The sequence below is a fragment of the Ipomoea nil genome, unplaced genomic scaffold (genome assembly GCF_001879475.1).
Source record: "Ipomoea nil cultivar Tokyo-kokei standard unplaced genomic scaffold, Asagao_1.1 scaffold1576, whole genome shotgun sequence".
NCBI classification, from domain to species: domain Eukaryota; kingdom Viridiplantae; phylum Streptophyta; class Magnoliopsida; order Solanales; family Convolvulaceae; genus Ipomoea; species Ipomoea nil.
The window spans coordinates 2,483,868-2,547,828 of NW_017618004.1; the positions used below are offsets into that span (position 1 = coordinate 2,483,868).

General features: G+C 33.7%; 9 protein-coding genes, 1 long non-coding RNA gene and 2 other non-coding genes across 19 annotated transcripts in view; 4 read left to right on the plus strand and 8 right to left on the minus strand.

Annotated features, from left to right (window-relative positions):
- The first annotated feature begins 7,109 nt into the window (after window positions 1–7,109).
- Window positions 7,110–9,644, plus strand: LOC109190315 (mitogen-activated protein kinase kinase kinase A-like). Its single transcript, XM_019340785.1, has 2 exons — window positions 7,110–8,514; window positions 9,540–9,644. The coding sequence occupies exons 1-2, from the start codon at window positions 7,231–7,233 to the stop codon at window positions 9,642–9,644; spliced, it is 1,389 nt and encodes a 462-aa protein (XP_019196330.1). The 5' UTR covers window positions 7,110–7,230.
- A 4,659-nt stretch (window positions 9,645–14,303) lies between these two features.
- Window positions 14,304–19,412, minus strand: LOC109190760 (dihydrolipoyllysine-residue succinyltransferase component of 2-oxoglutarate dehydrogenase complex 1, mitochondrial-like). The gene is made up of 15 exons (XM_019341348.1): window positions 19,281–19,412; window positions 19,044–19,118; window positions 18,825–18,899; window positions 18,063–18,123; window positions 17,892–17,919; window positions 17,540–17,610; window positions 16,673–16,747; window positions 16,513–16,568; window positions 16,379–16,423; window positions 15,976–16,245; window positions 15,780–15,874; window positions 15,465–15,555; window positions 15,267–15,377; window positions 14,902–15,096; window positions 14,304–14,817 (listed from the first exon to the last, which is right to left on the minus strand). Exons 2-15 carry the CDS (start codon window positions 19,092–19,094, stop codon window positions 14,626–14,628), a joined length of 1,416 nt encoding a protein of 471 aa, XP_019196893.1. The 5' UTR covers window positions 19,095–19,118; window positions 19,281–19,412; the 3' UTR covers window positions 14,304–14,625.
- A 6,192-nt stretch (window positions 19,413–25,604) lies between these two features.
- On the plus strand, window positions 25,605–26,547 carry LOC109190371. The gene is made up of 2 exons (XM_019340837.1): window positions 25,605–26,028; window positions 26,131–26,547. Exons 1-2 carry the CDS (start codon window positions 25,778–25,780, stop codon window positions 26,222–26,224), a joined length of 345 nt encoding a protein of 114 aa, XP_019196382.1. The 5' UTR covers window positions 25,605–25,777; the 3' UTR covers window positions 26,225–26,547.
- On the minus strand, window positions 26,430–26,501 carry TRNAP-UGG. The gene has a single exon. It is a non-coding gene; the product is annotated as a tRNA-Pro (tRNA).
- Window positions 26,548–26,565: 18 nt separating the features above from the next.
- On the minus strand, window positions 26,566–26,637 carry TRNAP-UGG. Its single transcript has one exon. It is a non-coding gene; the product is annotated as a tRNA-Pro (tRNA).
- Window positions 26,638–28,295: 1,658 nt separating this feature from the next.
- LOC109190623 lies at window positions 28,296–32,494 on the plus strand. 2 transcript variants are annotated; one of them, XR_002055752.1, is made up of 10 exons: window positions 28,296–28,968; window positions 29,402–29,447; window positions 29,516–29,582; window positions 29,674–29,719; window positions 29,813–29,911; window positions 29,986–30,054; window positions 30,133–30,460; window positions 30,539–30,681; window positions 30,765–32,300; window positions 32,358–32,494. XR_002055752.1 is itself a non-coding variant. In XM_019341154.1 (9 exons), exons 1-9 carry the CDS (start codon window positions 28,501–28,503, stop codon window positions 32,220–32,222), a joined length of 2,724 nt encoding a protein of 907 aa, XP_019196699.1. In that variant the 5' UTR covers window positions 28,296–28,500; the 3' UTR covers window positions 32,223–32,494. The 2 variants fall into 2 exon arrangements, 1 of the variants encoding a protein (XP_019196699.1); XM_019341154.1 differs by having other exon boundaries at window positions 30,765–32,494.
- Window positions 32,495–32,576: 82 nt separating this feature from the next.
- LOC109190624 (autophagy-related protein 8C) lies at window positions 32,577–34,426 on the minus strand. Of its 2 annotated transcripts, none has more exons than XM_019341155.1 (6): window positions 34,304–34,426; window positions 34,119–34,180; window positions 33,557–33,612; window positions 33,403–33,455; window positions 32,899–33,017; window positions 32,577–32,821 (listed from the first exon to the last, which is right to left on the minus strand). In XM_019341155.1, exons 2-6 carry the CDS (start codon window positions 34,153–34,155, stop codon window positions 32,727–32,729), a joined length of 360 nt encoding a protein of 119 aa, XP_019196700.1. In that variant the 5' UTR covers window positions 34,156–34,180; window positions 34,304–34,426; the 3' UTR covers window positions 32,577–32,726. The 2 variants fall into 2 exon arrangements, with proteins under 2 accessions (XP_019196700.1, XP_019196701.1); XM_019341156.1 differs by having other exon boundaries at window positions 34,119–34,214; window positions 34,304–34,403.
- An 807-nt stretch (window positions 34,427–35,233) lies between these two features.
- Window positions 35,234–39,941, minus strand: LOC109190791 (probable beta-1,3-galactosyltransferase 2). Of its 3 annotated transcripts, XM_019341397.1 has the most exons (12): window positions 39,805–39,941; window positions 39,483–39,722; window positions 38,358–38,454; window positions 38,104–38,168; window positions 37,808–38,019; window positions 37,661–37,724; window positions 37,460–37,532; window positions 37,038–37,158; window positions 36,795–36,882; window positions 36,314–36,439; window positions 36,111–36,220; window positions 35,234–35,720 (listed from the first exon to the last, which is right to left on the minus strand). In XM_019341397.1, the coding sequence occupies exons 2-12, from the start codon at window positions 39,593–39,595 to the stop codon at window positions 35,572–35,574; spliced, it is 1,218 nt and encodes a 405-aa protein (XP_019196942.1). In that variant the 5' UTR covers window positions 39,596–39,722; window positions 39,805–39,941; the 3' UTR covers window positions 35,234–35,571. The 3 variants fall into 3 exon arrangements, with proteins under 3 accessions (XP_019196942.1, XP_019196941.1, XP_019196943.1); XM_019341396.1 differs by having other exon boundaries at window positions 39,483–39,941; XM_019341398.1 differs by having other exon boundaries at window positions 38,104–38,165; window positions 39,483–39,877.
- Window positions 39,942–47,726: 7,785 nt separating this feature from the next.
- On the minus strand, window positions 47,727–48,270 carry LOC109190792. The gene is made up of 2 exons (XR_002055791.1): window positions 48,049–48,270; window positions 47,727–47,957 (listed from the first exon to the last, which is right to left on the minus strand). It is a non-coding gene; the product is annotated as an uncharacterized LOC109190792 (long non-coding RNA).
- An 8,236-nt stretch (window positions 48,271–56,506) lies between these two features.
- On the plus strand, window positions 56,507–57,564 carry LOC109190726 (heterodimeric geranylgeranyl pyrophosphate synthase small subunit, chloroplastic-like). The gene has a single exon (XM_019341297.1). The coding sequence runs from the start codon at window positions 56,586–56,588 to the stop codon at window positions 57,435–57,437; it is 852 nt and encodes a 283-aa protein (XP_019196842.1). The 5' UTR covers window positions 56,507–56,585; the 3' UTR covers window positions 57,438–57,564.
- Window positions 57,565–62,709: 5,145 nt separating this feature from the next.
- LOC109190724 (ATP synthase gamma chain, chloroplastic-like) overlaps window positions 62,710–63,961 on the minus strand; it is a 3,831-nt gene continuing 2,579 nt past the window's right edge. The window contains exons 2-5 of one of the 4 annotated variants that reach the window (XM_019341294.1): window positions 63,862–63,961; window positions 63,654–63,727; window positions 63,480–63,545; window positions 62,710–63,334 (exon numbers count right to left, since the gene is read on the minus strand). The exon at window positions 63,862–63,961 is cut by the window's right edge and continues 50 nt beyond it. The gene's annotated coding sequence lies outside the window, so the exon portion shown is untranslated. Of the gene's footprint in view, window positions 63,335–63,479; window positions 63,546–63,653 lie in introns of all 4 variants that reach the window. The other 3 variants (XM_019341295.1, XM_019341293.1, XM_019341296.1) reach the window with 3 other exon arrangements.
- On the minus strand, window positions 62,774–63,334 carry LOC109190317. Its single transcript, XM_019340786.1, has one exon. The coding sequence runs from the start codon at window positions 63,332–63,334 to the stop codon at window positions 62,774–62,776; it is 561 nt and encodes a 186-aa protein (XP_019196331.1).

Genomic DNA, 63,961 nt, shown 5'->3' on the forward strand with positions numbered 1-63,961 from the left:
AATTGAACTTTTAGTCCTTAAATTATAAGGTAATTGTGAAATTCGTCCTTAAGTGTTGATCATACGCACTTTTTGTTACTTTTTTGTTCATTTACTAATAAAATATTATGAACGAAATTTATAATTTTAGTATAATACGAAGACAAAAAGTGAACACAAAAGGACGAAAAATGTAACGTTAATGATAACTTAAGGACAAAAAGTGTAATCTTCTCTAAAATTATCATATATTTTTACTCTTTAGTTATATGTTGAGCATGGTATATATAAATAATTATTATAAGTATTTTTAAAATTAATGTTAAACGTATCTTTCATTTTGATATCAGATTCATTCAAATGGGTTTGAGATTGTGATTGAATTAACCTTTACCTTTTTTGGATGGATATGAAATGCATTTGGTCCCTGAACGTAAAAGAAGTGCAATTACCCCCCTCAACATCTCAAATATGTGCAATTTGACCTGATAGCAGGTTAACATTCCATCCAACCGGTTATATGATGATGTGTATGCTGACTTGGCATTTTTTTTTTAATTTTCTTTTATTTCCTTTTCTTCCATTCACCTTGTATTAAGGCAAAGCTTCAATAGAAATTCCCAAATCACGCATCAAAATTCCAAACCTGCGTCAGAAATTCCATTCATTGTGTACCTGCATCAGAAATTCCATTCACCGTGTACCTGCATCAGAAATTCCATTCACCGTGTACCTGCATCAGAAATTCTCAAACCACGCCCGTGAAAGCTATTAACTTGTTCATTGTTAATATAACTATGTAAAATTGAATATTTTTTCATGAAATTTATCCTGCTTGTAAATTTGAGAGAAGATGTAGATGGTGGAACATTACAACTGCTAGAGTTAGTTGTTTTGTAAAGAAGAAGACAAAAGAAGGAAATAAAAAAAATGCCAAGTCATCTTTCTAAAAAAAAATGCCAAGTCATCATCCACGTCACACATGCAACCTACTAGATGGGATGTTAACCTGCTATCAGGTCAAATTGCACATATTTGAGGTGTTGAGGGGGGTAATTGCACTTTTTTTACGTTTAGGGACCTAATTACACTTTCACGTTTCGTTCAGGGGCCAATTTGGACCTTTTTTTTTTTTTTTTTTTTTTTGATAAGTTAAATTAACATTTGCTATATAGCTACAGTTACTCCTATATATACGGACCACGCAACATATATGCGATAACTGTAATTTGTCTGATCTGTTCGTTGTAGTGATTAAGCCAAGCGATCAAACTAGTTATATTGTCACTAAATATATATATAGATATTTTCCCATGTCGTTTGTTTTAATGTGTCTCCTGGAACATACATTATATGCTACCAACATCATTGTCATACACCTATGCAATTTTGATTTACGGAGAAAATCCGCAGCAGCTATTAAAGTGCGCTTTGAGTGAAACTTACATTGTGATCGATTTTAGTAAAAATAAAAATAAAAATAAAATTACAAGAAGGTAAATTACCCTAACTTGTTCATAGTTGATCGATTCAAATCGATAATGTTAATAGGTAGTTCCGTATAGGGTGTCAAACTTGAAACATTGTGGTTATTAAGCCAATAACACAATTAACTTGCTTGGGTTGCCCCATATATACACCTTGTTATAAATGATTCTTGCAAATCATATTATTAATTAATTAATTAATTAAGCCCCAATAATAATAAAAAGATAACATTCGTTGTAAAAAAAAGTGATCAATTTAAATGAAAAAGAATGCTAAAAGCATGATAAGAACAACAAAAGTATGGAATTGGAACACAGATGTTGTAAATATATGTTGTGGGGTTGAACTCTAAAGAATGAATGATATGTGTATCCTCAATTTGATTCTTAAGTAATGTGTCATCAACCTTTATTATTTTTTTTTAAAATACTTTTGAATTGAAAATCAATTTACGGTTAATTATTAATGACATAAAATCACGTTAATAAAAATACAATTTTAAGTATAACTAACATTACCCATTATAACTAATACAAACTGTACTGTTTATAGTGCTAGCTGTAATTAAAAAAATGAAATTACAATTACAATTACAATTACAATTAATTTAATGGTTCAACAAACTTGTATACAAAATTCTTAAATGAATAGTACGATTGAATTCAATGCACCAACTCCATTTTTTTCCTCCTTTGCTTAATACTTCAACTCAAAATAAAGTCCACATATATATTATAGGTTTAACTTCATATGAGAACCTACCTTATTGTGTAAACGTGAGAATTTATGTAAGCCTTTAATGTTGTCTCATCCAGCGGCCCATATTATGTGAACATTAATGCACTGGTTTAAAAAAAATAATAATAAATAAAATTGGAACTACATACCGGGGTTGTAATGGTAATTGCGTGCATTCCATATTTGTCCACTAACAAGGCGTTTGGTTGGAGGGTGGGAATTATGTGGGAAAGGAATTGTAATTCCATGGGAGTTGAATTACTGGGAATAAAGTGGGAATTTAAATTCCAGTGTTTGGTTGACAGAAATAGAATTACTGGGAATTTCAATTCCAATGTTTGGTATACATGGGAATTGAAAGGGAATAAGTAGTATAAAGTCAAAAATGTCAATTATTGTTGTTAGACATTAATTTTAGGTTAAAAAAGGAAGGGGTAATTTTGACTCATCACTATTTTTTTTCCCAGGAATTAAAATACCAAGGGGGGACATGAGATTTTAATTCTATGAAAATGGGGGAATTGCAATTCCCTCCAACCAAACTACGGAATTTAATGGCCTTTGAAATTAAGTGGGAAGAGAATTTAAAATCCCTCAAACCAAACGCCCTGTAATGGCGTGTATTCCATATTGTGTGAACATTAAGGGCGTGCATTTCATATCCATCCACTAATCTAGATAAAGAGCTCAGATTGATTTTCAAGTTCACATGTTAAGATAGGTTCTTATATGAATATAAATAAATAAATAAATAAATAAATAAATATATATATATATATATATATATATATATATATATATATATATATATATATATATATATATATATATATATGTTCAAGTGAGAGAATGAATCTCAACTTGATAACATAAATGTTATTACACTACATAGTAGTGGTCTCACACACACACATATATATATACACACAATACTTATATAGTTATATAGTACCTTTCAAATTATAAGATTACTATTCTTTCTATTTTTAAATCTTTAATTTGATAAATAAAATTTTTACGCGTAATATTGTTAAAAGAAAAAAAGAAAAAAAAAACAATAAAACAGTGTTTAGCCATGTGAATGTTTACCTTTGTTATTAGTTTCACACTGGAAGCATGTGGAAATGTGAAATACGATGAAAAAGGGTCAAACAATTCTATTAAACAATGTTCACAAAATAAATAGAAAAAAAAAAATTGTTGACCTTTGAAAAATACGTTAAATTTTTTTTTTTTTTAAACAACATCAATAAAGTCAAGCTTTTTTGTTGGTAGAAATTTCCAGTTTACCGTAACAACTACGAGACGCTTTAATTAAAATCTCATTAATTTGAATCGTTCACTTATGGACAACTTAAATTAATTATTTATTAACCATATAAACACATTCAAATAGTTGATACAAATATTTTAGTTACTAAAAAAAATGATTTAAAAATAAAATAAAAAAGCGCTTTTAAGCTGGATGCCTTGCTTCGACGGTTAAAAGAAAAGAAAAAACGCCGCAATATGAAAATGGAGCAACGTTATTGGTCGGAGGTTAGTCAGCGGTGATGGCGCGTTGAGTGAGGCTCATGTGTTTTCATGTGGACGGCTTTATCGGTCCGAAGCAAGCGCCGCCCCGGAGTCTGCCCTAGCCGTCAAGCCCTCTCTCCTTCTGCCACGTGCCCCAATCTCTGCTCAACTACAGTGGTCTATTCCACTTTGTTTAAACAAAAAGATGACTTGTAAAAGTACACTTAGGCGGCAAAGGGATTCATTAATAAAGTAATTAAATACAACTTAAAAATTGTTCCCTTCAGATTATTTATTTGTTTTAATCATTTGTTATGAATCTCTGAAATATTTTAATTAGTACGCTATAATAGTTTAAATCTGATTGCATTATACTCAGAATATTATCTCTTCTATGATCAATTTAATCAAAAAGGAAATAAGAATAATAATAAGAGTAAATACCTAAAATGGTCCCTCGACTATAGCTAAATTCACAAATTGATCATTGACTTTCAATTTTAACCAATTAAGTCCTTAACTTTGTAATTTTAACACGATTTGGTCCTCCGTCTATTTGACCGTTTGTTGACTGTGATTTTTGAGGATATATATGTAATTTCATGGTCCATCATCGATTTTTTAAGGTTTCGGTTGCATTTTCAGATCGCACTGTTACATTTGAATCCACCGCCGAAAGCAATCTGCCAAATCCTGTCGCATTTCTTCATCCTCCCTTTTGGATTCAATGTAGTTGAGTTCGTACCAGAGTGAAGAAGACAACGTGTTTCCGAACCGGTGCAACGTCATCCTGGAGGCCTCCATGTGCTCCGGTGAGAGCTGCGGGTATTTCTGGAGATCGTCGATGACGGCGCGGGCGTCGGTGTTAATGCAGAAGTGTTTGAAGGACCAAATCGTGTTAAAATTACAAAGTTAAGGACTTAATTGGTTAAAATTGAAAGTTGAGGACTAATTTGTGAATTTAGATATAGTTGAGGGATCATTTTGGGTATTTACTCTAATAATAAGTTATGCAAATACAATGCACCAACATGTTCTCCATTCATTTTTTTTTTTTTCCATTCAGCTCACAAATCATACACGAGAGGTAAATCGCAAGAATCACTCAGCTCACAAATTATACACGAGAAGTAAATCATACTAGCAAATTTGTGCATTGAGCTCAGCTGAGAAAGTATTAGCAAATGACAATAATCAAATTCATAACATTTAAATTCAAAAGTCATGCTCTATCCACTCAAGCAACACACATTGACTCTTTAAATTAATGAATTGCATACTTCTTTTTTGGTCATAAGCGAGGAAGAAACTCCAACAAAACTCTTAACCTGACTTGTCTCACATGCAAGGATTCGTGAAACAGTCTCATACAAATTTTTACATATTAACTCTAATTAGTCAATTGCCATTTAGTAAAAGTCAAGATTGTCTCTGTCAAAGTTGGGTATAATACTAATATAATAGCACTATTATTAGACTTTATTAGTTTAATAATATAATATTATATATGTTATTCGTATATATTAGACTTTAGGAGTATATTTCACTATAAACCTTTTGATTATACAAATAATTAGTTGTTACAACTTAATTAGTTAAAGAATAAAGCAAACTCTGCTTCTAGAATTGTTCTAAACACTTAACAAATTTTTGTTAACGACTCGCACTCAAATTTACCATTTAACGCACGAAATTAGGTGTGTGTGTATATATATATAGAGAGAGAAAGGGTTTAGGTGATAATGGAGTAATAGAATTATAATATCCCACGTAAAAAGTAAATGCTAAGTCTAACAATTGTATTAGACATTTTTCGGACTACGCAGAGATTCGAACCTATGACTTTCGGACTGTTTCTGATTTCAAATTGAAGCATGTGCTTTATCTCAACTAAAAACATAAGCTAATAGTTGGACTGCACATTTATGTTTATATATTATATATATATGCTCAACAAATTTTATCCATTTATTTGGGTAGACCAATGGTTTAAGTGTAGCTGAAAAATAAGAAGAAAAATGGGCATGGTAAGTGTTAAAAATATTACAAACTTAAAAATTTGCAATAATTACAAAATTGAGTTAGGGTGTTTGGTAAATAGTAGATAACTAATAGTTGATTAAGTTAATATGTTTGATTAGTTGATAGCATTAGCTGATTGTAGAAAGATATTTGGTAAATTAACGGTTAGTCGCTAGCTGATTACATGCAAAAACTTCCTGCTTTTCAAATTTTAGCGCTTTTGAACAATAAGCTGTTACAAATAGAAAAAAATATTTTCTGAAAATAATTTTTAAAAAAAAATATTTTCAATTATCCAACCAAGCTTTTAGTTGAAAACAATGTTACATTGTTTGATCTATAGTTTATTATCATTCAAAAGTTGGGACACTAGAATAAGGAGATCGAGATGAAGTATGAATGGTTGGATGAGGACAATATGAGGTGGGAATAGAGTTAATAATAGACTGTACTTAATATGAAGTTAATGGAAAAGAGTTCGATCCAATAGGTGGGAATGGAGTAATATTGAGGTAATGTAAGGTACTATAAGGAGTGGTGTAGGCGTGATTGATAAGGAGCAATATTGTGAATTGAATTGCATTAGCAACAAACAATATATATAAGTCTAACTTATGATTATTCCTAACATTTTGGTGATTGATCTTTCTAAGTTACTAATTGTAATATTACTTGGGGTTTAATGGTTCATCGAATGTGAGTTTTAATAGAAGTGCAAGAAAACTACTCTATATAATAATATTATTTTTGGGTTAGTATAACATCATATCATAATATCACATTTGGTATTACTTTTATGTCAAACAAAATTTAAACAATCATTTAATTATATCCCTTTTGAGAAAAATGGTAAAATCAAATTCATTATTAAAATGATGGTGATAATTGAGAATTACTCACACTAAACTTTAATTCTTCCAAATGAAATTTTAATTAAAACACCGAACCGGCCTTCATTTTGCCAAATTGGGAGAAAAAGGCAATTGGAGTGGATATCGTTAAATAGACCTTATATATTGTTCGTACAATTTATTTTTAGTACAACTGATTCTGTTACAATGTAGTATATGTTTATAGCTATTTTTTCAACCTACTGAAGCACAAAGAGTCAATATTGTCCCCACTAGAACTAAAACCCATGACTGCCACTTCATGCTACTAGATCATAAAGTCATTGGCACTCATATAAACAATTTAATTAATTTAATTAAGGAGTAATGCTTAATTTTTCTCATAGTTTATAATAAGAGATTTCAATTTTTTTTTTTTTAAAGGTAGACTTGTGGCCGTCGTAGGACAATACCGAGAAAGATTCTTTGTATAAAGACAACACTAATGGAATAAAGACACCCATTCAAAACATAGCTGCATTTCTAGGCATACATATACATATATATATATACACACACTCTCTCTTTCTCCCAACCATTCTACAATTCACTCAACCTTCCGCCATACCCACACCTTTAAAAACCTCAAACTTCTCCCATGGAGTGGATTAGAGGTCCCACCATAGGCCGGGGCTCCTCCGCCACAGTTTCCCTCGCCACCGCCGCCGGGGCCTCCGGCCACCACTTCGCCGTTAAGTCCGCCCACTTATCTTCTTCCGGTATGTTGCAGAGGGAGAAGGATATACTTTCCCAGTTCGATTCTCCCTACGTTGTCAAGTGCTTAGGCTGTGACATTTCCTGTGAGCACAACAATGCTTTGTACAATCTTTTCTTGGAGTATGTTCCCGGCGGCACTCTCTCCGATCTGGCGAAACGCGGTCGTTTCAGCGAGCCCATGATCCAATTCTACGCCCACCAAATCTTGATGGGGATTGGTTTTCTTCATTCAATGGGTTTTGTGCACTGTGATATAAAGGGTCAGAATATCTTGGTGAGCGAGGATTGTAGCGCCGTTAAAATTGCGGATTTGGGGTGCGGAAAGTTCTTGGAAAACGGGGAAGCTTCTTCGAGTTCTGCATTTTCCGGTACACCGGCGTTCATGGCGCCGGAGGTGGCTAAAGGGGAGGAGCAGGGGTTTCCGGCGGACATTTGGGCTTTTGGGTGCACGGTGATTGAAATGGCCACCGGCTCTGCTCCTTGGCAGGACATGAACGACCCTGTTTCTGCCCTGTACAGAATCGCCAATTCCGGCGACGTCCCGGAGTTCCCGAGGTGGTTTTCCGACGACGCTAAGGAATTCCTCGGAAAGTGCTTGGACAGAGACGCTAAACGCCGCTGGACGGCGGCGGAGCTTCTTCAACATCCGTTTTTGCAGAGTATAAGCTCAAACTCCGTCACATTTAAAGAATTCGTCAGAAATTCTCCGACGAGTGTGATGGACCAAGCGGTTTGGAATTCCATCGAGATGTCACAACCTTCGTGTAATTCAACGGCCACGGCCGGTTTTCCGGCGAACCGGATCGGACGCCTGATTATTCAGGCCGGCGAAAGACTACCGGACTGGGAAGAGGACGGCGGTTGGGTGACAGTTAGAGGCAACGAAGAAGATGAATCAACCGATTCGGAACCAATTTTGATTTCAATTCTTTGTCCAGAAGATCTCGAGAGCTCAATTGTTAATGAAGCTCCGTCATTTGATTCTTCTGATGATGAGATTAGCGTTAATGATAGGGTTAATCCTAGGACAAACCTTGATTTGTCCTGTCACAATTTTACAGATGCTTTTGTATCATGGATCCAAGATTTTGATGACAACATATTAAAAACTTCATTTTCTTCTAAAGCTCTGATTCTTTTCACACCCATCCGCCCCAAATACCAGGTGTACAATGTTGTTTTACACCATAGATTCTTTTGTATCTTGCTTTATTTACAAGCTACAAATTTCACAATTCTTTTAAAAGAACTAAACTTTTCTCACTTAAATCACACGTTTTTAGTTTTAGATATTAAATTTAATTATAACCATTCTAGATTGAAACAAGGTCGTCACTTGATATTAGTATGAGTTTGAATTACTTAAACATGAGATCAGAAGTTTAAATATATATATATATATATATATATATATATATATATATATATATATATATATATATATATGTAATATGTGTATACATCAATGCTCTTCATAGAGAGAGTTGTCCTTATACATGACTGAAACTTGACTAGATTAGTCTCATATCGTGAAATCGAATACAATATATGTATATGTGGCAATACCTTTTATTTAGAGAATCGTCTTTATATATGTCTAAAACCTGACTAGATTAGTCTCATTTCGTGAAATATAGTACGATATATGTGTATGCAGTAATGCCCTTGATTGAGAGAGCTGTCTTTATATATGTTTAAAACATGACTAGATTAGTCTCATCCCGGCCGTAAAATGCAGCACGATATGTGTATGCAGTAGTGCTCTTCATTGAGAGAGTTGTCTTTATATACGTTTGAAGTTTGACTAGATTAGTCTCGTCCGGTGAAAAAAAAAAGGTTTAAAGAGAGGAGGGAGGAGTTGACTTTGTGTTTGGCGTAGGAGGAAAGGAGTTTGGGTCGGCAGACTTGAACTAGTCAGGATTGCAAGTCAATGCTTTGTTTTTATCGTTTGTGTTTGTACGTGTGTGAACACAAAAGACTTCTTTCATACTTTAATGTTGAAGAGTGGGGAAGTCAGCGCTTTGTAGCCAGCAACTCCATTTCATCATTCATGGTTTGAAATTTGACACAAACCAAAAACAAAAATATTAAAAAAAAAGTTTGGTGAATTTGAAATGGTTTTAATGAAGTCAGCGCCCAATTATGTATCCTAATCTTGTTAATAAATACCACTTTTGAATTTGGCAAAAGGCTTTGGCTTTTGGAGTTGTTGCAAAACCAGGCTGCAGTCCCACTTGCCAATCCATTTCTAGAAGAGCCAAGTGGTTGGGTCAATCAGTTGCCAGAAAAGTTTAGATAAATAATCACTATTTTATCTGTGTATAACTTTACTTTATTCATTTCTAAATTTTTTTGGGATCAGATTGGATAAGTCAATATCGTATAAAAAGTTGAGTACAATTTTAACATGTGTAACCAATCTCTTTTAATTTTTTTTAGGTAGAAACCCCTTATTTGTACCCTTTGCATGCATTATATTGACACTAAAGCAAGACTTTAGAATGATCGATCGAACCAACTGAGCTAGTTACGCGGAAACTAATCTCTTTACATTTGAACAATAAGGTGTTAGTAATTTGCAACTTTACTATACTACTCTTTACTCTAATTGGTTTAATTTCTATTGGAGTAGACAAATAGTGTCACATACAAAAAGTAATTTAAACCTTTTTTTCTTTCCTGTTATGATCAATTTCAAATAACGTGATTGTGGGTCAAATGTACAAAACTTTGTTAATTCTGATTGTACGATTAGCAGACCACCGGGGCACTTTGGAAAGAAGCTTTCTCACTTTAAATTCACACAATAACCTAATGATAAGACTTGAAGGCAATTAGGTGAATATGTGTTGGCATGAATGGATGGGAGAATATTATTGAAGCAGTAAAATTTGGGGAAAATGGCATAATAATTATATTGTTGTGTTGGAAGATGAGTAACAGGAATGATGGGTGTTGTTGGGTAAATGATGAAGAAACAGTTGACTATGTGCTCATGGCGTGGATGCTGTCCTCGCCTTGCTTCAACACAAAAGATCATATTATATAATGCACTCTCATCCCTAAATTTGGTTGGGTATTAAAAACAAATATACCAAAATGATATTGATTCGAATAAAAGGGGTTTAAGTTGTTTAAATACGGGGTTTAAGTGGTGGTTGATGTCTTGACGAATCATGTGGATGGTCCGAGCGTGGGTTGGAATGAGATATTTGAACCTCCGATCCGGGATATGTTATTGAAGCTTTAATAGATGATGCAGCTGGAATCCCCACTAAAGGATGCTAGTTTTAGTCACCAGACTTGTCTCTCCTCCTTAACCCAAAATATGGGGTTAGAAGTTCAAACTCATATGTCACTTAAATGGAAGAAAATTAGTCTTATTAAAACTCGTGGTGGGCTGGTCTGGGCCAACATAATTATAAAACTCATAATCCAACCTAACTAGTCTAAAATTTATTTTTAAAAAATAATTTTTTTTTATTTTCAATTTTCTTAATTCAGAATTATTATATTTATTTATTTAAAATAATTAATATTTTAATAAAAATAACTTTGTAATAAATTTTTGTTTATATTTTAAAAATGAACCCAAAAAATAAAATGTTATCTTTTAGCAACCATAAAAAAAATTCACAAACATATCCTACAACTAGAATTAAGGTTTAAGAATATAATATGATTGTGTTGCACATTCCCATTACAAGTTAAGCTAGCTAGCAAAAAGAAGAATATATAGTGGAGAATGAAAGTCGACCACTTTTAGTGGCACTATATATGTATGATGTATATATGAATTGGAATCCTTGAATTCTATCATTATGTTGTGGTGAAAATTGTGACACCGCCGTCCCATCCTCAGCTCCTATGACTTCACCCATGACAACATCGTCCGACCAAACCTACCTATTGCGCATGCAATTATTAGACTATTCACGTTAGAATCTTCATTCCCATCCAGGATATATATTGAATTGCCATGGGATTAGATGGTCACCCACTGCACAATTTCATGGCTATCCTTTTTTGCTCAACCATTTTCTAGGGTTTACATGACACCCTTTATTATTTTTGCAATTATATATGAACACTAGCTAAGATATTTAACGTAAATATCTTAGCTTCATGCAAATTAAACTTTTACGTCTAAAGTAATAGGTTGGAATTGATCATGAAAAATGATATTATTTTGGGCTGCCCGACTGGGCACTAGCTTCTTTGTTTTTCTGGTGGGGTCCTATATTCCTGCAAGAATCAAGGATCTCATGCAAGAACCTTGAACACTCTCTTTCATATTTCTCTTTCCCACACCCAAACTTTAAACCTGCAAAAACATTCTAAAATTCACTATTGTGGGTGCTCTAATTACTCTTAGAATAAAAAATCAACAAAAGAAAATTATGTTAAATTTTTTAAAGATTCTTTGAATGGACACATTTTGTTCCTGAAAATTGAAACTTAATTATTTGGTGTGTGTTGAGATGAGAATTCAAAATTCAATTGGGAAAGTCAATAAAAAATAATACAAAATTTGTGTTGTGTACTGTCTTATTAAAAACAATCTTCTAATGCAATTGAATAGACTCGATCTCAAGCGTTGCCGCTTCTCCAAGTTAACACAACTTATCGAATTTCATACACCTACAAAATGCAGTGTATATCCTTTATATGCTTTAATTTGCTCCGACTTAGAAGACCCAAAAAAAAAAAAAAAAAAAATCCCATACAATATATATAAACTAGATTTGAAGTTTGACTAAAAAGATTAAATATGACAAAAAAATTAAAAGTGGTGCATTGAAAGCAGCAACAAAACAAAGACATAATGAGTTAATGTAGGCATGGAGAATTAAGATTGAAGTAGCATGCAAATGGTATGGCATGCATGATATGATACAAAAACATGGCGAAAGTAAGATTCTTGCATGCTGCATATAGATTATGAACATCTTTTCATGCAAAAAATATCAACGCTGCAATCAAGGTGAGCCCAGGCCAGGCCATCAATCCATAGTCCACAAACATATATAACCTCTGAATCTTTCTTTTAACTGCAGTGTATCTTTTCCTTGGATTCATCTACTTGGCAAATCCCTCCTTTTCTGTCAACACAAACTTGTCAGAAAACATTTTTCTAAAGCAAGTCAAATAAATCAAAAAGTGTTTATTTAAACTTATTAAAATATTTATTTAAATCGCTTAAACAAAAAAATTTAATTGAAGTATGTGAATAGCTTCAATTAGAGCATGGAAATGAGGGAACTTATGATTAGAGTGGCACAATGGGTATATATGAATATTGTGATTGACTAGTGGTTCAAGTTAGGCTATATTATATTCCTAGCTAGTCAAGTAGAAAAGGTCCACCTAACAAGTAATTAACGTGTTGCATCCTCATTGGTGAATAGGGTCCCCAAATTTCCTTTTTATGATTCATGGCATGTTAGGTACTCATGAATCTTACCTGGTGGGGTTATAAATTATTTTCTTTCATATTTTATTCAACTATGATTCCAAAAATGTGTCCTACTACTGAATATAGAAGGATGGTATAAAAATTACGGAGTTCATGGTTAAGAGATTACCTACCACTTATGGTTTTGCTCTAGATAGATTGTCTTGTAAAAGTAGATACTTATTTTTTTTTTTTTAGTCTAATTATGAATTTTCTTAGTCTATTAATTAGAATCACGTATTAATACTCATTTTGTTCGTATAAGGTAAGATTTAAAAAATGACCAAGTACATTCTATTTGAAATCATGACCTCTGTTTAAGCTGGTCATCTCATTCATCTATTCATATCCTCAATGATAGGTAGACTACATAGCTACTCACTAGGAGCCATCTATTGACATTTTGGTTTGAGTCGGCAGGTAATCAAGTTAGTTTATTTCCTTGTGATTCTTTACCAACTAAGATTATAATACGTTGCACACCTTCTGATGAGTGCTGCGAGTAAAAAAAAAAAAAAAAAAAAAAAAAAAAAAAAAAAAAGAGGATAGGTAGACACCTAAATATCACATCAGTTATATCAATTCTTACATATCTTCCTCTCTGCATTCTCACTTTGTCCTTCACTCCCTCCAACAACGTTTTTACGAGTATTTGAAAGTAAATTAAAAATATTAGTAAATGCTCCGTAACTTTTTTCTTTTACTTACTGCTTGTTGGTTTGATAACTCTCAACAATTCTTTAAAATTGTAAACTCCCATATTTTATCTACCGCAATATAAGCTAAATCCACAAAAAGAAAATTACTAAAATTTATTTTCTTAATTGTAAATATTATAAACTCAAAATGCTTGTATATTGTAACCGAAGAGGAATCCAACTTTAAAGAAAAATGAATGGTAGGGAATTGCTTAGAATTGAGAAGACACAAAACTATAAATTCAAATATATTTAATATAATATTTTCCGTTAAATATGACAGATTTCGTTAAAATTGACCACTACTTTGAAGATAATTCTTTTTTTAAAAAAAATGAAATATGTAATAATTCAATAGCCAAGCCTACAAGAACATAATTAAAGGAATAAAATCAATACTTTCCCTATTAAGTATTTTGTCATTTTCATTAGTATCTTAAAGAGTAGCTACTCCTATCAATACTCGGTTTTGTTTCCGCAAGAGACAATTTAATCTTTTTATTAATTATTCATTTACCGTTCCAAAACGAATTAAGACAAATATTTTCCAATTAAATCTTCCATTATTTTTGGACTGTTAATGCCAGTTTGTCTATGTTGCTGAATTCTTCAAAATAAGGTTTTCTGTGAAAAGTTTCAAGTGGAATTAGGAGACAAAGCATTTCGAATGGTGATGTGCTTTGTGTATTCAATCAACAAGAGAAATCATAGAAAACAGTAACTTGCAATGTGCAAGTTGCGCAGCCAATAATAATAATAAGAATAATAATATAAATTTAAAAAAAAAAAATTGGAGAAGAATTTTGCAGAGAAGCATAAATAAAATATAAATAAAACACAAATGAAATTGGTATATTTCAGAAGAACGCAGGCAACGCATTCTCCAGCGTAACAAAAGCAATAGAGCCCCTGCATGACAGCGGCTAGAAATTTGTTAAAAAAACAAGGGGGCTCAGTCCATGTGTGTTCTAGCCGCAACCCATAATTTACGATCAACGCAATAATTATGAAACCCTACAAAACTTTGGAATCAGTACATTTATTCTTCTTGCTCAAGATTTGAGTAAAATACCAACTCAAAATACCAACTCAGGAATATACGTAATCAAACCAAGCTCCGAAATCATATGTCAAGGAGCAAGCGGCGAGGATCTTCAACCACATCTTTAATCCTTCTCAAAAAGAACACTGCCTCTCTTCCATCAATCAGCCTATGATCGTAAGTCAAGGCAATGTACATCATTGGTCTAGAAACAATGTTGCCTCCGACGACCATTGGACGGTTCACAATTGAGTGCATGCCCAGGATGGCAGACTACAATCAACAACATTAGTAAGTCTTAATGTGTATCAGATGGAGATTGGTCATATAAGCAATACTCTATGAGAATGCACATACCTGAGGCGGATTGATGATGGGGGTACTCAGAAGACTTCCATAAACACCACCATTTGATATCGTGAATGATCCGCCAGCCATCTCATCAATAGATATACTTCCGTCATTAGCCTTTTTAGCCAGTGCATTAATTGTCTTTTCTATATCAGCAAAGTTCATCTTCTCAGCATCGCGGATAACTGGGACAACAAGGCCCTGAGGCAAGAGGAAGAAAAATGGGCTTAAGAGGTAATATTTCGGGATCCTTTCTTACTCTAGTAATTATGAAAACCTCCAAAAGCAACTCATCTCTTGTGAAGTTGACAGGAAATAAAGACAATGAAAATTGCAAATGAAAGTGTTGTAGCAGAGAAATATTCACATGCCTTTGGGGTGCCAACAGCTATACTGATGTCTATGTAGTCTCTATATATAATGTCATCACCATCAATCACTGCATTAACTATTGGCTGATTCTGGAGTGCACTAACTGCAGCCTGAAATGTGTATAAAATATTTAGATATTAGGAGTGGAACTAAAAGGTCCAATATATATATGAATCAAGGTGAAGCCGTTTGTGTACTTTAATAAACCCAGACATAAGACCTAGCTTCACCCCATGCTTTTCAACAAAAGCATCCTTGTATTCAGAACGGAGTTTCATCAAATTAGTCCTGCAAATGAGCAACAGTCAAGAAAGGATCATAAACAGAGCAGGACTAACATTTTACAATTTGCAGAACATGCAATTGCATTATTGGTTGAATAAAATACTTCCATAACCAAAGATCCATCTAAGACCATAAAACTCTAGTCACAGTTCAGTTGGTCTTGAAAAACAGGCATATAAAAAAGACTGACATAATTTCCAGCCACTAAAAGATATGGTTCAACTTACATATCAACTTCATTGAAAGTTGTCAACAATGCAAATGTGTTCTGTGAGTCCTTCAAACGAGTGGCAACTCTTTTTCTGAGCCTGGTCATAGGAACCTGCCCATTGCAATATAATTGAAACTTGGGACTCAAATAAACGGATAGGTTAAAACAATTTTAAAAAGCATGGAAAGAAAAAATGAAGATGTAAGACTAACCCGTCTTTCTCTTTCTTTAGGAGGAAGCTGAGGTTCTGTAGCAGAGCGTTTGGGGGAAGGAGCTTTAGTTTCCTTGGGAATTTCCTTGACAGGAGGAGCTTCAACTTTCGGCTTGGGTTTCTCTTTCTGTTCATCAATTGAAGATGGCTGTGGGGTATCTTTTCCGGATGGCTTCTCAGATGGAGCCACATGATCCACACCTCCACTAGATTTTGAAATGATAGCAACCTTGGTACCTGGTTCCACAGTATCCCCTTCCTTGACTACATACTAATTAAATAAGAAAAAGGAAAACAAATCAGGACTGACAAATTCCAGAACTGGCAACATCATAAGGTTAATGTTTAAAGCAAGTAAATCATAATGAACTTGGAAATAAACACATATGTAAGTTGAATTCTACCTCCTGTATTACACCGGCTTCAGGACTGGTAACATCAATTGTTACCTGAATGATACAAATGGTCAGAATTTAAGCTAATACAGAAAAGTCAAATAGCTTGAAAAAACTAATAAATCATACAGTTAAGCAAGTACCTTATCTGTTTCAACCTGAGCAATTGCCTCATCAACTTCTACTCTATCACCGGGTTCTGTTCATAAAGAATGAGAGAGGAAATAGAAGCAACTGGTAAACATATGAGAAGCATCAATTTGAGTAAAGCTGGAAAACAATCATGGTAAGAAGCAAACTTACTCTTCAAGAATGTAGCAAGTGTGCCATCAGTTATGGATTCACCCATATGTGGAACAACAGCATCAACCAGATCAGCTTAAGCACAAGTATAGACAAAAAGGAAGATTAAAAATTAGAAACTGCCTAGCAAAAAATATGGATACAACTATGCCATAAGGACTATATCATCAATTTAACTCAATACAGCAAGGTAACAGAATACTATTACAAAGTATCATTTATTCCTACTCTCAAATTATATCTGATTCATCAAACTTCATAACATTTGAACAATTGAACAATGAACACCCGTGACACTTGTCACATAGGTACTGGCTTCATCTATGGCATAAGGGCTGTATCTTCAATTTGAGCTCCAAACAGCAAGGTAAGAGAATACTATTACAAAGTATCATTTATTCCTACTCTCAAATTATCAAACAAAATTCATCAGATTCATCAAACTTTATAACATTTGAACAATTGAACAATGAACACCTGTGACACTTGTCACATAGATAGGTCCTAACAAACAAGACAGATACTGGCCAGTCTTTTAGGTTGCCAGGCATGCAGCTTTAGAAAAGTAAATGTAAGCAATGATGCCAGAAAGAGGTAAATATCTCATTGCTTCGGAATGCATTTCTTCCTTACTACAAAACTTGGAACCCAGTCCAACAGAAATGAGAAGAGGTAGAAAGTGAGAAGAAAAACATAGTGAAAATAATATAAAAAGGAAACAGGAAAAGGGGGAAAAGATGCAACCATCTGTACATGGTCTTAGCGGACAAAAAGATTGGAAACCATCAAATAAAAACATTTTACATTGATGTCAACTTACAAGTGGAGATAACAGAAAAGACTTATGTGCTAAATAAGATATCATACCTCCACTTGAACAAAATGCTCTATTCCAAATCTGTAGTGTTACACCTGGATGAAGATTAGATATAGCTCCCCTGAACGCAACAGAGAGAATCAGACGAACTGAAGGAAAAATCTTCTAAATATGACCCATTTATGATTATATCTTGTTATTTGGCTAAGAAATGAAGAAGTCTAGGTTGGGCTAAGCATCAGATATATTTCAATGGATAGATCAAATTGAGCATATGCTGTTTAGTTTTTAGATAATGTGGAGTATTTGTTTAGAATTTGTACAATGATTCAAGTACAAATTGTATAAACTGTTATAAATTATTTTTTTATTTAAAAAAAAAAATGAAATTAGACCACTGACCTTTGTGCTCGCAAATTCATTGTGTTCCCTGTACCAGTTAAACATTTTGGAATTAGCTAACCACAAGTTTAATATAGTGGGGTGTGTGTTCACTTAACAAAATTAATGTACTGGGAAGTGTGCATGTACTAAGCTTTAAAGAAGTTGCAACATAAAAGGGAAAGAATTTACCTGGTAAATTGAGGTGGCAGAAATTTCGAGCTTGACCACATCCTATTGGATGAATTAATATCTGTTCATATTTATGAATATTAGCTTCTTCCAAATAGTCAATCAAAACTTAGTACCGTCAATAGCTCCAACAACACATCCAGTTTTTGCAGATAATAACATGCCAGAAAGAAATGTTAAGGAGAACATTTTTTGTTCTAATACAGTACTTGTTCAAAGGTCTAATTGGTTCTATACTTCTATCATACACTTATACTATAGCTTCTGAAGAATGTCTTTACTCAGAAAAATAATGCTTGAGTGTACAAATGTACAACAATACATTAAGAAACATTTAAACGTAACACTGATCTTGCCATAGAAACACACTTCTGTAATAGTTAGAATTTCTTAGGAAATTCACAGGTGAAATTTTGTATGGTCATGTAAGTTTAAGGTAATAAATACCAAGTGCTTCAAGTGACTCTGCAGTTGAAATTTATATCACTAAACACTCCAAAATTTATACTTTCAAGCTCAATCCAAATACACTACGTCAAGCACGTACATAAAAATCAAATTCTTTCATCCAAATAAATCAACAATATAAAAATTTCTGTTTCGTATTGAAATCCAAATTCATCAAACACATATGGCCAAAAATAATTAAATGTGCACATACAATAGCTTTAAAATGGTTTAACATCCCAATAAGAACTTAACGAACCACTCCACACCTTCAACCACTAAACAGAATAATTTTTTTAAAAAAATAGTTTTCACCTCTTCAGCCACAACGGAGCAAGCTCTTGGGGTCAATAATCCAGGTCGAACTGTATGCAGCGATTTTCCTAATGCCTGCTCAAATAATAAATAATAATAATAATAATAATAATAATAATAATAATAATAATAATAATAATAATAATAATAATCACTCTCCAAAACAAAGAGCTAATCATACATAAAACACATGCGCATACATATGTATAATATACGTACCGAAGCAGATGAGGCGCTGGAAGCGACTTTACGCCGTAAAACGCCCAACATCGCGGCGCAGATCTCTTATCACAGCTAAATCAATCCAAAAATAATGATAATAAAATCAGGCAATTTTCATAAACTCAACATACATGAATATCTGTAAACACATAATAGATATAGCCAGCAGAAATGGAATATGTATTGATGTGAATAAATCAGATCTCAAATAACGTTCTAGAAAGCAGCTTTGACCTGATTGCTCTTCAATGGAGAAGATCAGAGTGGGGATACGGTTCGGAGAGCCGCCGGGAGATTGAATGTAAATAAAAACAAAGTCGCCGAAGAATTTTCGTCAATACTTCTCTAACCTTCTTTTTTTTTTTTTTTTTTTCCTTATTTAACTATTTAGAAACACCGATTAGCTGGGGCTGTCGCAAAAAAAGGGTAAAAGTTTCCTCACGACGTCGTTTAGATGTACCATGTCAGTTGTAAGAGTAAATGCCGTTCAATGCTCATTAACTCGTTAACACTTTGCTTAATAATTATTACTCCGTATATAAATAGAAACATGGAAAATTGTAATTTATGTCTTTTCATAATATGTCAATTATTAATGTCATTTCTGACTTATTAGTGGTGTAATATCGTTCTTCAATTTTCAAAATAATATATTGTCCATCGCGTATCGTATGGGAGGAAAATTAAATGACAACATTTATATTACGGGATGGACAATATATGTACTGTTTTAAAAATTGAGGGACAATATTTACATAACTAATAATTTAAAAATAGCATTGATAATTAATATAGAGTAAATACACAAAATGGTCCCTCGACTATAGCTAAATTCATAAATTGGTCTTTGACTTTCAATTTCAACCAATTAAGTCCTTAACTTTATAATTTTAACACAATTTGGTCATCTGTCTATTTGACCGTTTGTTGACTGTGATTTTTGATGATATATATGTAATTTCATGGTCCGGTTTTTTAAGGTTCCGGTTGCATTTTCAGACCGCACTGTTACATTCGAATCCACTGTCGAAAGCAATCTACCAAATTCGGTCGCCTTTCTTCATCCTCCCTTTGGATTCAATGTAGTTGAGTTCGTACTAGAGCGAAAAAGACGACGTGTTTCCGAATCGGTGCAACTTCATCCTGGAGGCCTCCACGTGTTCCGACGAGAGCTGAAGGTTCTTCTGAAGATCACCGATCACGATCAACAAACGATCAAATAGATGGAGGACCAAATCGTATCAAAATTGCAAAGTTAATGACTTAATTGGTTGAAATTGAAAGTCGAGAACCAATTTGTAAATTTAGCTATAGTCGAGGGACCATTTTTTATATTTACTCATTAACATATTATGAAAGAGCACAAATTATAATTTTTTCAATAAAAATATCCACTACATCTTAAAAAGGGTTCATAGAAGTTTGTGCAGTTAATAAATATTAAAATATTAATGACCCGTTTGGTTCACGGAATAGGCCGGCATAGCATTCCCAGTAATAGGTCTATTCCTTTTGATGGATTTAATTACCCGGGGTAGACCCGAATCAATAAATCCAATAAATGATAAATAGGAAAAGACAATGAATGTGTGTGTCACGGGGACAACCGTTGTATTAATGATCTTTTGTAGGGGAATTACAAAGAGTGTAGTAGTGATATAAAATGTAGATGTCCTAACAAAGACAAGGAGATGTCTTTTTATACTAAGCAATCCTCCCAACCGACCCCAAGAGAATAGGGCGGGCGGTTGGATCTTGGTTGACCGAGTCACGCGGGGAGACCCCCGTGGTAGTCCTCGCCCTGGGGTCCCCCATGGTAGTCCACGCCGGAGATTGACCGAGTCACGCGGGGACGAGGCCGACGCCCAGGTTGACCCTGACCTTCGCCGGCGCTGTGGTCGTCCCCCCATTGGGGTCCTCAGCCGAGGTCTTCGGCGGGGACCCCGTTGGGTCCCCAGGCCCTTCGCATGTCGCCGCAACTCTCGGGTCGGTTTGCCCCGAGTCTCTTCTCCTAATATATCCATCACCTTTGTTTGGTAACCATTTCTATTACCAGGTATAATATTCCTGGTAATAGCCTATTACCTCAAATAATGTAATAGATATTACTAGGGCCCCCTGGTATTAGCCTATTACTGAACGCTCAGTAATAGATTTTAGAATCTATTTTCTTTTTTTACCCCTTTCTTTAATTTAATTTTTTTATCCTATATATAAATTTATCCTATTTCACCACCGTCGTCGCCACCGTCGCTACCACCACCACCACCACCATCACCACCACCGCCACCACTATCGCCGCCGCTGCCGCCACCACCACCAGAATCACCACCCAGCAGCACCACCACTTCCACCACCGCCGCCACAACCGTCGCCGCCCCCACCACCACTGCCACAACCGTCACCGTCAACCGTCACCACCACCACCGTCACCCCCACCACTGCCACCGCCACCACCACCACTACCACCCCAACACCACCACCACCACCGCCACCACCGCCACCACCACCACCACCATCGCCACCATCACATATTTTTATACGGGTATTTATGTCTTTTAAAACATATTTCATTTCTATTCCTTAAATCAACCAAACACTGTAATATAATTCCTAAAGTCTATTCCTTCCGCGAACCAAACAATAGAATACAATTCATATTCTATTCCTTGCATATTCCATTCCTTATGGAATAACATTCCTATTACCTCAAAATTCATTCCGTGAACCAAACGTGCTATAAGTCTTTATATGGGTAATGCATAATAGTATTAAAATTGTCCAACATTAATGTTTAATAGTAAAATTATGATTATATTAAGATAATTTGACCCTTATTCTAATAATAAATAACACAAACCACAAACTTTGTATTATATTAAAATGATTCATTATTGACTTAATTTTATGTTTATACTTAATATTCAATTCTCATTTATTATTTTTCATTTTATATATTGTTTGTCTAGATAAATATATAAATAACATTACTTCATTCTCATTTTTCACGTAAAATTGAGCTCTAAATACTAATTCATCTCGGTCTATTTTAGATTGTACTTATTTACCCTTTGACTAGTATTATGACTTCTAATAAAATTTTAACTTTAAACCCGTACGTTCAAGAAAATTGAGATTTCTCCAATTGCGTTTCACAGAGTATAAGAGTATGATAGGACCACACTATATATAACAATGCTTCAAATGAGAAATGTGGACAAATGCTAGTCATCGATCTAGTATATCTAACTATCGAAAATTAAATAAAAACTAAGGAAAAAAGTGAAGTACTTTCATAAATATTACAAACTTTTCACATGATCAAATGATAACAATACTTCATGTGAGAAGTATATGTACTAATCTGAACTGTTTATCTTGAATGATCAATAGCTGAAAAGCAAGAGAAAAAAAATGAACCGTCAATTTTATAAATATTATAAACTTTGAAAGTTTGTAATATTTATGAATTTTACCCGTCTTTTTTTGTTTTCTCTATATTTTCATCTTATTTTTCTTTATTTTTAATCATTAGATATATTAGATCAATGACTATCATTTTTTACACTTCTCACGAAAAAATTTTGTTCTCATGAGAATCAGTCCTATATATATAATGAAACTATTTTAGAACTCATGGTTTTCAACCATGGACTCAACTAAGACTACGATCAAACCCATTGCAAATGTTCTTAATCCGAATATTAGGACTTTAACATATTAATTTGTATTTCCTTTTCATCTATTTTTTATTCCTTGTTCTAATTTAGCAATAGTTTAACTTAGATTAAAATATATTTATTGTTTTTGTTCAATTGTAAGGCAAAAGACTTTATAACTTCCGATTACCAACCATTATTATATAAGTTTATTTTATTTATATTTCTCTTAACATTACACATTTATAGTTCCATCTACCTCATTTACTTTGTGCATTTATGAGTAGCTAAGTACTTTGACTTGATTTATTGTCATTAATGCTTACTTGACTTGTATTGCATAAGCATAACTTGGTTTCACCTGGGTTTATTAGTAATTTTTTTTAGCGGTCAAATTTGTTCATGTTGAAATTGTATATAATTATTGAATTTCAATTATATACTATTATTTGAAGCGTGTTTGATGTTATGAGAGCTGAGTATAGCATGTAATACTAGCCACGCATTCACAATAGTACTTGGCAAGTTTGAGAAGATTTTAGAGTAAATATCCAAAATGGTCCCTCGACTATAGCTAAATTCACAATTTGGTCCTCAACTTTCAATTTCAACCAATTAAGTCCTTAACTTTACAATTTTGACACGATTTGGTCCTCCATCTATTTGACCGTTTGTTGACCGCGATCTTTGAGGATATATATGTAGTTTCACATGCAAAGCTCAAGAGAACGCTCTTGGAGGTGACATCGTTGTTTCCCGAGCCGGTTCAGCTTAGAGAACGCTCTTGGAGGTGACAGTGCCGTTTCGGAGGGGGGGAAGTGCTTCTCCGCTTGCTGCTTGGGGATCCCGAGCCGGTTCAGCTTGCCTGCATCGCTTGGAGTCACGGCTTTCTCGAAGAACCACTCCAGGGACTTCGGCGATCTATCTATCAAAAGCTATAATATCTCCGGCATGGGGTGCAGCGCCGACAGTGGATTCAAATGTAACAGTGCGCGTCTAGAAATGCAACCGGAACCTTAAAAAATCGACGATGGACCATGAAATTACCTATATATTCTAAAAAAGTGCAGTCAACAAACGGTCAAATATACAAAGGACCAAATTGTGTTAAAATTGCAAAGTTAAAGACTTAATTAGTTGAAATTAAAAGTCGAGGATCAAATTGTGAATTTAGCTATAGTCAAAGGACCATTTTGGATATTTACTCAAGATTTTATACTTTGTGTGCTTTATTTAAACAACTAGAATTTTTACCCAGAATTATTATACGATTGGGAAAGTAGGAATCAATATATTTTATTAGGAAGAGAGATTTTTTTGGAATTGGGCGGGAAAGTAAAATTCCAGGATTTTGTTATTATATATAGTATAGACGTACAGAGGGAATTGTATTACACTATTTTAAAATTTTAGAATAGAATTTTTACCCAGAATTATTATACGAATGGGAAAGTAGGAATCAATAAATTTTATTGGGAAGAAAGATTTTTTAGGAATTGTGCGGGAAATTAAAATTCTAAGATTTTGTTATTATATATAGTATAGATATACAAAGGGAATTGTATTAAACTATTTTAAAATTTTAGAATATAATTTTTACACAGAATTATTCTACGAATGGGAAAGTAGAAATCAATATATTTTATTGGGAAGAGAGATTTTTTAGGAATTGAGCGGGAAAGTAAAATTCCACGATTTTGTTATTATATATAGTATAGATGTACAAAGGGAATTGTATTACACTATTTTAAAATTTTAGAATAGAATTTTTACCCAGAATTATTATACGAATGGGAAAGTAGGAATCAATATATTTTATTGGGAAGAGAGATTTTTTAGGAATTGGGCGGGAAATTAAAATTCCAGGATTTTGTTATTATATATAGTATAGAATATAGATAGTATAGATGTACAAAGGATATTGTATTACACTATTTTAAAATTTTAGAATAGAATTTTTACCCAGAATTATTATACGAATGGGAAAGTAGGAATCAATATATTTTATTGGGAAGAGAGATTTTTTAGGAATTGGACGGGAAATTAAAATTCCAGGATTTTGTTATTATATATAGTATAGAAGTATAGATGTACAAAGGGAATTGTATTACACTATTTTAAAATTTTAGAATAGAATTTTACCCAGAATTATTGTACGAATGGGAAAGTAGGAATCAATATATTTTATTGGGAAGGGAGATTTTTTAGGAATTGGGCGGGAAATTAAAATTCATGGATTTTGTTATTATATATACTATAGAAGTATAGATGTACAAAGGGAATTGTATTACACTATTTTAAAATTTTAGAATAGAATTTTTACCCAGGATTATTGAACGAATGGGAAAGTAGAAATCTATATATTTTATTGGGAAGAGAGATTTTTTTGGAATTGGGCGGGAAAGTAAAATTCAAGGATTTTGTTATTATGTATAGTATAGATAGTATAGATGTACAAAGGATATTGTATTACACTATTTTAAAATTTTTGAATAGAATTTTTACCCAAAATTATTATACGAATGGGCAAGTAGGAATCAATATATTTTATTGGGAAGAGAGATTTTTTAGGAATTGGGCGGGAAATTAAAATTCCAGGATTTTGTTATTATATATAGTATAGATTAGTTAGGTCTAGTTACCACAAGAATGGAATGTAAGTTAGAATTGTAGGCCTGAATAGCTACAAGACTAGTATTTAGACAACTAAGGTGCATTATTACACTTTTTTCTATAACTTAATTAATTCTTAATTACTATCTCTATTACAATGTAATATTCAATATCACATCTACTGAAACTCGATCCCATAATTTCCGAGAGCAACCTGGTGCCATTGAATTGTAGAGAATATAATTTGCCTAAAAAGTTGAGACCCATTTATCGGAGATTGGGCCATCCTCAACGTAGCCCTGATAGGCCTTGACCCAAAAGAGTCACAAAGTGAACAAGAAAGAAACACAAAAGTGACCGAACCTTATCTTTATTCCACCATCTCCATAAAAAAGCCATCCACCATTACAACAAAGCTAAGGAATATAGCCAGCAGGATCGGAAGAAAAAAAAACATCCATGAAGTGCATTACTAGTATTCATTCTCCAATCCTTCCCAGATTCCCACAACCCACCACCACCACGTTCATGCATCAACTCACAAACGCCGCTACGACGCCGCTTCGCTTCCCCAACAACGCCTCCACCGCTCCTTTCCGGCGCAGCTGCAAGCCGCCTCCCGCCGCCGCCGCAACTCCGTCCTCCCTGTTTCTAGCGGCCGCCGTTCCGCCAGCCACCTCCGGGGACTATACGGTTCTGCTTCAGACAGGGTATTTAATTTTTAATTAATTTCCTCTGTAATTTTATTAATGCAATAAATGCAGAAACAGTAATTAACGGCTTGTGTGTTTTTCATCTGGAAAACGTCACAGCGGCTTGCTGTTCTTCTTGTATTTGATTACCAACTTTTTGGTGCCTACTTTGATCTTCAAGGACGACGGGTCAGACAAGGACAAAGAAGCCTGAAGGAAGCAACAACAGTAACATGTCCTCTGATCTGTATCGACTTTAATTTGGCACAATTCAACAAGTTTCTGAATCATAGGCATATTCCAAAAATCTGCTGGGATTTCAATTTCAACGACTGTATGTTTTTCTTTTTAGAATTAGAGCATTTAGTTTATGAAAATTGTAGTCAAAATGCTGGAGTCCTTGGTAATGGTAAAAAAATGGGGCATTCCGAGAATCGAACTCGGGACCTCTCGCACCCAAAGCGAGAATCATACCACTAGACCAAATGCCCTTGCGTTAATTGCTTTTAGTTGATGATTAAAGATCTTAATTGAAAATTGATGGAGTCAAAAAACGGGGCATTCCGAGAATCGAACTCGGGACCTCTCGCACCCAAAGCGAAAATCATACTACTAGACCAAATGCCCTTGCGTTAATTGCTTTTAGTTGATGATTAAAGATCTAATTGAAAATTGATGGAGTCAAAAAAACGAGGCATTCCAAGAATCGAACTCAGGACCTCTTGCACCCAAAGCGAGAATCATACCACTAGACCAAATGCCCTTAGGTTAATTGCTTTTAGTTTATGATTAAGATAGAAAAAGGAAGAGACGTATGCTCTTAGGGCATCCTCATTAGTGGATTTTAGGAAGGTTTTGGAACAGTAAAATGAGTTTTCACAAATGGGAGGGTAAACTTTTTGAGGAGATTTTACTCCTGCAAAATGGAGTTCTTTAGGGGCCCACATGCAGAGATAAAAGGAAGAAGGAGAAGGTGCAGGCGCGCCTGAGGCGCGTGAATGATCTTTTTTTTTTATTTTTTTTTTACTTTTCATGTCAGGCTTTTTTTTTTGCTTTTTTTTTCTTCTTCCCTTTTTCTCTTCCCTCTACCCTCTCTTTCCTACATGGCTATGACAAAATCTCTTAAAAATGCCTCACTATTGAGGTTGCCCTTATGAGATATCAAGAAGGTTAGATAATATTATTAATTGATTGATTAATTAATTAATTAATATAATTATAATTATTTTAAGTGTTAGATCCCCCTCCCCCCTCCCAGAACGCTATAATTAAGCACTTGTGTTTTAGCTAAGTTAAGGTTAACAAGAATGGTATTATAGTAGTATAGTTCAGCTTGCTAAGGATTTATTTATTTATTTATTATTATTTTTTGTATTAGTATTGTAATAGGATAATTAAATTATACAAGTATTTTCCTTGTAAAAAATTGTTAAAGTAACAATTTATGCAATTTGATAATTTTGTTCCATATGTACACCCAATAAAAATGAAAAATGCAATTTAGTATGGATTGTACAACCTAATACGTCCTATGCTACATTCCTTATCATTGTACTAAGATTCTTAATGAATTAGCACTCTAATTATTCGCCACATATTTAGGGCAAACTTTCTTTCCATATCTAGGTGGAATTATCTGTTGAGATCTAATATTGGACATTAAGCTCTGTTGTTTAAATGGTTTGATTACAAATAACTCTAACATTGAGTTTTATTAAATTATATAATATAAATTGGGTTAAAGTAAAAAAAAAAAAGTTCTTAATAACAAAAATATAGTCAATTATATTGATGTGTTAAGAATACTACTTCACTTCGAATTTTAACTTAAAAACTAAAAATATACGGAGTAATTTTTTAAAATTAAATATATATATCATGTTTACTATTTATTAACTAAATTAATTCTTATTTATTTATTTTAAATACTTTCTTATCTATATAACATTTTGCATTTTATAAAATTATTTTTTTTGAGATAGCATTTTATAAAATTATTAAATATATAAATTTGATTACTAATATTAAATGAGATATATGAAATAATTAATTTGTAGAAAACATGAATGGAATCAAACGATAAATAGTACGGAGCATATGTTATGAAAATGACAAAAGCTGTTTTTTAGTATACAGTCTTCAAGGGAGTGTGAGAATTGAGACAGCCTCCGGAAGTGCGTAACACGCGCTGGGCTCTCGCGGCGAAGATATTCAGAGACGTAACCAATCACGTGCCGAAGGGGGCTACACTTAACGCCGTCATCTCACTCTATATTTTGCCTCGATAAATTGGACATTTGGACAGGCCACCGTTCGGGGAGTATTAGTGTTAAGAGTTAAGACCCGAGCCTGTGAGGTTCGGACCGCAGCCGAAAAAAGCCAAAGCGAACCCTCAGGCTCAGGCAGATGCAATAATAATTGAGTGGAAAAAGAAGAGAGAGAAAGGGAGGTATTTTTTCTAGAGAGAGAGAACTCCGAAGTCCGAACAATATGGGACAGATCGTGAAGAAGAGGAAGAAGGGGCGTCCGTCGAAGGCAGATCTCGCCGCGCGCCGTAGCTCCGGTTCCGCCGCGGAGAAGTCGGACGGAGAGCTCCGGCGGAGCGGCCGGCGGCGGAATGTCAGGTACTGTTTTGACATCGACGATTACCTCGACGATGACGACGAGTACTTGGTGGACGAGGAGGAGGAGGACGAGAGCAGGAGGGAGAAGAAGCTCGAGCTCTTACTTAAGCTCCAAAACATGGAAGGTAGCGGCGGCGGCGTGGCTGAGTCGACACCGAGTCCGACTCGGCACGTACGTCACGCGCCTACCGCGTCTGGATCTTCCTCCGACTTTGCTGACGGCGGCAAGCCATCGAAGATTAGGAAAATCGACGGCGACGGTGAGGTCGATGAAGAATACGAGGAAAATGACGGCGGCGGCGATGATGGCGATATCGAAAATGATGGCGATGAGGTACCAATTGTCTGGATCTGAATTGAAAGTGCAACAAAAATAATGAGAGTTTGATAAAAGGGATTGTGTAAACGGCGCGGAGAGAGAGAGAGAGTGTGGGAGTCCAGCTCACCCTTTCGAATTTTCACTGAGATTTAAAAAAAAAAAAAAATTGCTCGCTCACTCTTTCTCTCTCTCTATATATCATTCTTGAGTTTGTGCGTAAATCTGTGTCGGGAAATGGATATTTATAACTGTCAGGTCAACTAACCTCCACAATTCCTGCCCTTCTCTTTCTTTCCTTTCTCTCTCAACAAACTCCGTATATATATACAATAGACACTCTTTTGTCTCCCTGTCTGTGTTTATCCTTTTGCTTCCTACGCTACAGACATTCTGTTCTGTTAAAATTTTGGGTCTTTTGAGGTTAATTCTTCTGTTAAACCTTTGACAGGTACGAGGAAGAAAGCCGGAGAGGAAAACAGTTACCACTACGTCAGGTATATTTCTGGGGGTTCTAATGTATTTATTGCATACTGGTTTTGGTTTTCTTACTTTGTTTGAACAGGGACATTATCAGAGCATCCATTGCCAGATAAGAAGACATTAGAATTGATCCTCAATAAGCTTCAGAAGTAGGTGTTCTGTTTTACAGAATCGGAAATTCTTAGGTTGTTTTTGTTAAGAGCTGGTCTAATGTTCAGTTTGTTTAATTTGTTGTGTCAGGAAAGATATTTATGGTGTATATGCTGAACCAGTTGATCCTGAAGAGGTATGTGTTCATTTTAGTGCAGGAAAGGAAATATTGAGGTTTAGGCTATCCTTAAATCTTGTTTCTAAACATTTCTGGTTTGGGTATTTGCAGCTTCCAGATTATCACGATGTGATCGAGCATCCAATGGACTTCCAAACCGTGAAGAATAAATTGGGAAATGGATCGTATGCAACCTTGGAACAATTTGAGGTGAATATCTGGCCTACAAAACTTTGAATTTTGAATTTTTAGTATGAGGCTTAAGATTCTTGCATTGTTGCCAGAGTGATGTGCTTTTAATCTGTTCAAACGCGATGCAATACAATGCGCCAGATACAATATACTATAAACAAGTAAGATTTTCTGCCTTATGTAAATGTTTTTTTCCAGTTCTTTCTGAAACTAGCTGAATGTGCAATTGTTTTGGACAGGCCCGTTCCATCCAAGAGCTAGCTGAAAAGAAATTTCAGAAGTTACGAATCAACTTTGAACGCTTAGAAAACACCAAGTCAGAACAGAAGCCGAAGTCCAGCGCTGCTGTGAAAAAGGTTATGAAGAAGCCGATTGGCTGGATGGTGCAGAAACCTGTTGGGTCGGATTTCTTCTCCGGTGCCACTCTTGCAACTGCTGGAGATATCCAGAATGGTTCGAATATGTTCCGTTTGGGCGACTCTGAAAGACCCAGCAGTATTGACCGGCTTATTGAGAGAAACTCTTCTGGAATTGACAATAACATGGACAAGGAAGAATCACATTTAGGTTGTCTTAAACATCTAAATTGTATCGAGCCTTATGACGTTTTGCCCTTCTGATTTTTTTCTATTTCTACTACTGCAGGGAAGGCACTTTCAAGATTTGGAAGGAAATCAGCTGTCCCTGATGAAAACCGTCGCGCAACCTATAACACAACTTCTCAACCTGTTACCAATTTAGAATCTATATTTACAACATTTGATCGAGAAAGCAATCAACTGGTTCCTGTATGCATCAAAAATTCTTCTCAACCTTTGTGCTCACATGGTTTAATTTAATTAATTAATTAATTTATTTATTTTTGTAATAGGTGGGGCTTTACACTGATTATTCCTATGCAAGGAGCCTTGCTCGATTTGCTGCAACTCTCGGGCCTAATGTCTGGAAAGTTGCATCAAGGAGGATCGAGCAAGCACTGCCTCCCGGTTTCAAATTTGGTCGTGGATGGGTCGGGGAATATGAAGAACTTCCTACTCCTGTATTGATGCCTGAGAACTATACTCTGAAGGAACCGGCTTTTCTTGCCAAATTCGTGCACAGAACTGATGCTGAAAAGGATAAGTTTGTGAACCCAGCTTCTTCAAAAGAGAACCCAGTCAAGGGACCGAAAACAGGACAATTGCCTTATTTTGGTTCATCTGGAACAAAACCTACTGCAGATAATAGCCCCAATATCTCGATTAATGGGAATGAGCTGCCTGTTAGTGATGCGAATATTGGAAGCAATGCATTTGTGACTGGTATTTCTGGAAACAAACCATCTGGTTCTGCTAGTCCCAAATACCACCAGCAAAACTCGCAACCCCAAAATTTTATCAAGTCTGAGAAAAAGGTTGTGAAGCATGTTGAGTTAAATTCTGTACCGCTAGCTAATGAAAGGAATGCCAACTTTTCTTCACAGAGTCAGGTGACCAAAAGCGTTGTTGCAGTACCTGGGTCAAGATCATTTGAGACGGTTCCAATGAACATAAATATGCTGTCTTCTGGGTCTTATAAGCAGCTGAATATCAATGGTGTTTCTGCTGGAGTACCTGATGGTAAAAGCCCAAGTAATGGTTTTGATAGTAATGGAACAGTTCGGCAGCCCTCTAATGATTTTGTTAATAGCATGAACAAAGCTGCGACATTATTTGCAAATGAACAAGGGCAGGGCCTTAGTGATCCTGTGCGACGGATGATGATGTTATCTGAAAAGAATACAAATCAACACAAGTCTTCACAGCAAGCCAGAGTTGATGTGCCTCCAGTTTCCCCTGCCACTATGTCTTTGCCAAAAGATGGTCCGAATAACGCTGCATCAGCTGCTGCTCGTGCCTGGATGTCAATCGGGGAAGCAAGTTATAAACAGGCTGGTGAAAATACAAATTCCCAAAACAATCAGATATCTCCACGATCCACCCATAATCCTCAGTCACAATTTCGGGGAGAACTTCCTGCTGCATATGGAATGTATATCCAACCTGGTAAGGGAAATTTTCCATTTCCATTTCATGCCTTTGTGCCCCATCCTGGCAGGGTAGGAACTGAAGGTCAATCACCATATGAACCCATGGTTTTCCCACAATCAGTTCCTGCTGACTTGTCTAGGTTCCAAGTGCAACAACAACAATCTTCCAGGCCAAATCTCAATGCACCTGCTCCACCACGACAGAAACGGGAATCAGTCCCTCCCGACCTAAACGTTAGTTTTCAGTCTTCTGGATCTCCTGGCAGACCCTCTGGTGTTTTGGTTGATTCTCAGCACCCAGATCTGGCCTTGCAACTCTGAGTCTTCTTTGATGAGTGGAGAAGGTTTGGTTGAATTCCCTAACAGCAGTTTTAGTTTATTCATGTTCAAGAAGGGTTTGTTTCTCATGCTTCTGATTCTTTGCAAAAAGAGGCTCATTTAAGGCTTTAGTGGTAGACTGGTAGACTTAGAATACATGCCTTCTAATTGCACAGGGCAAGGCAACTGAGGTTAATATGTCGTTCTCATTTAGAAATTAGAAATGGAACTAGCATTTGTAAATTATTCACAGCAAGATAACAGCCATTTGCACCTGATGCTCTCTTTAATTGCCTTAATACGGAGTATCTTTTTTTTACTCATTAAATTCTCAACTGCACAACATTTAAACTGTATATATATGACCAAAGACAATAAATTGATATTAAACCAATGCAAGCTCGTGCATCATTCAGATCTTTGGGAGAATAGAGTCATACAGACTTGTAACAAGGATTTACAAATTTTTCTGAGATTATATACAGAGAGATTAGGCTGTTGGCAACTTCAGAAGGATCCAAAGGTGTTCTCCCCGCTATAAGTCATGTAGAGGAAGCCATCCTCATCCTTGTGTTCATCATAAATTGCGGACATCATAGCAGCTGCAGATAAGGAACCACGATCGTGAATACGACTTGAAGGAATTCAGAAATGAAAATTTATGTGAGATTGTACTTACCAGTGGGAGGAAGGATGTTCTTCACAAAGATAAAAATGGCCTTCTCAGCACTTAGCTTTATCCTCTTTCGAACAACATACACAAATTGCCCAACAGTCAGATCAGCAGGAACAAGATACCTGAAAAAACATTGTGATTTAACAGTGTTAATCGTTTCACAATAAAGGTGGAAAACAACAAATTATTTCAGATGGTTTACAATCTATCTAATGTTTCTTGTCCTTGCAAAATAGCATCAAGAAAATATGGGGTAGAGTACATAGGCACTCTAATTATCATCCCTAGCAACACCAAATTGTTCCAGGAAAGTATCAGCTAAGTTAAATAAATGAGGTCTCAATTGAAATCAATCAAATTTTAGGGCTTGTAATGAAGAGGATGAAGACTCATGATTCAATAAGGCACACAGACAACTCCATGCACAATGCTTTCTGTCAAACTCAAAGTAGTGACCCAAACCACAAAAATAAAAACAAAACAGGTGGCTTTTGAATAGGAGCTCACTTCTTCTTGTCAATGTCGGGGATGTCACTCCTTTCAGCCTTCTCCACAATGACCTGTACAGAAACAATTGATTAACATATTGGTAAAACTGAGGCAAAGGTCATCAGAAATATACAGAACAGAATTGTAAAGGGGGCAAATGGAAATTCTTTACTGGAATTCTATCAGGATACTTCTCTCTGATGCGAGCAGCTTCTGCCTGTCTCCTCTCTGGACATTGAAAATCAAATCATAAATACAATTAAAACCGGATACACTAAGATATCAAATAAACATCAAATCATGATTTCTCAGAAACAACCGACAATAATCCATCCACCACCGAGTAAACATAAGAACAAATTGCAAAAATAGAGCAAATTTCTTATATCCAAACATAAGATTATGCATCGAGTTTCCACATCGCAACTTATATAGAAATCGCCTACTTTTTCACTATAAATAGGGGTATCATCATGTACCTAATAAATCTATTTTGCTAAACATCAATATCATTCAGAAGGTGAAAAGCACGAAATCGAAAATTACAACCAACAAAAATCTCTGGAAAAAATTCAGCAAAAATTAAATTGAGTTCTCAACTAGTTCAACTAACAGATATTATTATCATCCAAAAGTGCAACAAGTCAAAGATCAGATCCAACAACCAAAAAGTAAAAGTAATACGCAGTCTTCAAATCCATATACGTAGGGAATATATATAGAAAAAGAGATACCTAGAGGGTGTTCCAACTTGAAAGAACTCTTGGCCATGGCGATCGGCGAAGGATTTGATGTGCTGCGAAGATCGAAGGGGAATTAGGGCTTGCAAAGTAAATAAAGGAAAAAAGCAGGGGAACAATAATTGGAAGTTAGAACTCAAAAGAAAGGTCGAGAAATAGGAAGAAAAGTAAGGAATTACCAAAGCAGAGAGAAAGAGAGAGAGGAAAGAGAGACGCTTCGTCTGATGCGAAAGTGTACGAAAAGATTTAATTGAGCAATGCGAAGATCTCACGCCTCGATGGCCGTTTCGCACTATTTATCGCTTTTTCCAATTTATTTATTTATTTTGTATTTTGCGAGACAAGCTTGTATGTATTGTATGTATTTCGACGATGTACGCGTACGCCGCTTGATTGGATAACGTGGGTCTAACTTTTGGATAAGTCAAAAAGATTCTTCATTTTTTTTTTTAAATTAATACTCAAAACGGTCATCAATTATAGTAATTTTTTTAATTTTGTACTAAACGGTTTTAATTTGATGACTTAATATAATCTCATATTTTTGTATTTTTGCTTAATTTAATCTTCCGTTTGCTATTCCATTAAATTAGTGTTAAATAAAGAGATAATTCAGTAATCTCAATATTGAACTCTCTTTCTTTTCAGTCTTTAAGTGCGAAATCCACTCTTTTTTACAAATTATTCCAGACCTGCGAATCAAATTTTATGTTCGCAAGTTTGGGAGTAATTTATAAAAAATAGAGAATTAAAACCCATAACTAAGTTACTAAATTGTCTTTCTATTTAACACCAAATTGAATGTACATTATTTAATATTTAATCATATACAAAATAATATACTTTTAGTACTCAAATAATGCACTTTATATACACAAATAATATACTTTTTATTTGTAATAATCATGGTCCATAGAAGAATGATTGCCATTTTGTTCAACCCTCTTCGGGGTTGAGGGTTGTTCAAATCTCTACAGTTGTATAGCCCTAGCAAGTTGCATTTGGCCCGTGACAAGTGATCTCATGTTTAAGTGGTCCAATCTTTTATACTGAGTGGCTTTTTTATGAAGGCAAGCCCTCATATTTAATACACAAGAAGTGCAAGGAAGTGAAAGGTGAAAACAGGAAATCATAGCCTGCATTTATACAGACTTATTACAAGTTTCACTAGCTCTCCAATCAGAGACTAAAAGAATTTTTGTGTTTCCTAAACATCTAAGAAATTGTAAGTTTACACTTTTTGCTCCTCTAGTAGACTGCTGCCATAGTCATCTCTTTCCTTACCTAAAATGGAGTAGATTCCCACAGCAACCTCTCTGTCTCACTGCTTCTTTCGACGCGTATTTTACAGGTTGATAATTCAGAAAAATTCCCCGAAACAAATGGCCATTACACTGTACTCTTGATATCAGTTCCAACGCCTCCAGAGCTTGGAGGATCCGCATTATCAAAACACTGCATTCCAAAGGGCGTTATCGCCTTCCCCACACCGACGGTGAACCTCCTTGATTCTCTCCACCGAATTGCAAATGCCACTGCATCGCCAATCAAAGGAAGCCACGCATACGTTCCCCGCTTGAGCCTTCCATTCACAGTCTGGCAAAATAGACGTTAGAATCTAAGATTGGACGCCACCAAAGTGGACCGAAGCCAAACCACACTAAAAGATTGAATCAAAATCAATTAGAGATACTACTAGCTCTGTTACAATGCAGTATCTGTTCATAACTACTTACTCAACCTACTGAAACACAAAGAGTCAATACCATATCCACTGAGGCTCAAACCCACAACCTCCCATATGGGAGAGCAACTTGGTGCCACTAGACCACAAGGTACTTGGCTTGACTTATAGTGATTATAACATATGATTAGTGCAAATTCATTGCACAATTGTGAGGTGAGATGGCGTTGAAATCAAAAAGCTACATTGAGGGCACCAGAAAACAGTTGTATTTGGAGAAAAGCCGAGTAGTGAAATCATACCGGGTGGAGTTCCACAGCACAGCCTTCGGTCATCTATATGTTCTACATCCAATCCGATTAACCATGATCCCAGAGAGACGTCCTCGTTAGTATATTTGTGAAGCATGTTCCTAAGGAGATTAAATTTCAAGATTTACAAATTGATATTGAAACTGGAAAGGTCAACTGACTAGTAAATTTCACCGAGAAACGAAAATGCTCACTGGTTTATGGAAATATAGGTTGCTAAATCTTTTGAAATGGCATATAGCTGCCCAGTCGCATGGCGGAAGTACTTATTTCCTTCCTCACCAAATTTCCAGTGTTCGGGCTCATGATATCTTACTCCCCTGCAAATAGGAGGACCGACAACAAAGGTCAGTAAACGCGTCAGACCTTATAAACAAAGAATTGGTCTTTTTTTTTTGTCAGACCATGAGGTGTCCTGAGCAAGTCCTAACTGTAGGAGACACCTTTAAGCCCGTACCATACTCAGACTAATCCTCATTTGCACCGGCCCGGCCCAATAAGGGACAAAGTGCTGGCCAAATTGGTTTTTCCATACGAGAGGAGGTTTGAACTCCCGACCTCTCTTAAGGGATGAGAGTGCTCGGCCACTCACGCCAACCAAGCTGGTTCAAAGAATTGGTCTTTAAACTAGAACAAAAAATTCATTCAGACGGTGTTTGAAAATTTTCTCCTTACTTCTGTGCAAGGACGGGACCAGATTTCATGCATCCAATATATACTCGGGGTTTGGAACGATGCCTGGCTAAAGTTGCTCCCAGTGTCCCTGAAGTTCTCATTCAAGAACATCGCATAGTGAGTTAAAGTATAATTCCATCGAGACTCTGAGCATGTTCTTTATTAAAATAAGAACAAAAGCATATGCCACAGTATCCTCATTTGATGAACGGGGCACCACAAGGACGAGTAGTTGTAACTTACCTATATTTACATGTATATCATCATCAACCTTGACATAGAAATCTGCATCCCAGAGAGCAACAGCAGTAGCAAAATACGTCTTTGTCTTAGCAGACAGCTCAAGGTACCCCTCAACATGTTCCTGGCAATGTTGAATTATGATGTGAGAGCTAGCAAGCAGGACAAGGCAAAAAGGAGACGATACTTTTTCTCATTGCTCTACAAATTGACCTAAATTTCAAGCCCCCGGGGTTTTTTTTTGGATTATAAATGCATGCCCGTTGAATTATCATTTCTTTAGGGCTAATCGTTGGGCGGAGGCCTGAAGGGCCAAGTCCAGAACCAGATGGCTAGGGGATTGTAGGGCGGAGGCCTGAAAGGCCAAGTCCAAAACCCTACCTTTCGAAATGTGGCATAATACTAATACAAAGAATTTGCATTACCAGTCTCAAGAAATCTCCGTGCTTCTTGTCTTCTGCTTCAATTGCTCGATCAAGAATGCCACCAGAAGTAGCACTGTTGTGAATGGCGATTTTCAAATGAAAATGAAAGAAAATTAGTAGCCTGACTCAGTTGATCATAAAAGTGGCTTCTGGGATCCAATTTAATTTAAAATGCTTAAATTATCAACATCCAACACCCACCTGTGTCCTATTACAAAGCGCATAATAATGCCTCTTTCCTCCTCGAGCTTTTTTAGTTTCTCCCCTGTTTTATAACAGGTAAATTATCAAAATAAACTAAGCAAACAGGTATATAGGGGAACACAAAAGAGATGAAGGGTCATCAACCTTGGGGAATCCAGGTAGCACGGATAGAGTCTCTCCTTTTTCGGCTGCTAAAGGCGGTATTTATGCCAACGACCATTAGATATTTTCGTTTCTTATTCAATTCCGGGATCTTCAAGTCTTCAGATATCGGGGAGCCAGTCAGTATAGAATCCTGCAAAGCCCTTGCTGCAGCTAACTCCATCTCTAAATTAGATATTGTTTTATCCAGAGTTCTGTATTTTCGTAAATACATTTATGATTTCAGAATTTCAACAAGTATTCATGAAATCTACACGTGATAGGCTCAAGAAACATACTGTATAGCGTTTTGTGTCTTTGAAACCTCCATAAGAATATCCCGGGATTCCCTTTCTGGGTGCTTCTAATGCCACCAAAAAAAACAAATGCCTTAAAGCTTATCACAGTTAAAAATAATACATCAAAGAAAATAGTGTACAGCTGTTATATGAATCCTGCATACTTGAAGGGATGGGAGATTATGACTCTTATATCAATGCCACATATTTAAAGCGAACGGAGATTGAATTTCACAAAATTGTGTAGTACTCACAATTCCAGTATCACAGCCCTCTGAAACTAACTTTATCTTGTCATCCTCCATCTGTGTAGGCCGTGATATGCCCTTAGCTTCTGGCACCGTCCACATTCTATAACCAAAAGGTCCAAAAGATTGCAATCAACAACACATTAGGAAACTTCTCTAAATAATATAATGGATAGAAAGCACAAGTCCCATATTGCAGAGAAAAGTTTATGTAAGAACACCTTAGTAAAATCCCATAAAAACATGTGGTATTACTTTTTGGAAGTGCAAAAAGCTCAAGCCTTTTTTTTTTTTTCTTTCTGGATGACGAGGAAAACCTGTAGCCACTATCCAAGGGCATGCACCAGATAAACCCCGTCTTTTGACCCTAGTCGGTAAAGGACCACAAGGAGGTAAACCAATCTGTCCATAGCTGACTGGGTCAAACCAAGAAGGCTCAAGTCTAATTTAATTTATCATACAGGAATCTAATATTGTATTTTCTTATTAACATTATGAACTAAAAGTCTCAAACCACCAAAGATTTATTCTTATGTCCTTTTGACTTTCCCCACCACCACCCTTGCACCTACCCACCCACCCAAAATAAATAAATAAATAAAAATTACTGAGAAACAGGGTGGAATAACTGGAACCAAGAACAAACAAACCAATTTGCTGATAAAATGTAATTGTCAAGGTATTGAAGAGCAATTCTCCATTAATCTTTTCAGAAACCAACAGAACTAGTTGGGGTAATGAAATTAGCTTCTCAGGAAATAGATAAACAATTCAAAGAAAAGTCTGTGCCAATTTTGGTAGCAGCCAGATCCCAAACTGTAGGTTAAAAACCAGTGGATGAGAGGTAGAAGAAGCAGAAGAAATGCCACTCTCCAGATTCAACTTCTAAAACTACTATCAGTAAATTGTACCACTCTTATTATTCTGCTGGGAAAATGCATTCAATTCAAAACCTAAGCCACATAAACATCCTAAAACTTGTCAACCATCAGCAGTTTAGCTATGGATATATTATTCTGCATCACTAAGATCAGAAGAGCAATGGTTTTTTACACAGATCAAAGACACTCAACGCTGGAAACTATAAACATAAAGATTGGTGCGCATGAAAAAGGGGTCAAAAGAATGAACCTGTCAGTGAAGAGCATCCCGACACAGAAGCATCCAACACAGAGCAAGATTGTTAATTTTCTTGAAACAACACTCTTTGGGGTGGAATCAAATCCCCTGCTTTTCCAACCCATTTTTCTCTTCTTCTTCTTCTTCTCTGCTCGAAACCAATCAGAATTCAAATTCAAGGAATACCCATCTCAGTTCCCAAGCCAACCTAGCTCAAGAACCAGATTCAGAGTTCCAAGACTAGATTTTTCACTACAAAATTCAAAAACAGAATGAGAAGAAGGTGGTATTGGGGTATTGGTGGTTTGTGGAATTTGAGGACAAGACGACTCACTTTGCCACCCACCCAAATGGATTCCAACTGAACACCAGGTAGGCTCAAGAGTCAATCAAGACTTCTCTCTTTCCCCTACCCTTTCATTTATTTATAATTGTTGCGGAGTAATTTGTTTTCACTTTCTAGTCTGTACAACAAAATTGTCGGTGGAGTGGCTTTGGGACTGTCAGAAGAATAGCCGCAATTTATAGTAATTCACGCTCATAAATGACCCTTTCTTGCCCCATTTTTTACACTTCTACCTTTACCTCCCTCTCCGTAATGGTAAATCTATTTTCCCTCTCACCTGCCGATTTCCAAAGTTTGAACCTTGCCAGTGTAATGTGAAAATTATATTCAAAGTGAATAGATCTCCTGTGCACACTAATATTTAGTATTATTTATTGAGTCATTGAGTTATCGTAATTTACATTCTTTCAAATACTCTATGGGGTCGAGTCGGGAAGACCATTCGGATTGAGAATTTAACCTTTTAAAAAAAAAGAATATGTATTTTATTTGAAAACTGTTTGTTAAAAAATGATTAAATAAGTCATTGAATTTTATAGTAAACAAATGTAATAAAATACTTGAATTTTAAAAAATTGTAAGTAAATACATCAACTTGTTATTTTTATGCATTTAGGCACAATAGTTGATCATTCACTAATAATACTCAGTAATTAGAGTTCCAAAAATCAAATTGGCGACCATTGAAATATTGTCAATCACATTTTTCAACTAAAGAATGTGAAGAAAAATGTAACTACTGATTGTCTTATCCCTACAGAGGAGAAGGTGACCAGTCAGTCGACTTCTTCCTTTGAAAAAGGCAAGCACATATCACTTTTGTCACTGAAGAAGGCAACCGGTTGGTCGCCTTCTCCTTTTAAGGAAGAAGGCGATCGATGGTCACCAATTTTACTGTTGTAACCCTAATTACTAATGGATAACTGATTATTGTGTTTAGTTGCACAAAATGACAAGCTAATATATTTATTTATAACTTTTAAAAAATTCATAAACCTAATTATATTTTTGTATAAAATTCAAAGACTTATTTGACATTTTTCCTATAAAAAAAATAAAGTAGTTATAGTAATCTTATCCCCTAAAGAGGGTGATTACAATCCTATGTTCCTACTTGGCATTTTTTTTTTCTATAATGACAGTGGCTTACAAGTTTGCATTTGCCAAATGTGAAAAGTGGGGCAATTTGTTTGTTTGTAATAAATAAATAAATAAATAAATAAATAAATAAATAAATAAATATATATATATATATATATATATATATATATATATATATATATATATATATATATTTATTTATTTATTTATTTATTTATTTATTTATTTATTTATGAATTATCTAGATTTGTAGGAATGTAGAAAAACAGTGCATAAATAATAACTATGATGTTATAATAATATAACTTTTTTTTTTTTTTAAAGGGAAAATGACACTTTTTTCCTCTGAGTTATATACATATAGCATTTTTTCTCCCTGAATTATTGAAGTGGCTATTTTTCTCCCTGAAATGTTAAATGGACATATTTACCCTTAAAATAAATATTTCATTTATTTTTTTTCTCCAACAAATTATGATCATAATTTGGTTCAAACCAAACAAACACTAAAGCAACCAAACCAAAATATTCCAATTACAATTTAGAATCGAAACTCGATATTTAGAGTTTATTAAAATCGTGAACCGGAACGGACGGTTCATGTTCCGAACTGAAAAAAAAATACATTTATTGTTGAATTTAGACTATTTTAAAATAAAAACTAAAATTTTAAAATAAAGACACTTCAAAATCGCAAACCGGATCCGGAACCGCCGGTATACGGTTCAAGATTCAAATTTTTTATACATAATTTTAATAAATTGACATCTAAATATTGGATTTTAGATCTGAATCATAACCGGAAACTTTTAATTCGATTGCTTTAGTGTCGGGTTCAGTTCAAACCGAACCGTGGCCATCCCTACGTATACGCAATAATTTGTTGGAGAAGTAAAATAAATAAAATGTTTACTTTAAGGATAGAAATGTCAATTTAATATATCAGGGGGAAAAAGCACCACTTTTAGAATAATTGAGGGGGCTAATATGCTTACCTAAATAATTGAGGGGGAAAAGTGCTATAATTATATAACTCAGGGGGAAAAAGTGTCATTTTCCCTTTTTTAAATGAGAGAGTATTGCATGGATAAATTAAACAAAAGTCTCATATTTTTATAGGAGTGAGTTGAATTCGTATGAATGTAGGGAAAATATTAAATGAATTATAAATATGATTATATGATTATAATGTCTATTTTTTTTTTTTTTTTTTTTAGCAAGAGAGTATTACGGGAATAAACATAATCTTAACTCTTAAGGTATAATTTGATTGATTAGACTAAATAAGTGATACCATCTGATATGAATACATCTCTTTAAAAAAAAAATTGATAGACAATATTTTTGTATATGCCAGTTATAATATTTCTCACAGATTGGTAGTGATTTATTTTTTATTTTCTTTTAGATAATAATATAATTAAATCATGAACATTGTGAGACAATGGAGTTAAATCATGAATATTAGATAATGGAGTTAAATCATGAATACTGTGGTTAATGAGTAATTTGCTTTTTGGAAAGTTTGGTTAAATTATTAATATTCATTGCATAAACACTATGAAAGATTGTTTATGTTTTAAGGAATTTTTTTTTCTTTATTGAGTATGTATCAAGTGCAAGTCTAGTTTCAATTGGCATAATTAAAGCATGTGCTCCATCTCAACTAAAAGCCTAAGCTGATAGTTGGATTGCACATTAATGGTTATATGCTCACACGCCCCCTCACGTGTGAGGTGGGTTCCAAGCAAGCAACACGTGGACCGGTAAACCGTAGTCGCTTATGAGTGACGCTGAGATTCGAACCCGTGACCTCTAGTCTGGCTCTGATACCAAATTAAAGCATGTGCTCCATCTCAACTAAAAGCCTAAGCTGATAGTTGGATTGCACATTAATGGTTATATGCTCACAGGCATTAGTTGCAAATTAAATGCGATTCTTAATTAATTATAAAAATAGGTATGTTTATCTTCGGTAATAACTTACAGGTAAAAAGTGTAATTTTCACACTAATCATCCAAGAATGTAATTAAGTAGTCATTTTAGTGATTTAGTGGCTAAGTTTATAAATATTCTATAACTTCTCCATTTTTAATGAAATAACATAACTTAAAATAATATTACGACAATTATCAAATAAATCATCAACTATTTAGAAAAGTTCAATTAACCATTGAACTAAAAATAAAAATAAAAAATCACAACAATCCCAAATTTTTTTAAAAAGTGCAATTAGCACTTTTAGCAAGTAGTATGTTAAGTTGGTGTTGACGTGGCATTTTCAAAATTTGTTGGCTATTATTGTTGTTGTTATTACTACTAGAATAAGTTACACGAGATGATGAAAATTTCTACCGAATATTACATTATTACAATAGTAATTATGTTAAAATTATTTAAACTTTTAAATTCCGATTATCTTTTGAACTTTACTTAAATGTGATAGAATATTAACTTTGAACAATATCCAGAAAATATTTATATTATTGCATAATAAAATTCTATAATAATAATAATAATAATAATAATAATAATAATAATAATTCAAACCATTTTTATAAATTTATTTATATTTTAAGAAATTACTAACTAATCCTTACTACTTAAAAGTTAAAATGTAAATGAAATTAAATTTATTTATTATATTACTCTACTATAATTTTTGCATATGTTATATTCATATTGGCTACAGAAGCTAGATTTTTTTTTTTTGAAGGTTTTAAAAACGATATACTAATGAATAAACTGAATGATAGAGTCAGGAGGGAAAGAGTCCCAGTACATGGATTGCTCCTGATCAAAAGCTAGCGAAGCTAAAGTATGAGCATGAAAATTAAGAGTTCTAGAAACATAACTTAAAGAACACTTTGTAAATGACGATATAGCTGTCCTACATTGGTCCACAATGATCCCAAGGTAAGAGTAGTTAGCCGTGGGGTTGGAGTGTAGAGTATTCCGTAATTCCAAGCAATCTGTTAAAACATCGACTTCCATGATATTCCGATCTTTGAGCCAAGATAGCGCCTCCTTGCATGCTAGTGCCTGGGCCATAATAGCCGAGAAAGCCCCGAGAGCTTTCCATTATATAACTAGCTTTCAAATATGCAGTTTAATATTCATACTGTTAATTTCTTTTTGCATAATCATTCAACACTCATAAATTTTTATTGTTCAAATTAGGCTAACATGAACACAAAATTTAATCAATGACGGAGTGTACTGATTCAAACTTGCTCGTTTTACACCTCAAAAAATTGTTTTGAAATTAAAATGTTAATTTTGATTTTCTATATATTTAATAATCTCCATGCCATGTTCCAGTTTGGACTTTGCTTTTTCCATTGTCAATTTCTAAGCTGGCTCTGAACGTGAAAATATTCCCACCTTTCAAATTTTCAATTGGCTCACACATGACACGAGCATATAGGCTGGTAAATTTTTGTTTTTATTTTTTAAAGGCCAATGTAATATCCTTTCACAAGCACATTAAGGTTAACACACGCAGAGGGCACTGTACATAGTAGATATATAAAAGAGGAAGAAAAAAATACTTTGACAGAAAATAGTACATTGAGCCATATTTTGTGAGGAGGGGAGGGGGGGTTGAAATTTTTAATTTCTACTGTATTCTCTAAACTGGGTGATAAGGACGGAATTAGAAATAATTTTTAAGGGAGTTGAAATTATAATATAAATTAGGGAAAAAGGGTCAAATAGGTTCTCAAACTTTAGCTAAAAAGTTAATTAATCCCGTTAACTTTTTAAAGGTGTTATTACACCCATAAACAACTCATTTTGATGCAATAAAGCCCAATAACATGTAGAATTACAGTTTTGTCCTCAACTTTGACAGTCAATAAACAGACAATTTAACAAAGGACTAAGTTGGGTAAAAATTGCATAATTGAGGACTTAATTGGGTAAGAATGATAGTCGATGACTTAATTGGGTAAGAATGATAGTCGAGAACGAAATTGGTAATTACGTCATAGTCGAGGGACCATATTGGTTATTAACTCATTGTCCAAATTAAAAGTTGAGGACCAATTGTAGAAAATCACCATACTCGAGGGATCATTGCTGGAATTAACTCAATAAATTATCTAGCAAAAATCTAGATCCCAACTGATAGAGATAATGTATGACATGCACATTGTGTTGGTAATGAATGACATATGCCTGTTGGAGATACAGACTAAAAGTTTACTACAAAATTTTACAAGTAGTAATGTTATATACACAACAAAAATATTTACATATTACAAGTAGTTGATGAACAAATTGTTGTTTTTAAGATGGGAAATGTTGTAGGATGGCACCATCTACACGACTTCGACATTTCTTACTATATTTCCATACAACTTGAATGCACCTTGCTATACAACCTCTCCAATAAGGAGATGCATACGTCCAATATAAGATAACACATTGAATTTTTCAACAAAAAAAAAAAAAAAAAAAAAAAAAAAAAAAAAGATAATGCATTGACCATGTTTGTTAAAATAGTTAGTCTATTAATAAATTTTGGTTTATTTGATCACTATTAGATGTTTGACTTGGTTACGTAATCAATATGAGTGTTTGATTAATTAGTTTTTTGTAACAATTTTTTTTTTTTTGAATGCTACTAGCTCTATTACAATGTAGTATCTATTCATATACTTTCTCTTTCTCAACCTACTGAAACACAATTTTTTTTTTTTGAATGCTACTAGCTCTATTAGAATGTAGTATCTATTCATATACTTTCTCAACCTACTGAAACACAATTTTTAACAATTTTTATATACTTTCTCAACCTACTGAAACACAATTTTTTTTTGAATGCTACTAGCTCTATTACAATGTAGTATCTATTCATATACTTTCTCTTTCTCAACCTACTGAAACACAATTTTTTTTTTGAATGCTACTAGCTCTGAAACACAATTTTTTTTTGAATGCTACTATTCATATACTTTCTCAATTTTTTTTTTTGAATGCTACTAGCTCTATTACAATGTAGTATCTATTCATATACTTTCTCAACCTACTGAAACACAATGTTTTTTTTTTTTAATGCTACTAGCTCTATTAGAATGTAGTATCTATTCATATACTTTCTCAACCTACTGAAACACAAAGAACCAAAAGAACCAATAATGCCTCCACTGAGGCTCGAATTCATAACCTTCCAAATGAAAGTCTAACACAGGTACCATTAGACCATATAGTCTTGGTTTTGAAAAGCAGCTCAAAGTAACTTTTTGAGAAAGTCATTTTATATGTAATCAGCTAACAACTAATTTACTAAATATTTTTTTACAATCAGTTAATACTATCAACTAGTCAAATCCACTAACACAATCAGCTAACAGTCATTTACCAAACACCCCATTATATTTTAAGTAAATGGGATCATTAAAAAAATTAAGATTATATAGATGAAACAAGAGGAGTACGATTCTGACACTTTTTTTTTTTTTTTTTTAACAATCTGGCACCTTTATTAAACCTTAATAATATACTGTATACCATAAGATCAAGCTCATCCAGGAAACTAAGAGAGAGATTTAATGTTAATTATTTTGCTACGGTCAACTGAAAATTAAAGATGGAGGGCTGGAGGCAGGTTTCTTATTGTGACCAACTAAAGATGGCTGGAACTATATGATTTTGAAATTTGTTATAATGAGTGAATATAAACCTTATGGTATAAGCTGATCTAGAAATTATTATGAGCGAAGGTAAATTCAAATGAATTCAAAAATGTCAATTACTAAATATCAACTTTAAGTTCATATAAATTAACTTGAATAGTCAAATATCTTGTGGTTTGATGACATCATTATTTCCTTCCCATAAGGAAGGTCTTAAATTCGAGTCTCAGTTGTCATTCTCTAATTAAGAGAATAAGGTTAAAAATTGGTTGTATAATCTCTCTTGATTATTGGGTGGGTTAGCCTAGCGTGAAGTTGCTGCTATGGTCTCACCACTCCAACTTTATAGATGGTTTTCTTTTCTTTATAAGGGGGCTAGGAGAGGGGGCAAAGTATGTTTTCGTATGGTGCACACGGATGCAAGAACTATATTGTTTTGATTAAAAATGTGCGTCTAACTTATAAAAAAAAAAAAATCAATTTTGATTCTCGTGCATAATTTCTGAATGTATAGTTATTTTTTTAAAAGGACCCGCCAAATGTAAATCATGGTAACTCAACTGAACATGAACCACTTAGGCTAGACCGACCATTGCTCACTGTGCACAAGGAACCCCCCTCAATTTGAGAGATAGTTCCCACACTACCACTGGTGAGACTCGATCCCTGGTCATTCTTTCAAAGTTTCACCTCTGTAACCAGTTGAGCTGACCATGCGGGTTAGATTTATAATTATGAAATTATGGATGTGTAGTTATGCAATTCTGAATGTATAGTTATGAAGTTATGCAATTCTGGATTTATAGTTATGAAGTTATAGATGTGTAGTTATGCAATTCTGGATTTATAGTAATGAAGTTATGGATGTGTAGTTATTCAATTTTGGATGTATAGTTATGCAATTCTGGATGTATAGTGATGCAATTCTGGATGTATAGTTATGAAATTATGGATGTGTAGTTATGCAATTCTTGATGTATAGTGATGCAATTCTGGATGTATAGTTATGAAATTATGGATATGTAGTTATTAATTCTGAATTATTATTATTTTTAAGTCGACGTCAAAACGACGTTGTTTTTGTATCCGTGTGCACCATGCATGATACACACGAATGCACAGCATAACGACTCAGGAGAGGGAGTGAGGAGCCAATGCTGAAGAAACTCATTTTGATTGGATTATTACTAAATTTGTGTTTAAATACAATAATTCGAGTATCCATAATAAAATTCAGATGTTACTCCATCTAGACTACCTGATCTAACTTTCATTATATTCCTACTAAATTTTGTTGTGATGGATTGTTGGTGTCTGCTCGACTTAGACATTTCTTTCTATATCTCCATGCAACTTGAATGCAGCGTGCTGCCAGGGCTTGCCAATAAGGAGATTCATACCTGCACCACAAATTAAATATGATGATTAAGCTAGGGAAAGTAATTTCGATCAGATAGATAGATTAAAGAATACATGCAATATAATGCATACCTTATGGCACCCTGAACACGGGGGTTCCTCAAGAATCTTGTAAACAAAGAAATGACTTCTTCAAGATCTGCTTCTCGCAATATAAATACTTCAACGTTGCTTCGGCACCGTACAATCCTATTACTAAGTAGCACATGTCCTGGAATCTTGATCTTTATTCCATCTGGATGGGATGATATATATGATGAAAGAAGGAAACAGTACAATTTTAATTTATTATCAAAGTTAGTTTATTCCATCCAGACAACATGGCCACGTTTCCATCTTCTCCCATACTTTCCATCTTTCCTCGGATGATGAAAACCATCTTGTCAATAAGACCACCTGGGTAGAAAACTTTGCTTCCTTCTATATACGTTGTTAGTCTTAACCTTTCACAAATAGCATCTAAGACTAGCTCATCTACAAGTGCAAAAATGCGGACCTGCATGCATATATATATATATGCAAATATTCAACATATATATAGTAGTATAGTAGTAGCTAGCTAGCTAGTAAGAAAGTCATACAAGTTTGAAGATAGATAGATAGATAGATCAAAATAAAAGCAATATATATAATTGAATAGAAGATAATATATATAATTGGTTCACCTTCTTGATAAATTTAAAAAGATGCCTTCTAATATCTCTTTGTACGTCTTCAGGTAGGTTCTCCAACAACATTTCTTCATTCACCCCTCTGGTAGTTGCCCATGTATAGCGTTCAGCTAGTCGTACTCGCCTACAGTACCAAAACCAAAGGGATATATCGGATGAATTGAAGCATGTGCTCCACCTCAACAACTAAAAGCTCTTCTGATACCAAATTGAAACATGTGCTCAGTGTTCCATCTCAACTAAAAGCTTAAGCTAATAGTTGGATTGCACGAAGATTATATTATTGAAGAATGAGGAAGATGCATGCATGCATGCTATCATGTTTTGAAATAATGCATTCAATCAACAACAAACGTAACAGAACAAATTAAAGAAAAAGGCAGTGGTGGAAGAGCAGATTCACCCTCTGATTGATTCCATTGATTCCATTCTGGATCTGATGAGAATTTACTGTAATCATTGCCGTGCCCACAGTCAATGAATTCACTGCACCTTCCTAGTTCAGAAGTATGACAGGCATCACGAAGACATTGATTCATCCTCTGGATCGGATCAGTAGAAAAAACAAAAATAAGGACATTGAAGATATGATTTTAAAATACATTTTCCAATTATATATACTGCAGGCATATAAGTTCCAAGAGAGAATTTCAATGATTATGTAAACCTCAGCAAATCTAAAAATTATGTAAATTAGTTTCATACCTGTAAGCCAAAAAGATACCAACATGACCCCACCACATGGCTAGACAACATAAATGTTAGAAGATTTGTTACAAAGTTAGCCCATGCGGACTCGAAGTAGTCACCTGAAGTAGCATTTGTATTAAGTATATGAAATCAGTCAAGCTCCTCAAAATCACAATTGTGGTTGTCAAGGGCCAGTTCAGTACAATGCATTTCTTATCCTATAACAAAAGTAGTTATCCTATATTTAGAGAGATTTAATCCCAAATTACAAAGAGTGGAGGAATGAGGATATAGATAAGCTGGCTCCTTCAAACTTGAAAGAACTGGATCGAATGGCCTGCTGAGAGCTGACTGAAGAACAGCCAGCAGTTCAAATTATACTCCGTAGAATATATACACACCACTATGATATATTGATATAGTACGATTGGATGGTCACCAAAAACATTTGACTGATTTCAAAAAAAAAACAAAAACAAAAAACATTTGACTGAAGAATATATCCATGTTCATCGTTCAGAGGATCAGTAGCTTTTGACAAATCTATTGACGATTGGGTGTGGGGGAGTCTTTGAATACTATGGGGTCATTTACTTCATTTATCTGTTTTTCCATTTCCAGTTTTCCGTTTCTTTAATTTTTTTTCTTCATTCTTCCAGTTTTACATTTCTCCATTCCTATATAATAATAATAATAATAATAATAATAATAATAATAATAATAATAATAATAATACAAGAAGAAGAGGCGGAAGTATTAAACTTAAGTTAGTGGGAGGCGCCAGAAGTATAAAACAAACAAATTGCACTGGACTTCAACATCAACTACACTGTTCATCTAAACCTTTCCATTTCTCCAATTGGAGAAGTTGGTTTTTTCATTCTCCAAAATCCTTAAGAAAATTGGAGAATGGAAATGAAAAAAGTATTTGGAATAATACATTTAGTAAACAATTTCTCTAGTTTTTATTTTTTCACTCTCATTTTTTCATTTTTCTGAAAAAATCCTCCATTTTTTCAAGTTAGTAAACGACCCCTATATATTTTCATGGTCTGAGTTGTCTTCTGAATTTCTGGGACCAGTACAATACCTTTGAGAGTTGTTGAGTTGATCAAAGATTTCCATAATAAATACTACTCTGTATGTCAGACAGACAATACATTAAAAAGAGTATAACTTTGGCTATATATGAGTTAATTCCAGCAATGGTCCTTCGAGTTTGGTGATTTTTTACAATTAGTCCTGAACTGTTAATTTAAGAATAAAGTAAGAATTCGAATTACATTGTTTGGGAGGGATGAATATAATTATTATGAATAAGAATAGAATTAGTGATATAAAGACTAAAATGTCTTTGTATAATAACAATAATAACAATCAAGGGCAATTTAGGTTTTTTTTTTTTCTCTCATTCCAAGCTTCTACCGAATTGGAATTCCCATAGAAGATATATGAATTTCAATTCCTCAAATAGAAAGTGGAATTGCAATTTCCTCAAACCAAACACCGTAATTTAGAATGGCAAGGAATTAAGTTGTAAATGAATCCAACCAAACAACATGTTATATATTAGGTTAATGGCATATTGTACTAATCCAAACTTATCCGTTTTACACTTCTAAGAAGTAATTAGAAATTAATATGTGCATTTTGATTATCTTTATATTTAACAAATCTCCATGTGCCAAGGACATTGTAGTCCAATGGCACCAAGTTATTCCATCGAGTGGAAGATTGCGACATTAGCTCTTGTATTTCATTTAGTTAAAAAAATAGTTATGAACATATAATTCATTGTAATAGAGTGAGTAGTATTGAAATAAAAAACAAATCTCCATGCCATGTTCCAGTTTGGAATTTGCTCTTTCCAGTGTCAATCTCTAAGCTGGCTCTGAACGTGAAAATATTCCCACCTTTCAAATTTTCAATTGGCTCACACATGAGTATATAGGCTGGTAATTTTTTATTTTTATTTTAAAGGCCAATGTAATATCCTTTCACACGCACAGTAAGGTTAACACACGCAGACGGCACGTAGCCACGTACATATATAAAGTAATAAAACTTTGGCAGAAAATAGTACATTGAGCCATATTTGGGTGGGGAGTGTGTGAAATTTGTTATTTATACTTGAGTTAATTATTGAAATAGTCTATTGACTATAGCGAAATTATTAATTTGGTCCTAGATTATTATTTTTTATCCAATTAAGTTATTCAATTTTAAAAATTTTAATCAATTTGGTCTTTCGTTTGTTTGACCGTTAGTCATCCGTTAACTTTGGACCAAATTGATAATTCCGTTATAGTCAATGAACTATTTTGGCAATTAACTTTAGGGGTGGACAATTCGGTTTAGTTTTCTTGAACTGAACCATACCAAACCGAACCGAACTAATTTGGTTCAGTAATATACCGAACAACCGAACGGTATTGGATTCTTGTATACCGAACGGTTCGATAAAAAATCGATATGAACCGATCCGAATTGTTCGGTAAAAAATTGAACTAAACCAAATATTGTTTGATTTTTTTTAAAAAATATAATAATAATAATAATAATAATAATAATAATAATAATAATAATAATAATAAATAAATAAAAAGTAAATCCAAGTCCCTTAGTGCTTGCTCTTCCGTTCAGTTCATCCTCACGGTATCTCTCGTAAATGTTTTATTTGATTTCTTTATGGTTTGTTATCAAAAGTTCTATATTATGTGTTATGGTGTTTACATAGTCCATATCAAAAGTCTAATATATAACAAAATAGCAATCCAAAGTTCAAACGGTATTCAGTTCGGTTCGGTTTGTACCGAACAAATTCAGTTCGGTTCGAGTTTTTACCGAACCGTTCGGTATACAAGAATCTATTACCGTTCGGTTGTTCGATATATTAACGAATCTAACTAGTTTGGTACGGTTCGGTTCGAGAAAACTGAACCGAATTGCCCACCCTAAAGTTAATTACCAAAATGGTCCCTTGACTATAGAAAATTACTAATTTGGTCTCAAGTTAACGGTTGACTAACGGTCAAACAAACGGAGGACCAAATTGGTTAAGATTTTTAAAGTTGAGGAACTTAATTGGTCAAAAAAATAGTAAAAGACCAAATTGATAATTTCGCTATAGTCAGGAGACTATTTCGGTAATTGACTCTATAATTTATATTAATTGATTTTAATCCTCAATTCAACTTTAAAAAAAAAAAAAAAAAAAAAAAAAAAAAAAAAAAAAAAAAGAAACTTTTCGAAAAGCTGTCTAATAAATTGGCCATATTCCACTCACATTTCATTCCTAACAACATTTTTTTTTCTGTTGCATTAAATAAATAATTATTACGAAACTATATGGTACATGAACACTAAGGATGACAATGTAATAGATCAAGAAGCGCTATTTTACGTTTTTACCATATGTATTGGTTTAGAAATTCAAAAAATACTTAAAAAAAAAAAAGATTTTTGAAAGGCAATCAATGAAAAATACTAATTCTATTGAATGAAAAGAAAGAAAAAAAAGATAAACAAGAACCATTTTGATAATATATATATATATATATATATATATATATATATATATATATATGTATATATTCAAAAAAATTTACTCAAAAGTTAAATCCCGACCATTCTATCTAATTATTATTTAAACTGGATCAAGATATCCAATTAAAATTTGGATAATCATACCAAATAGGAAAAAGAATAAATTATCCGGCATGGTCCAAAGCCCAATTTTTTAAAATCAAGTTTTTTAAAAAATATATATATATATATATATATTATTTTAATCAAATTTTTATTTTTTTAAAAAAATTAGTACATAATTTTTTGGCAACTTATCTTGACTTTTACGACAAGATCTCCTATAGGCTATAGCGTTTCCAATAGGAGCTATGATGACTGATATGCAAAGATTAGTGAATCTAGAAAATGGAAACAATTTCCATTTTCTTTTTGGGAGAAGAAAATTGAAACAATTATCAAGAACTCTTAAATGGCACGATCCTGCTAACATCATCTGGAACAGAGCGCTATGTCCATTCTCAATGTTTAGAGAGACCATTTACCGAAAACAGATCTAAACTGTCATTGGTCTCTATCGTCGCACAAATATTATTGTTTTTGAAAACTGTGTTGGCAGTGGTTCGGTTGTAATACCGTGGACCATGGTTATCAAATGAAGCAGTAGTAATATATATTGTTAAATAGAACTGTAGTGTAATTAAAATGATGTTTTAATATTGTTAAAATGAAATTAGTGTGTGTAAAATGATACTCAAAATCAGAACCATACAATAATATATATTGTCAAATGAAAATGGAGTGTGATTAGTATGATGCTTTAACATTATTATAATTAAACTAGTATGTGTTGAAAATAAAATTACAACACAGAGCTCATACAATAATGTATATTGTCAAATGAAACTGTAGTAGAATTAAAATGATATTTTGGTAATGATATAATGAAATGAGTGAGTATCAAAAATAAAAGTGAAAAATAGAGCAATATTATCAAATAAAACTAAAGTGTAATTAGAATGATATTTATTTTATGGACTACACTACTACATAGACCATGGTCCACAGTAAAATTTGTTGCAGTCGTTAAAGTGGGCCGATAGGATAGGCTGTCAAAGCTTGCCATTTGCCGAGCCTAACAAGGGCAACCCCGCAAATTATGTTGTGGACTCGTGTGAGTCCAAAACGACGGCATTGCAGTTAAAAAAAAAATTGCTTTTGTCTCGCCGTTAACGACGTTATTCATTTGTGGAATTATGAATGTACAGTTATGGAATTATGAACACAGAGCTCTGACATTATGAACTTACAATTATGAACATATAGTGATAAAATTATGAACATAGAGCTCTAAAATTGTGAACATAGAGCTTCGAAAATTATGAATGTACAGTTATGGAATTATGAATGTACAGTTATGAAATTATGAACACAGAGCTCTGACATTATGAACTTACAATTATGAACATATAGTGATAAAATTATGAACATAGAGCTATAAAATTGTGAACATAGAGCTTTGAAAATTATGAATTACAGTTATTGAATTATGAATGTATAGTTACAGAATTATGAATGTACAGTTATGGAATTATGAAGTTACAATTATGAACATATAGTGATACAATTATGAACATATGCTCCTATAATGAAGAGCTCTGAAATTTTAAAAAAAAATTGTGGAAGATAACGGTGCCACTAACGGCACCATTACCGTGTCCACAATGTATGCTGGACACGGGTCCATAGCATAACGATTGGGGCAACCCTGCCCCCAGTTGTTATATGGACTAGATCTATCTTGTAAGTTGAATTTTAGTCTTTTAAGTGTATTTTTAGTATTAGAATTGTGAACATCTAGAATATAAATTGTGTTTCTAAATTTTAAGAATTTGTAAATACAATGCACGATCATTATAAATTGTGAATTTTAAAAGCTAAATTGTGTTTTTAAGTTTTGAGAATTTGTAAATGTTTGTTCACACAAGTGCCCCAACAGATGTAGCCATGAAGTAGTCAAGTAGGAGATATTTCTTCAAATTGCATTATCAAATCTAAACATTTTGTTTATTATATATTCCATAGAGTTAATTTCACCAGAGGTCCTTTGTTTTTGTAACAATTCAAAATTTAGTCTTAGACTATCATTTTTGCCATTTAACATCTCATACTATTATTTTTTGGACATTTTTAGTCCTTCTCATGACTTTTTATATTTTTAGTAAGGACATTTTTGTCTTTTCATATTTTTTTTTTGTTATTTTTTCGGTTTCAACCGGTTTAATTGGTTTAGAACTTTAGGTAACCTCTGATTTTTAGTAATCATATTTTTCAACCGATCTTTAGTAAATGCTTAAACCAATTAAACCGGTTAAAACTAGAAAAAAAATTACAAAAGAAAATTTTGAAGAGATAAAAATGCTCTTACTAAAAATATAAAAGAAAATTATAAGAATAACTAAAAGTATTCAAAAAATAATAGTCTGGGATGTCAAATGACAAAAACGATAGTTCAGGACTAAATTTAAAATTGCTACAAAAGACAAGGGACCTATGGTGGATTTAATTCTATTTCATACTATGGTTGATAATATGATGCATTAATACGTAGATAATACTTCTCCCAAACGTAGATAATACTTGAAATTTGTTAATAACTTCATGTTGAACATAGCTTGAACTTTTACTACTAAGAATAATTGATAAACGTTTAATTTAATGACTTTATACATATCTAAGTATACATATTTTATTATCGTATTTGAAATATGTACATTATTTAATAAAACATACAAGTTTACTTACCACCAATCCCCTCAAATCTTTGGAAATTAAATACTATTTATAATCTCATGAATATATATATATATATATATATATATATATATATATATATATATATATATATATATACTTTTATCACATGCATAATCTTATTAATTAAGTGAAAATTAATATAAAAAATTAAATGGTTATAAAATTAACTATTAATCAACGTACAACTGTACAAATACTAAATAGAAGTGTGGTAAAAGAGTACATCACGTACACCTAATCTTCAAACTTTGTCGTGAAATAGACCAATCTCCGAAGCCACACAAGACAATGGGGGTCCACTTCTTGAGTAGAACGTGATTGATTTAGGCATATTATCAACTTTTTTTTGTTTTTTTCTTTCAAACTTATGATTTATAAATGAATTATAATGTATTCCCAAATATTATTCCCTCAACTTTACTTTCTAATGTGACACTCTGATAAGTTATTTTTAATGTAAGTCTACTGACATCGGGTTGTTCCCTAAGTTGGAGGTGTAAGGTTCGAACCTCAGTTGAGGTAAATAATTTGTATATGTGGGGTATCACCTTCCTTATAATAATAAAAAAAAATGTAAGTCCTAATACAAATGTTTACATAAAGATTTTATGTGTAAATAAAAGTAGTTCTACTACGTGTATTTCCAAATTTTATTTAATGTGACAGATTCTGATAAGCTATTTTTTCATATAGATCCTTTTTTTTTTTTTTGAAAAATTTTCATATAGATCCTAATATAAGTATTTACATCAAAATTATGTGTGTGAAAATAAAAGTTGAGAATAAAAAATATGTGTAGACATAATATTTTCCTTTATAAATCCCCCAATTAATTGGTTTGTACTTCTTATCTCATATTTCTGAGGATAGCTTATCCTTGTTACATACTAGTATACTTTCTCAGCCATGGCGGGAGCTTTCTCAAATCCCATCTATGGAAAACCGGCAGCCATTCCGGCGAGAATCAGTTGCCGTTCATTGGTGGGTTTCAGGCCGAGGGCGGTGATGGTGGCGGAGAATCAGTCGTATTGGGCGTCTATAGAAGCCGACATCGAAGCCCACCTTAAGAAGGCCTTGCCAGTCCGGCCGCCGGCTTCCGTTTTCGAGCCGCTTAGGTACCTGGCGTTGGCGGCGCCGCGGACCACCGCGCCGGCGTTGTGCGTCGCGGCGTGCGAGTTATTCGGCGGCGACCGGGAGCAAGCCATGGACGCCGCGTCGGCTATTCATCTAATGCACGCCGCAACTCACGCCCACCGACACCTCCCGCTGTCGTCGGGCGTGGTCGGGGCGAAGGCCTCCGAGCCCGTTTACCACAAGTTCGGGCCGAACATCGAGCTCCTCACCGGCGACGCCCTCATCCCCTTCGGGCTCGAGCTGCTGGCCCGATCCATGGACTACCCGACCCGAATCAACCCGGACAAAATCGTGCGAGTCATCATCGAGATCACGCGCGCAACGGGTTCGCAAGGAGTGCTGGACGCCATAAACGGCGGCGAGAAGGTCACCGGCGGCGGAAAGAGAAGGGGTTTGCTTCACGCATGCGGAGCCGCTTGCGGGGGCATCATCGGAGGCGGAAGCGAAGAAGAGATAGAGAGATTAAGAAACTTCGGGCATTACGTTGAAATGATAAACGGAGTGGGAACGGAGGAGAAGATGAAGGAATGGAAGATTTCTGCCATGAAAGAGTTGGAAAGGTTGGAAGGAAGAGAGATTGGGCAAATTTCCAGTCTACTTGCACTTCACTTTTGCAGTGTTTAGTCACATTCTTTCACTGTCTGATGTTCGTTCAGTGGCATGCATTGTTTTTTTTTTTTTTTTTTTTTTTTTTTTTTAAATAAAGTTGTAATAATATGTATATTTGATAAAAATCTTAGGTATCTTATAATATCATAGCATTATTTTAATGGTATCTATCAATAGTATAAGTAATATGGAGTATAACTATGTTGTAATATTATAGATATTGACCTACTGTAGACTATCCCTAACATTTCATCCTCCTAAACAAACGTCCTGTATTGGTAGTTTGAATAAGGATTTAATTTTTTTTTTTTCAAATTTTTAATTGAGATAAGACTTGAACATGTGACATTTTATTTAAAAATATAACTGTGATGTTATCAAATCATAATTTACTTCACCGAAAATACATTTTTGTTGTCCCCTTATAAAAAGGAGCACGAGGTGAAATTCCATCTCATCATATGCAGTGTACAGTTCATTTTATAATAGTGAAGCACGAATTGGTACAGTGATTGGATATGGTGATGCTAATTTAATACTCCGTAGCTGCTTTTACTTTTCAAATTCTCTTGCAATTCACGTGTTTTTTTTCTTTCTTATTTATTTTTAAGTTATACTTGTTACAGTTCTCACAGATTTGTAATTCTAGTATCAGTACCTTATTCCCAAGGACGTTGCGGTCTAATGGCAGTTACTCTTTCATATGAAAGATTGTAGATGGAGCCTTAGTGAATGCGATATTGACTCTTTGTATTTCATAAGTTTGCTTCAGTAGGTTAAGAAAGTAATTATGAACAGATACTGACTTTTTATGCTTCAATAAGAGAGGGAATGTTGCAGACCTACCATTGTTGTGAAAGAAGGAGGAAGAAATATAGGTGAAAAGACAAGTTTGTCTTCAGACTTAACGCCCCTTTGACAACAAACTTAATAGAGGACCACGACTGATAATTTTTTTAAAACTTGGAGGACGTCTAGTGATTGATTTAAACTTGGAGGATCATAGCTGGTAAGACCCTAATACTCGAAGGACCATTAGAGGCATTAACTCTAATATTGTAAATTTATTTTTATGCATCACACATAGAAAATAAAACTAATATGGTCGATTTAAAATGAACAAGTAATTTTCTTTGTAATATTTTTTTTTTTCATTACAATAATATAAAATGTTGTTACTCTGCATAAATAATGCATAATCGATCTTATCATTTTTCATGACTAAAGACTGTACAACTCCATTATTTGTACCCAAAAAAAAAAAAAAAAAAAAAAAAAAACGAAACAAAAGGCTTGCCTATCACGGTTCCTTTCCTACATATACTTTGTACTATATTAACAAACAAAACGTTATGATTATGAACCTTGTGTGGTGTTCATGATTTGCACGTACGTGCAGTGGCACAATATAAAAATACAAATATCACATATGTTAAACAAGTGAACCACACACGTAAGTATTTGCACAACTAAAAGAAAGTTTAGGTTGTTGAAACATTATTTTTGGATGTGATGTCTCTTATTGATTTTAGAAAGAGTTAATTATCATTTTAGTCTCTATTAATATAATTTTTAGTTTTTAATTACTTTCAGATGTGATGTCTGGTATTGATTTTAGAAAGAATTAATTACCATTTTGGTTTGTCAATTATTTTTCATCTATTAATGTAATTTTTAGTTTTTAGTTTTCAATTTCAACCAATTTGATTCTCGAATTGTTTAAAATTTCATCATTATATATATATATATATATATATATATATATATATATATATATATATATATATGCAAGAAATGATTACAACTTCAACTACAACAAATTATATTCAAAATTAATAATTTAAATTGGTGTGGCTGAAAAGCCTGGCGTTGTGGAGAAAATGAGCTAACTTTAACCATTTTTACATTTCGTCGAAGACTCTTCCGGTGCCATACGTTCAAAGGCTCATTATCATCTATCACAATCTCGGCAACTAGTCTTTTGTCTACTTCAACATTTTTGGTTACTCTCTAATGGTTTAGTCATCAATTTAATATAGCATATGATTCTTCTCTCTCTCTCTCTCTCTCTCTCTCTCTCATACACACACACACAAGAACAAAATGAGCAATATTTAATAATGGAGTAGACGTTTTCATGAGCAATACATACATTCTTACTATGCGAGAGGCCTAAGATATTTCTCCATTGTTGTGTTACGTTGTACACGAAAATGATGTGAATGAAAGAATTGTATTTTTTGGATGATCGGATTCAGGTTGGGAGTTGTACTGTCGAGCTAGCTATGGCCAACTAGTCAGAAAATTTTGCGTTGAAACTCTTAAAGGTAAGAGAATTTAGGAAATAGAGAAGGAAGTAAAGGAAGGTGAATCCATGGATATCATTTGGATTGATGCGAGTAGAATGCTTCATGCAATTACTATAAGAACTTATCCAACACTGGAGAATCCGACTTTATAATATTATAATATCTTCCTTCAACATTTTTGTGTTCAACATTTTTGTGTAGCACAAATACTTACAAGTTACAATATATTTCATATTCAATTTTTAATATACACTTATCTGACTTATGTTTTGAGATAAACAAATAAATTTTTGGATTTACCATTACATCAACATTAGGTTTTAATAGATACTTTTATGTGAGGGACTAAAATGACATCAAATAATTAATCATCATTTAAATATATTATTCTCAATATGTCAAAATATATTTTTAAATATTCTGATTCAATAATTGTGTGATGAATCTATAGTAATGATTTTATCAGCATACAGTAATACCTTCGTGAACTTACAATAGCTACTGAATGAACATGTGATAGTAACTTTATGAACCTATCATAATACTTTAATGGATCTACAGTAACTACTTAATGAGTCTACAACATTGATTTTATGAATCTGCAACAATAATTTTATAAACTTGTAATTGTAATTTTATAAATCTATAATTTTTTTCAAAAAAAAAATATAATATGGGTGTTTTTTTAAAATCAAAATAGAAGCTTATAAATGATATTTTTTTTACAATGAATTTATTTGCATAAAAAGAAAACGTAGAAAAATAAATTTAGTGAATCAATGATATACCAATCCCAGAATTCCTTTCAAAAATTTTTTTAAAACATCCCAGAATTGTGAATATACTGATATTCATTCCTCCAAAAGGCTGTACCCTAACTCTAAGGGCCGCCTACACCTCGATCCGACAGAGCATGAATATACTGATATTCATTATTATGACGTTGATGGTTTCATTTTGAACTAATTTATTACGGAGTATATATTGTATAACTGTAATAAATATCTATATCATAATATATACTCCGTAATAAAATTATGGTGATGGCATTGTAATTTGTAATGAAAATAAAGCACACGCAATGCTGATTTGTATATTGGTCACGTGATACATGTATATACCACTTGGCGATACACAATAATTGTCGCACCATACAATAATGGTTGTTCGCGTGTCGCAATTGCCAAAACAACATTATAAATTCTTTTTCTCGCTATATATGTAATTACTGGATTGTTATACTGTGGACCATGGCGATGGTCCACCTTTTTAGTATAATTAATTAAATGTACAATTGTTTAAAAAAAAAATGTACAATTTAGTTTTTCTTAACACAAATAAAATCAATATGAATAAAAAAATCAATATATCATTAAAAACTCTAATTAAGATCTTTTAAATAACAGTTATATTGTTATTTTTATTTTAATATTTTAAATTAATAAAAAAAATATATTACATCACTTATGTTAATTTTCAATATAATTTTATTTATTTTTTAAAAAATTCCTAAAATCAATATAATATTAAATTCATTTTAACATAAGATTATATTACGTCACATTCTCGACTATTGTAACATTGTCACATTTAGTCTTATTCTTTTAAACTTTGTATTCAAAAAAAAAAAAAAGTTTGTGTACCGGCTCGCGGAGCCCGCCAACCCGCATGGGACGAGCTATGGTTGCATGAACCCTAGCCTGCGGGTTTGGTGGGCCGATTCGCAAAGGCAGCAAAAAATTAGGCCCGAAAAATTGTACATGCACACTCCTTGAAAAATGCCTTCCTCCAAAATAAAAGGGAAAGTCATTTCCCTCAAAACATACCTATTTTCTTTTGATTAAGGGATCAATTTTTATTGACCTCATTTTCCCCCTGCCAAACACTGAAAACTCGAAAAACATTTTCCATAAGTCATTTTTCAATTTTCGAAATGCACTCTTAGTACAAGACATGTTACTTTATAGACTAAGTCATAAAAAACATTAACAGAATGGTCATGTGTATACCAAAGTTTATGATATACCTAAATTACCTGAATACCATAAAGAACAACCACCCCATACAAAATTATTATAGTCGCACTAAATTTAATATGAACTCTTTTTTGACTAAATTTAATATTAACTCTTTTTTATAAACTTACGGTATTATTTTTATAAATTTAACTGATATAATTCGTGACAATAATTGGCAATTTATATCCTGCACCAGGACGCGTATTGCATTGTGCACCCTAATGCAAAACGACGCCGTTTCAGATTTTTTTTTTTAAAATTTCGCTATTTTGTGTTGGCGGTTAATTTTCTTTAAAAAAAAATCTCAGGTTCAAAAATGTACATAATTTTATACTAGAATACACATAATTGTATACATGAATGTACATAATTGTATAACAAAATACACATACTTTTTTTTTTAAAAAAAGATAATACATATAATCTAACATAATACATAATATACATAAACTTTTAACATAATAAAAATCAACTCTTAACATAATACTAATAAATTTCCTGTTTCGGATGTATATAATTGTATAAAAAAGATGTACATGATTGTATAAAAAATGTACATAATTGTATAAACAAATACACATAATTTATAACCAAAACGACGTTATTTTGGGAGGCGCAGGACGCACAGTGCTGCGCGGGGTGCACAGTGCTACGCGCACCGTGGTGCAGGGTATAAGGATTGACAATAATTTCGATGGGCTTTTACTATAGTTTCGACCAAATTTAACTTTTAAAGAATATGCCCCAGTCCTTCATCTGGCCATAGTTTATTTACCATATATGATTATATTCTATATCTTAAAGAGCATGCCCCCAGTATATATATAGATCAAATTTTTAACCAAACAGAAGAAGAAGAAGAAGAAGAAGAAAGCAACCAGACATTCTTAAAATAGGATTTCCATTAAAAATTAAAAAAAAAAAATAAAAAAAAAAATAAAAAAAACACCCCCATCTGGATTGCATGGGGACCAAATTTAACTTTTAACATTACTATTGAAATCAAAGGGTATAGTGTGGCATGTTATTCAAGAAAACCAGTTTTGGTCAATACTGCATTTCTCACTCTTTTTAGATCTCTACCCTTCAGGGTCCTCCCAACCCCTTCACACACTGAGAAAGATGATATTTGAGTCCTTGCAAGCTTCCTAGCAAGCCATTCATGTGGAGGCACCATCTGCCCCCCGCCGTCTATGTCTTCTTCATCGTCACTGTTCCAACCACTTCTAACGAATCCATCGCCTTCCTTGTCTTGATTATGACCATCTAGAAATCGTGGATTGTAGGAGGCCTGTGAAGTGGCACCATAGATTTTGGACCAATCGGGTATGTTAACAGGAGCAGAGTGTTGGGTCATTTTGGGTTCGTGATTAGGATTTTTGTTGGATCTCGGGATCATTTTGGTCAAAGATGGCAGGCGCTTTAGAGTAGAGGATGATGATGGCTCTTTAACCTTGGGAGGGAATTCATTCCTTTCATGGAAACCGCCCCAAACATCATCTTCTTGAAGTTCTTCGTACCTGATTGAGGTCCAACCACTGCTACCTTGGCTATATAACCCAATCCTTCTCTCGGGTATTGACATCTACCATAAACACAGGGCATTAATCAAGTCAACCCTACTACTCGAGCATCAGCATATATAGAAATGGTATTCGAATCTTTAATATCACACGAGATTTTCAAAAAGAAGAAAAGATCCCAACTCAAAGAAGTTAATCAACACTAACCAGGATCTAGCTTTCTAAGACGGGGATTCAAAAAGGCTCTGGCTTTTCACAGATTCTTGACTATATCTGCAAAACGAAAGGAGAAATGTTAATTAAGCTGGTAAATCATAAAGAGACAATGAAAGCTGGAAATGTTCAATTTTTCAGCATTTACACGATCCCGATCTCTTTTACCTTCAACCCTTTATGGGGTTTCTTCAATCTTCACAGTGTTCTCAGATAAGCACCAAAGAGGAGAAAACAATGGGCTAGCAAAGGGACAGGAAAGCCGGACTTTAGATCCTAGAAAAGTAGAAATCTCCTAAATAAATAATATATCTCTGTGTATTTGGCCTTTTTTCCTTTATAAAATTTCTGTGCATAACATTTCAAATAATAAAACCTGACGAGTTAGAACTTTAGACACTGCTACAGAAGTGGGGATGGCATTATATCCTCTAAACGGGATTCTGAAACAGTCGGTCACAGGACGGTTGGAAGAG

Excerpts from the sequence above, each read along its gene's own strand:
- LOC109190315 (XM_019340785.1), top strand. The coding sequence starts at position 7,231 with ATGGAGTGGATTAGAGGTCCCACCATAGGCCGGGGCTCCTCCGCCACA. Across the intron at positions 8,515-9,539 it reads CCATCCGCCCCAAATACCAG|GCTTTGGCTTTTGGAGTTGT; the intron begins GTGTACAATGTT and ends ATTTGGCAAAAG.
- LOC109190760 (XM_019341348.1), bottom strand. The coding sequence starts at position 19,094 with ATGTTGGGCGTTTTACGGCGTAAAGTCGCTTCCAGCGCCTCATCTGCT. Across the intron at positions 15,556-15,779 it reads ACTTTCAATGAAGTTGATAT|GACTAATTTGATGAAACTCC; the intron begins GTAAGTTGAACC and ends GCTCATTTGCAG. Across the intron at positions 15,097-15,266 it reads TAGCTGTTGGCACCCCAAAG|GGCCTTGTTGTCCCAGTTAT; the intron begins GCATGTGAATAT and ends CTCTTGCCTCAG.
- LOC109190371 (XM_019340837.1), top strand. The coding sequence starts at position 25,778 with ATGAAGTGCATTACTAGTATTCATTCTCCAATCCTTCCCAGATTCCCA. Across the intron at positions 26,029-26,130 it reads ACGGTTCTGCTTCAGACAGG|CGGCTTGCTGTTCTTCTTGT; the intron begins GTATTTAATTTT and ends AAAACGTCACAG.
- LOC109190623 (XM_019341154.1), top strand. The coding sequence starts at position 28,501 with ATGGGACAGATCGTGAAGAAGAGGAAGAAGGGGCGTCCGTCGAAGGCA. Across the intron at positions 28,969-29,401 it reads TCGAAAATGATGGCGATGAG|GTACGAGGAAGAAAGCCGGA; the intron begins GTACCAATTGTC and ends AACCTTTGACAG. Across the intron at positions 30,682-30,764 it reads AAAGCAATCAACTGGTTCCT|GTGGGGCTTTACACTGATTA; the intron begins GTATGCATCAAA and ends TTTTTGTAATAG.
- LOC109190624 (XM_019341155.1), bottom strand. The coding sequence starts at position 34,155 with ATGGCCAAGAGTTCTTTCAAGTTGGAACACCCTCTAG. Across the intron at positions 33,613-34,118 it reads CAAGTTGGAACACCCTCTAG|AGAGGAGACAGGCAGAAGCT; the intron begins GTATCTCTTTTT and ends TTCAATGTCCAG. Across the intron at positions 32,822-32,898 it reads GAACATCCTTCCTCCCACTG|CTGCTATGATGTCCGCAATT; the intron begins GTAAGTACAATC and ends CCTTATCTGCAG.
- LOC109190791 (XM_019341397.1), bottom strand. The coding sequence starts at position 39,595 with ATGGGTTGGAAAAGCAGGGGATTTGATTCCACCCCAAAGAGTGTTGTT. Across the intron at positions 38,455-39,482 it reads GGGATGCTCTTCACTGACAG|AATGTGGACGGTGCCAGAAG; the intron begins GTTCATTCTTTT and ends TTTTGGTTATAG. Across the intron at positions 37,533-37,660 it reads CGCTTTGTAATAGGACACAG|TGCTACTTCTGGTGGCATTC; the intron begins GTGGGTGTTGGA and ends CATTCACAACAG.
- LOC109190726 (XM_019341297.1), top strand. The coding sequence starts at position 56,586 with ATGGCGGGAGCTTTCTCAAATCCCATCTATGGAAAACCGGCAGCCATT.
- LOC109190317 (XM_019340786.1), bottom strand. The coding sequence starts at position 63,334 with ATGTCAATACCCGAGAGAAGGATTGGGTTATATAGCCAAGGTAGCAGT.